Here is a 72,089-nt window from a genome sequence, read left to right on the forward strand (position 1 = left end):
CCTAATACACTTGTAATAGGTGACTCTATTGTCAGACACACTGACGTCCCACTCACCAGGCTGAACAAGGAGAAAGTCACTGTAAGCTGCCTGTCGGGTGCCAGGATCCGCCACATATCACAAGCACTCAGGTCTCTCCAAAGCAAGTACAAATATGACTGCATCATTGTCTATGTTGGTGTGAATGACCTGAGATGCACCTCCCTGGACTACATGAAAAAAGACATAGAGAAGCTCTTTGATCATGTAGCCCAGGCCGGTATGACCCTGACCTTGAGTAGTATCTTACCCTCATCAAGAATGATGCCACAGTATAAAGACAAAATGATCAATTTTTAACAATTAGCTAAAGTATTGGTGTCATTCAAAGGGGATCCAGTGTCTGTCAGCCTGGGATGACATGCTCGACAAGCCATGCTGCTTTGCTAGGGACAGCTTGCACCTGTCACCCCTGGTTTTCGAATACAGGCAAAGGCTCTTGCCTCCCCCATAGTGCCTTTTTTAGGCAAGGCTCAAAAGACAAACCCACCTCCATAGACAACACAAAGAAAAAAAAAACTAAGGGTAATGCTGCTCAACGCCAGAAGTCTAAACCTCAAGATGCACGCACTCGAGACTCTCCTCAGTATGGAGAATATCGATATCTGTGCAGTAACAGAAACCTGGTTCAAGGCTCCCCAGGGCACTCCAGCACTAACAGGTTATACTTCATACCATGCTTTCCGGCCCCAAAACTTGGACCAAACCACAAAAGGAGGGGGAGTATCCATATTTATCAAAGATACCCACACCTCCAGGTTAGTGGCACTGCACGAAGCATCGGATACCATCCATGTGCAACTAACAGTGGACAAAACTGCCTTTCAGTTTGTAGCCTGCTACAGACCACCCTCCCAAATGCAGGAACCTCACTTTGTCTTTCTTGAGAACATTGGAGAATATGAAGGTCTCTCCAAACACCATTATATTGGGTGACTTCAACTACCCAAACATTGATTGGGAAAACTACTCAAGCCCAAACACCCTCGCCCAATGGTTTCTAGAATTTATAAACTCAAATTCTATGGAACAACTGGTCACCACTCCCACAAGAGGGGAAAACATATTGGATCTGGTCATCACCAACATGGGGACTCTATGTTCCACACCAGAGGTATATCCCTCATTGGTAAGATCAGACCATAAACTAATCTCACTGGACATCCATATTCTGTCCCCACCCCTAGCCAAGGAAACCATGGTGAAGACCACGGAACTACACCAGGAACCAAAAGTCACCAAAACAAGTTGCTGGAGGAGAACAGGCACAAATCCAGGCAGAAGTGCTGTATCCACAAAATGTGATGTCAATAATCCACAAAAACTAATGTAGTACTGTAAGGCCAATAAACGCTCCAAGATACTGTGGGTACGATAAGTATCTTTAATGGTACAAACACAAAACACAATGCGACCTAGGTTTCTCCGACTTCGGACTTCTTCAGAACAATGTAACATCCAAAACTAAATCCTTATATATCCGCTTTAATTACATTGATTATTCCATTAAGTCACTTGATTGTGTAATGAGGCGAATGAATAACCAGCCTTAAAAATAACACCAAGGTTAAAACGTAAACACACTGAACAATACTTAATAAAACAATGAATTTGACTGTAAAATGTGCATATATATATATATATACAATAGTGTGAATGTTATGAAAATATATAAATTCATTAATATATTAAAATCATGTACGTAATATGATTTAAATATGTTTAGATATAAAGTATGTATATAAAAAAATATATATATATATATATGTATAAAATGATGTGTATGTTAAAAATATGTAAAAAGTGTATGCATAAAAACCCCTGGTTAAAGAAACACGTCTCAATCCATAAATTGTATGTATGTGATGTAAAATGTAATATTACGATAAAACTGAATAGATACCCATGTATGTACTGAACTTCCAAAGTGTGTGATGTGTGACACTATGAGTGTTGTGTAAAAAATACAATATTACGTGAAAAATATTACGTAAAAAAACTCATCCACGGAATTTAATGTAGACTTGAGTCTAAAAATTGTGTAAAGAACGAATGTATTAACATATTTGAATGTATTAAAATGATAAATAAACTGTAAATACAATTTATATGTGTGTTTTGTAAACATTAAAAACATTAAAAATGTGTGCGTGTATGTGGGAATAAAATCTGGCCGTAAAATTGTATATACAAAATGTCACTAAAGTGCTCATGTGCTAAAATCATAAAACGTTGAGGGGGTGTATTCAAGTGTATTAAGTATATGGGGACAATGGGGGACTAATTGTACCTACTAGATGCCTTTAATATGGTGTAACCATAAAATGGGTTTAATGCTAATATATTCATTTAAACCAGGATATTGGTTGGCGTTTAATAAGATTTGCATTCTTAATTCCACTGTATCAAGGTTAAATTTAGTGATTTTGCCTTGCGGGTCAATACCCTGGTGGAATACCCCAAAAAACTTAAACTGGTGACCATTAAATTGATTGATGTGTCTTGCTAGGGCATTAGTTAATTTCATATTTTTAATGTCTAGTAAGTGTTCTTTAATCCTGTCCCGTAGCAACCTACTAGTTTTCCCTACGTAGAAACTATCACATGTTTGACATACTGCAATGTAAACCACATTGCGTGTATAACAATTGATATGTTGATTAATCCTTACGTTTTGTCCATTAATTGTCACCATATTGTCAATATTAATGACATGTTTACATACCGAACACCTTCCACATTTGAAATTTCCCATGGGCTTATTGGAAAACCTCGTAACCCCTGTATTAATACTCTCAAATAACTCTTTAAATGATGTGTCCTTCCTAAAAATGTAAGTAATATTACCCTTAAAGAATTCCCCCATTGTATTGTCCATTTTTATAAAATTCCAGTTTTTCTTGATGATACCCCTCACCATTTCAAATGTGTCGTTGAAAGTGGTGATGAACAAAGGTACACTGTTACACGTAAATTTTTTATTATTATTATTATTGTTGCCCATGTTATGGGATTGTATGTTACTGTCAACATTGGCGTGTAATAAAGCCCTGTAAAAACCATTCTTCCTTTTGTTTATTACTTCGTTTGCAATATTTTCACAAAAATCACTTGGGTAACCCCGATTTAGGAAGAGTTTGATTATAAATTGTACTTCATTATTAAAATCCACCTCTTCACTGACCATCCTGGCCGCTCTGACCAATTGGCCTTTTACCACGGCCCTTTTCTGATGGTCAGGATGCCAACTGTCGTAGTGTAAGTAAGAATTTGAAAAGGTGGATTTTCTATAAATATTTGATATTAATCTGTTTTTGCTTGTGTCAAAAGTTAACTTAATGTCTAAGTAACTTATACTGTCCTGACTTGTGGTGAATGTAAATTGCAAAAACCAAACACTACTGTTAATATATTCAATGAAGGCTTTTAACTCTGCCTGTTCACCACTCCACACAATAAATAAGTCGTCTAAAAAACGGCCATAAAACTTGACATGTGTAAAAAACTCTGAATTAAACAAATAATTTAACTCCCAATATGTTAATACAAAGTTTGCAAAATTGGGGGCACAAGCTGCCCCCATGGCCACCCCACTCTTTTGTTTAAAATAGGCGCCCTCAAAATAGATGAAATTATTATTCAATACAATTCCCATGAGCTTAGTTAGCACATTAATTTTGTTTTGATCGTATAAGTTGGTGTAAAATAACTGTTCCTCTAACCATTCCAACCCCTGGTCATGGGGGATGACTGTAAATAAGTTGCAAACATCCAAAGTAATAAAAGTGTCCCCATAATTAAATGCAATAGAGTTAATTTTAGATAAAAAATCCCACAAATCTTTAAGTATGTGTTCAAAATGTTCTATACCAGGTTTTAAATAATAATCCAAGTATTGACTGATAAAGTGAGTTTTGCTGCGTTTACCATCGACAATGGCTCTGAATTGTAAGTTATCCAGACCCTTGTGTATTTTGGGGATGCCAAAAATTCCACTTATAACTGGGAATTCATTGTGTAAGAAACGCCAATCCTGTTCGTCCACTTCACCCTGATGTAACATATCATAAAGTGTTGTATCAATTCTTTTGTGGGCTATGTTAATTTCGTTCCTTCTAATTTCCCCGTATGTATTACTCGTTAACAGGGCATTCATATAACTTACGTAGTCATGGTGATCAACAATGACCACTCCACTGCCCTTATCAGGCTTCATGATTCTGATACTTTTAGTGGATAAAATATTTTTTAGCATAACTTCCTCCCTTTTGGTCATGTTGTGATTGGCTTTTTTGTTGTTGTGTTTCTTAAACAAGTCCCTGATGTCATTTTCCGTGATTTTCTCAAAAAAAGCCACTTTTTCGTGGGTGGGGGGGTTGAAAGTGCTCAGTTTTGATAAACAGGGTTTGCTACATGTATTTATGTCCCATGGATTGTTGTTGTACAAAATTTTTAGATTTAACTTTCTAGTGAATAGTTTCAAATCGATAATTGTATTCACAATGTTTCCTCTTCTACATGGGACAAAACTAAACCCCTTTGAAATCAGGTTGACACACTCTCTATCAAATCTCTGTTGTGTATAATTATATAATTTAAAATCCCCCTTGTTGTTTTCCACTATACTAGGTTTGGAAAACAATACACATTCCCCTTCATAATTAAGAACATTGTCAATTGTAATATGGTCATTAGAATTTACTACAGAGTCTACATAAGCTACACTTGTCAAGTCCGTACATGTGTTACACACACTATTATTAAAAACACTGGTATTGCTTGAGGATAATTGTCCGTCATAATCGTGTACTGTTAATTCACAAAGTAAATTAATACTGTCCATGTTGTCCGACATCCTCCTTTGACTCGTGTCACTCAAAAAATGGGCGGACGTGCCCTCAGTAATCTCACATGGGAATGTATTATCCTTGTCTAAAAAATTGTTACACAACATGCTTTCGTCTGGTTTGTTAATGCATGGAACCTCTCCTGTGCATTTGAAATCTTTAAATGGAATAGAGACAACACTATTTGAAATATCCATGTCAGGAGAAGCATAACTAGAACTTGAAACTGTGTTGTAAGCGGTTAAGGGAAAGTCAGATTGCTTACCAAGTACCATACTATGGTGGACGCCATCGGCTACTTTTTTGAAAATTCACTTTCCTGTAGTGGTCCGCGTCCCTCCTTGGACGTGCACCTGTGCTCTCGAAATCCTCATTTTCCTCAAAGGAATGTTGTCTTCTAAGTCTCTTGGATCTTCTGGGACCGTCAGTGTAACTCGGACTGCCATTTTGGTGTGGTGCGTGCATTACAGGCTGGGGAGGGGAAGTGATGTCATCTAATGCATCCAGCCGACCAATCCTCTCTGCCGTCTTGGTATGTTCATGATTCAAACAGTGTGATTTAGGATAAACCATCCCAGATGCGTAAATCTTAGAATCCCTTTTAATTTTGCTTTGTTTTTTATCATACAAAATGTCACAGCTATGTTCCACATCCTTAATAATGTTAGCATAATTAGTGTAATATTGATCGAACAAAAGGTCCTGGCTGATGTTACTATTAAGTTCGTCAATTTCTAGTAATAAAGATTCAATTTTTTTATCGTTACATTTGATCATTATTTCCAATAAAGCTAAGCCAGTGTTATTAAAAAGTTCGTGTAATTCTTTGAGCATATCTGGTTCACGCTCACTGCCATTGGGATATCTCCAAAGTCTAAGTCCCTTGGGTACTTGCCCTAATTCAATATTCTTGCGCAAGTACCCATTCTCCATTTGTGTACGTTTCAACCTAAACAATTTGACCTCAAATTGCTTAAGTAACTCTCTCATGTTGCCTTTCACCATATGGGTATCTATTGTTCCAGGGGTCTTTGTTGAATTAAAAGAATAGTGATTGGACTTCCAAGTTGCGGTATCAACCGGCATTGCCCGATCGTGAAACCTGACCGGATTATGTCGTTGTTGATCCGTATTGCCGGTGCCGCTCAAAACAGAAGTACCGGTACCACTCGGACCTGAAATGGGTAACGGTGGAGAAGCTTGGGTAAGCGGCAAACCTAAACTGTCCGTAGGTGTATTCTCCACATTGGAATTGGACATAAGTTGATGAATAAGAGCAGTATGAAGCTTCAACTGCTCATTCATTTCTTTTAACAACACGCCTACCTCGATCGCGCCGCTTCCATCCTCCATGACTGGAACACCATGGAACTACACCAGGAACCAAAAGTCACCAAAACAAGTTGCTGGAGGAGAACAGGCACAAATCCAGGCAGAAGTGCTGTATCCACAAAATGTGATGTCAATAATCCACAAAAACTAATGTAGTACTGTAAGGCCAATAAACGCTCCAAGATACTGTGGGTACGATAAGTATCTTTAATGGTACAAACACAAAACACAATGTGTCGACCTAGGTTTTGTCCGACTTCTCGGACTTCTTCAGAACAATGTAACATCCAAAACTAAATCCTTATATATCCGCTTTAATTACATTGATTATTCCATTAAGTCACTTGATTGTGTAATGAGGCGAATGAATAACCAGCCTTAAAAATAACACCAAGGTTAAAACGTAAACACACTGAACAATACTTAATAAAACAATGAATTTGACTGTAAAATGTGCATATATATATATATACAATAGTGTGAATGTTATGAAAGTATATAAATTCATTAATATATTAAAATCATGTATGTAATATGATTTAAATATGTTTAAATATAAAGTATGTATATAAAAAAATATATATATGTATAAAATGATGTGTATGTTAAAAATATGTAAAAAGTGTATGTATAAAAACCCCTGGTTAAAGAAACACGTCTCAATCCATAAATTGTATGTATGTGATGTAAAATGTAATATTACGATAAAACTGAATAGATACCCATGTATGTACTGAACTTCCAAAGTGTGTGATGTGTGACACTATGAGTGTTGTGTAAAAAATACAATATTACGTGAAAAATATTACGTAAAAAAACTCATCCACGGAATTTAATGTAGACTTGAGTCTAAAAATTGTCTTAATGTAGACTTGAGTCTAAACCATGGTGAAGAACTTCTCAAAAGAAAACTTCACACTTCTCAAAACCAAGGTGGAATCCTTCAAAGCCCCCGGGCCAGTGGAAAATACAGCCCAAAATGCAAAATCCTTTACAGAAGCATTCTATGGACACCTACAGGAATGCATGGAGCATGCTATCCCAAAAAAAACCAAAACTCACTCCTCCAAAGGCAGGAGTCCTGTCTGGTGGACCCTGGCCATAAATAAGCTATACAACAGAAGGAGAAAGCTACTACATGATAGAGCAAAATCCCAAAAAGGGAAGGCATCTCTGATCAGTACTAACAAGAAACTACGATACCTCATAAAATCATCTAAGTCCAGCTTCGAAAGAAAAATTGCACAAGACACTAAACATAATCACAAGGCCTTCTTTAGTTATGTCAGAAACCTGGGAGGCAACTCCCAGATATGCTCTGAGTTAGTGCAAAATGATAAAAAAATACAATGAACCCACAGACATTGCCAACATCCTGGCAGAAAGGTTCAGTGCAAACTTCTCCCCCCTTCCCCCCCAAAAGAACAAATGTCTATCCCAGCAGAGTGTAGCCTTCCTTAAATCACAGATGCACAGGTGAGAGCTGCCCTCTCCAAAGCAAAAAACACAGCATCAATGGGACCAGATGGTGTCCCGGGCTGCATCTTACATGAGCTCCAAGAAGAACTAAACCCTCATATAAAGTCACTGTTCAATCTCAGCCTTACTACAGGATATGTACCCAAGGAATGGCGTACAACAACAGTGGTCCCACTCCACAAAGGTGATGCCACAACAGACCCTGGAAACTATTGCCCTATAAGCCTGACTAGCCTGATCTGCATAGCTATGGAGCGTATCATCATGGAAATCATAAACAAAGACATTGGGAACCTCCAGACACTGGATCCTACCCAATTTGGCTTTGTTAAGGGCAGATCTTGCCTCTTGAACCTGATCGACTTCTTTGAAACAGTTACCAAAACCATAGATGAAGGGAAGGTAGTCCACACAGCCTACCTGGACCGCGCAAAAGCCTTCGACACAGTACCCCACTTGGGCATCATAAATAAGCTCACCAGCTTAAATATCAACCCCTATGTTACAAGATGGGTTGCAAACTGGCTCAGGGACAGAACCCACATTGTCAGAATAGCAGATGCCATGTCAGACTCTAAAACAGTTACAAGTGGCGTTCTACAAGGCTCAGTTCTGGGATCTCTCTTGTTTGGTATATATTTCTCCGAGGTACAGGCTAATATGGGTGGACTATGGCTGACCATGTTTGGAGATGACTGCAAACTGGGTGCCATAATCGACTCTCCAGCTGACACAAGTATCCTCCAAAAGGGTCTCACAGAGACGGATAACTGGTGCCAGAGCCATGGCCTAAAGCTAAATGCCAAAAAGTGCATAGTCATCCCCTTTGGGAAAAACAAAGTGCCCACAAATAACCACATAGGTGGTAATCCATTAAGTACGGAAGAAGTAATTAGGGACTCAGGGAATCAAGTAGATAGTAATCTCTCCTTTGACAATCACGTTGCCAAAGTGGTTAGAAAGACCTTCTATATAGCCTACCTTATCATGAAAGGATTCACATCTAGATCAAGAGAGGTCATTGTGCCCCTCTACTCATCACTTATCAGGCCCATAATTGAATACAATGCCCCATTTGGGATGTACCTTACCCGACACCTGCAGCAACTGGAAAGACCCCAAAAGTACCTCACCAAGAAGATCAAGGGGCTGAAACAGATGTACTATGCAGTTCGGCTAAAGAAACTGCAGCTCTACTCAGTTGCGTACCGCCTACTCACAGGCAATCTGTGTCTGATGAATAAAGCCATGTCCAACCCAGAATTAATGGACATGCTTCACCTCAGGAAATCCAAATCCCTTAGAGCTACATGCTCCAGGGACTTGAACCTCAGCACAGAAATAAATAGGACATGCTGGAGGGACAGATTCATATCCCAGAGGCTCCCCTCACTCTGAACAAAATCTCAATCCATGTTAGAGAGAGCCCCTCACTGACCCTCTTCAAGAGAAATCTTGACGAGTGGATGGGAGATTGTAAGTTTACCTCTGGGATCTTTTCTGTGTCCCTGCTTGACAGAGGTACAGTAAACTAACCTTAAAAGGCTACCTTCTGTGACATACTATACAGAGGCACAGTCAACTAATCTAAAAAGGTGGCGAAAGCCAAACACACTCTGGCTAGGCTTATAAATGCCCTAGGGCAGATAGCCTAGTATCAGTAATGAACCTATGCATCTTGGTCAGCAGCCACTCACCTAACACAATCCGTACACACTGCATGTGAAAGTACAAGACATTTGTCACATATCAGGCTCATGTACTGCTTAGATATGCAGTGATGTTGTCCCATGGCAGATCAAGGATGGGTGCATCAAATTAATAAAGGTGTGTACACCCCCATAGCCACAGTATGCTCTGATGGTTTTCAGTGTAAGAGTATTGGATTGGTCATACATGGTCCGCTGATGGTGAGAGCTGTGCATCAGACATCAGGCATTCACAAATTACATCTATCCACATATCATACCAGCTATGTGTTGCTGGAAAACATAGGGGCTGTGAGCATTAAAGCTGACATAACCAACACAGTAGTACACATTTAGCAATGGGCCGTACACCTGTGAGATGTGGTGCACAATACATGGTAGGGTGCAGAACAGGTGAACAAAAATATTGTGTTCATGGGCAGAGTGATATCCAAGGAAAGGGGCCTCACCTAGTGACACAGCACATGCATCACACACATGTATACTGTTGCCAGCATGGATTGACTATAGCTGCACTGCATGATGTCGGGTACCATATGTTATGCATGTTGACAGAGGGGTAATAGGACTGTGTGTACTTTATTTGTGCAACCTCATCTGTATGTGTATGTGTGTGTGTGTGTGTGTGTGTGTGTGTGTGTGTGTGTGTGTGTGTGTGTGTGTGTGTGTGTGTGTGCATCCTGATGGGTAGTCAGTTTGTCTGTATGGTCACTCTGGTGAAGTGGAGAGAGGTTGATGCATATAGGATGCTTGTGTGTGTGGCTGGCCATGTATGCACATGTGTGATTGTGGGGTGTTCATACAGCAGTACCTCCCTCTGGGATTATGCAGCACATGTACATGGACTGCAACATTATACACGAGGAATACCTGTCATGAGTGTAATCACAGGACAGCTGATAGTATAATATGGTCTGTAGCATGGAACAGGCATCCAGAGGGAAGGTAGACACCAGGTACACCCTTAATATTGCATTCAGCAGAGAGGTTACCTACAACCCACATATGCAGCACTATAGACGCATTGGGGAAGTACTAGTCAACACCAGGGAGTGTATCCAAATATTACAGGTGTCACATGATAGGCTGAAGGAGCATCATAGCTGGCATGTACTGAGCATTACATACACATGACACACCAGTGCATGATATTATGGATAGAACATAGTAGCCCACACATATAGGGGCCATGCTGATTATGTCCAGACATACAGAGGGTGCATACTGAATTACTGCAGTGAGGCCATCTAAAACCACTACACACAGCTCAGACAGGTAAAGTAGCAACAGGCCTTGTGTTGTGACTACTTGTGTAGGCATTTAGAGGGCTGATATGTTACTGAGTGGTATCAATGTGTGTATGTTAACAAGTGTGATACAGGATGGGGTACCACATGGACATATACTTGGGACTGTCTGTAAAGCCATGGACAGGTAGGTATTATGGAGGTGTGTGTGTGTGTGTGTGTGTGTGTGTGTGTGTGTGTGTGTGTGTGTGTGTGTGTGTGTGTGTGTGTGTGTGTGTGTGTGTGTGTGTGTGTGTGTGTGTGTGTGTGTACTTTTAGGCAATGCTGTAAAGATTTTAAAGTGCATTTATTGTTTTCCTCCACAGGTGGTGAGGGTGGGTCAGGGTCCCTCATGCATGCAAAAACAACGAGCACAGTATCCACCAACAAATTTATTTAAAAACTCAAAACTCTCTCTGACGTCTCGGCCAAAGCCTTCAAGGAGAATAAAACACTATCAGCATCATAGCAATATATACATCTAACTATAAAATAATTATACAATTATTCAATTAACTCACACATTAATAAGATAATGCCTTCCAATTGAGATCCTCATTTAGCCCAAAAGGAGACATAGTTTTAAATTTCAAGATATACATAGCTTCTTTTTGCAGTAAAAGAGTTTTCACATTCACATTATGATATACAGAAACACAAATTTGTTCTAATATAGTGCCTTTTAAACCACCACTACATTTATTATGAAATTGTGCAAAATGCAAAGCTACAGGGCTATCAATATTAGCATTGTTTATATCCCTAACATGCTCTAAGAGCCTTATTTTAAATTCCCTTTTCGTCTCTCCTATGTAAAATTTATTACAGGGACATTGTAACGAATAAACAACACCTATTGAGTTACAATGAAAACAATTATGAGTACTAAATTTAACATTACATTAAACACACGTGTGTGTGTGTGTGTGTGTGTGTGTGTGTGTGTGTGTGTGTGTGTGTGTGTGTGTGTGTACTTTTAGGCAATGCTGTAAAGATTTTAAAGTGCATTTATTGTTTTCCTCCACAGGTGGTGAGGGTGGGTCAGGGTCCCTCATGCATGCAATCTGATGTTGGTGTCCATACAGACACATGAAGATGATGATAGTACTGTTGAGACTCAGGTGGGGTTGTCAGGGGCTGATACTGCACCAACATTTGACACCCCCCTTTTAGCCACCCCAACCCTGCACACAGTTTCAGTGCCTATACACACCCCACCACCAGTGGCCACAGGAAAGCTGGACATCATGCCCCTGGCAGAGGTGACATAGCTGGTACCAGCAGGACATGTTACAGGCTGTCATGGTGGTGCAGACACGTATAGAATGTTACCAAAGAGAAGGCCCGAGGCTGCAGAGGGCTGCTCTCACATCTGCAAATGACAATGCCCGTGAGCTGGCTGGTGCCATCCATGGATTAACTGAGTTCATGGATATATGGTCTGGTGAGATGATGGCCTTCATCGACTGTGGTCTGTCTGTGCTTGAACATGTGGTGGGAGTCTGGTGATGGCCGCATGGATGTAGGCAAGCAATGCCAACAGCTGGTAGTCAACATGGACATGCTAGGATACCAAGGGGCTCCCATAGTGGCAGTACCAGCCCTGGCACTGTGGGTATAGCGCTGTCCCCACCATACCAAAGCAGGCCATGAGCACATGGTCCTGGACAGTCCCAGGAAGGACCTGGTACCCGGTGGATATTTGTCATCGTCAGGTGAGAGTAGCACATCGAGGCCTGTACCTGGATGTGCCTATGGAATCCCTGGCAGGCACAGTCCATGTGTTCATGGCTGGAGGCAGTGAACTGCACACCCTACCAGGTATGGTCTGCAGCTGTCCATAAACACCTGTGTAGGGCAGCCACATAGCTGAACTGTGTGCATGCATACCCACCCACACACTAGGCAAACACACCTAGGGCAACCCCATACCTACACACACCACATCACCATGCCGAGCTCACCACAGTACACCTCTCACCCACACACATGGTGTAAAATATATGGCCCACCCTTGGCCTCTGGCAAACCAACATCATACCCTGTGCATATGATGATACCTGTGCCACATTCCTGTCATCCATACCATCAATGCAGGGACAGGCTGATATTGTTCTGATGCACATGGTGACTGTACTACAGTGTACCACAGTACTGCAGTGTAACATGTTGTAGGGAGTAAAGCATAATGCATATATGGCAGATAGTGTAGCCATCCAGCAATGATGCCTTTTAGCTGTTAGTAACACTGTTTGGTTGTGGTCTCTATAATGTTATCCATTTGTGTTGTAGGTGTACATGTGTCAGCACAAGGATACCCTGTGCATATGATGATACCTTTGCCACATCCCTGTCATCCATATCATCAATACAAGCACAGGCTAATATGGTTCTGATGAACATGGTGACTGTACTACAGTGTACTACAATACTGCAGTGTAACATGTAAAGAGTAAAGTGTAATGCATATATGGCAGGATACCTTTGCCACATCCCTGTCATCCATATCATCAATACAAGCACAGGTTAATATTTTTCTGATGAACATGGTGACTGTACTACAGAGTACTACAATACTGCAGTGTAACATGTAAGGAGTAAAGTGTAATGCATATATGGCAGGTAGTGTAGCTGTCCAGCAGTGATGCATTATAGCTGTTAGTAACACTGGTTGATTGTGGTCCCTATAATGTTATCCATTTATGTTGTAGGTGTACATGTATCAGCACAAGGATGCTCTGCAGTCATATTCCACAACGGGGTATGGCACTGTGGTGACTCCATGGCTGTGACATATCTGGGATACAGTTGAACACATGTCACAGGTTACTAAAATGGTAATTGCCTGTGCCACATGGACAGGTGACCTGCTGAGGCATGTATACCCTACAACCTGATGTAGACCTATCCATATACATGCACACTGTTACTTGGCAACACTGTGACTAGACCCCTACTTAGCTATGTAGTGATACTGAAGTGCGTGGCTTACATTGCACACACCACACAGCATTTAGGATGAGGTGTGTCCCAGGTTACATGTTACATGCAGAACATCCCCAGACATGTACAGTATGGTAATGAGGGATGTAATGGGTGTATATGGACAATATGTAGTGTGACATACCATCATATACACATTAACAGACACATAACAGTCAGATACACATCCGAGATACCAAGGCCTATCGCTGCTAACTAACTTGACCGTGTGTCCAATGTGTTACAGGTAGGCTGTACACAATGCATGCATAACTAGCTTGGATTGTGGTATCAGTTACCTGTATGGTTGATGGTGACAGTGGTAACCATAACGTGGTACAAGGGACATATTCCGGGTGTACCTTGGTGCAATGACAGTGTACACAGCACCCACAACCCCCATTGGATATTGTACTCCCTGAAACCTATGATGAAACTCTGCCATACCCAATATCACACATTGGCTGTGACTACAATACTACCCATAGTATACCCCGACAGTGGTACTACAGGGATATGCATCTAATGCACATGCCACATGCATAGCAGGGTGTTGCATTGTCATGCCTCTCCTATGGGCAGCAACAACACTATCGGTACTACTGTGTGGCAATGGGTATTGTAATAGGAGTATGTGGCCTCAGAATGCTGTACCCTACAGATATATGGACATGTACAACTGCACACACATGCCAGAACACAATAGGTATCCCATGCCTATCAACCCATTTGTACAGCACTGTTGTGCTGGTACTGCAAGGCTCGTGTAGATAGTATGGGTGGGAGCTTAACAGGGTACATGCAATGTCTCATGCAGCAGCAGCCACAACTGACTATGGCAATGGGTGTTGCATTGGCTGTGAAGGCCCTCATGGAATTCCAAAGTACAGGAGTGCTAACACACAGACACTGTTATACCCAGTCATTCACATGTACACATGTGTCAGTACAGGGGTGCATCGCTGCAGGCGGTCATAGCTGTGTACCAGCTATTGTCCAAGGGGAGATGGTTGTATAGGGGTTGGCAATCTATCGACCGACACTATTGTGGTGACCCTCAGAGTGAGGATGACATGCATCAGCCAATCATCCAGGTGCCTCCTGCACATGGCCACTGAGGTGATCATGTTGAAATGTATGATACATGCATTACAACACATGATTATTGTCTGTGATGGAGACCTGCACCCAAGCATGTTCTCTTTACTGTGGAAGTGTAGTGGAGGTACCCATGGCATGTGGTGCATACAGGGTGGCATCTCCTATATCTGCCAGTTCTTACACAGCTGGGCAGACATGTCAGTGTCAATCAAGTGTAAGTTGCCTGTACATATACCAGCTGGATACCTGCCATCTGCACATCTGTACAGGGACTGACAGTCATCACTTTGGCAAGTAGCTATGCAGTAGCATGAGTGTGTTGACAGATAGACATTGGACAACAATATGTATGCCATAACTATATGTCGGAAGCCCTCACTAACATGTGTTGTACAGACGGGAGTCTACAGTTACATTCTATATGATGGATCATTACCCAGGAAGGTATATACTGAGACACAACTCACACACCAGGGATACAACAGGGAGGCCTCAGTGTCCAGCTATGCCTGCAGGTTTGCCTGTCATCAGTACTACATTTAGCACTCTGCTCTTGCCTGGGTTAGCACTGTCAACAGTAGTACTGCCATGATACACTACATGCCAGTGTGACAGCACTTACCCTGGACTACTACACCTGTATGTAACACATTCACACAAATAACAGTGCTGTACAGGCCTCATAAATGTCTGTGTCACACACATGACACTCACACCCCTTGCTACTGTAATGACAGCACATAGGCGCATGTATTGTACATGGCATTACATACAGTCATTACAGATTATCAGACTGGGTGGTGTGACCTGATTACCAGGGCTAAGCCATGCGTAGCAAGTATCAACATTACTGCAATATAACAGCTGAGCTGATTTGGGCACTGGTAAGCGAAGCCTACACTGTGTAAGTGCCCATACATTTACCCATAGCTCAGCACTGCTTAGTTACGCGCAAACCCACGCAAACACGCTTAAAGCTGCTCAAAGCTGCCTTAACCACTCTGTATCTGACAGCTCTTGTTCAGCCCAGTACCAAAATGAACAGCCCTTGCAAGTCTTGAACCCAGGACCCTGTACACTAAAGTCACAACACTTAACCACTACGCAATAACCACCGTGAAGACAGCTGTTGTTTTACCAATATAGCTGTCAATACACATATTGAGTAGTATTGAACAATTGCCTTTAGTTCTGAAATTGTGTAGTCCTTGTTATTAATATGACTGTTGCATCAAATATGTTGTTTTATCATAATGTACACATAGCAGATACATACGGTGAGATACATCTGGGAGGGTATACACAATTATGAGGTTTACTCATGACAGGAATATGGTTGTATACGTATAATAGGTCTATATATGTCAACATGTACATACACATGTATACCCATACATATGTCTGTATACACATCTGTATAGTGCAACAAATACATGGCCATCTGTACATCTCTTCGTATGTACATATATAGTTTATTACATATATATATATATATATATATATATATATATATATATATATATATATATATATATATATATATATATATACACACACACACACACACACACACACACACACACACACACACTCACACATATATGTATATCTAGATATATGTATATATAGCTATATATGTATGTACATCCTATGTGTACAGATATGCCTAGTTATGTTGGTATATATGTAGATATCTATACATATATGTGCATACATATCTAATCTGATATACCTACTACTGTCAATATATATGTAGATATCCATACATATATGTGCATATGTATCTCAATCTGTATATGTGTAGACATATATTGCTCTGTATATGTGTATATCTGAATGTTTATATGTATATCCATGTACATATACATATCCATCTATGTATGTCAATAAGTATATGTGTATATATCTATACAGATATCTGTAGAATTATATATACATATATGCTCACCATATGTCCTGAACATGGAGTGGATCCCTACCTCAGCCCCTATAGTCCCAACTTCGTAGTGCAAGGGGATGTCAGGTATGTATTGCATGTATATTTGTAGACTATTGCTACTGTAATAGGGATTGTCTTCACAGACATGGTGTGTGTGGGAGGTCACATCTGCTTTTAACATGTGCTCCATTGGCTACTGACAGACATCCTAAAGACATCATAGTACAGTACCATTGCTAGCACAGTATTGCTCCTGTGGACTACAGCAGAGATATTGCCCAATGTATGTGAACATTCTGACACACCCTGGACAGTCCAGATGTATGCACAGAACCCCATAGTGCAAGACATGTGGACCAATCCTGACAATGTGGATGTAAACAGCCATGTAGATGAGTATAACACATACCTACTGGTATACATTTGGCCCCATAGGTTATGCATTCACACACCCCTGTCTGTCCTGACACATAATAACCGCTGGTACAGAGGTGCCATGGCCACGTACTACCCACTATATATTGACATACATCTGTATAGCACCCCACTGCTCTGTCTGACATACATGACTTTTATGGTGACCCGGCAGCAGTACATCTGGCAAGTATCTGGACATGACATCTCACTGGGTAAGTACACTAAGCTGCTAGGCATGTAACAAAGCACTGTGCAGGCTACAGGCAGGCTGGCTCTACACTGGCCTACATTTGCTATAATGCACATGTACCAGCATATATAGCAGGCCCTACAGGCATGTCACAGCACAGAGTATGATACACCTGTGTGAAAGTGCATAACCACAATGTGAGCACAGCCATAGCCACATATGGTAGGCTAGCATAATATTACAGTATATGGAATATCTGTTCAACACCATCCTCATATGTCCCACTCACACACTAACCTACATATATTTGGTTACTACACAGTGTGGTCTGATGTTTGTCTGTGGTATGGGATATGTGTGTGTATGGCCCTACAAACATGTATGTCGATAGGGTAACATACAGTGGAGCAACATGTAATACAGTGGAGCAACATGTAACATCAGATAGAACAGGATCCAGAACAATGACATCTACCTCAGTCTGTACATAGGCCAAAGTACATATTAGCAATACACACACTGTCGACAATCACCATAAGTACACAGACATCAGTATTGTACACACAACCACAGAATGTCCAGGTTATGTCATAAAATATAACCCCTACTATACATAACATGTGTAGCAGTCTAATATCTCACTGGGCTTGTTATCAGATATGATGTCACTAATTATGGTGTACAGCACAAATGTACCTCTTATTGCATGATATATGTACAAAGGTTGACAGAGTTGTGGCTGGAGGCACATACACAGATCCAATATTGACATGTTGCTGTGATAACCTCATACATTTACTGTTGTAACAGGGTTTGTTGCAACATATGTCCTATGAGGGATATGAAGTCAGTAACTCTCACAGCTGTCACCATCTACAGACTGCAATCCTCACACTACCTTCTGCAGTTCACAGATAGGTGCTCTGTGGGTAACACATGGAACAAAAGGCACCACACACGGCCCAGTCCGCAGATGACCCTACAGATGGGGGGGGGGTCCTCATAAACATAACACTGACATGGCAGGTACTAAAACATGTAGGACAGCCATATCCACACACACCCTGTTAAACCAACATTACTCCAAATGCAGTATAGTAGCACTTACAATCTGTAGTCAGGTCATTCACATCCCCCTCCTGTGTGTTGCCCTGTTTCCACAGTGTATGTTGTTAGAGGTAAATCCCCACTCCATCTGAGATGCTGTTTGACAAACAACAGACCGAGTTCCTGCTCACAGTGAATGTAAAGGCCTAACACCAACATGATGTTCCTAGATATTGGAGTGTGTTTCCATGCAATTGGCTATGGGAATGTTGCCACAGCTGTTCCACATGTAATCAGCTAGAGGAGGGCTGCAATTCCTGCAGAGGCCATCAGCTGATCATGAGCATCACTTAAAATAAACGTGCTGCTGCCTAAGCAAAGCAGGTGCAAGTCTCCACATCCACCAGAGAGGCAGTGAGAGAGGCAGAGAGAGGCAAAGAAACATCAGGAAGGGGTGGGAGAGTAAAACTTAAGCATGTTTGTGTCACACACCTACCAGTACAGAGTATCAAACCCCTGATGACTATTTAGTGCTATCACATGTCTATGCAGTTATTGGATGCACCACATACTTTACATGTTAAGGCGCCCTCAAAACGTGTATGTGATGGTGAGTGACATCTGCAACAGGGATGGGATATAGTAGGTATATGGCAGGTGTAGTAATAATTTCTGTCCACATAAACAGGTACCAGCGTCAACACAACAACACTCTCACAGGGATGCACACACATTGACACACTTGGCAGGGCCAGGAATACAACTCATCATTAGTGAGATTGCCACAACACATTACTGTGCAGGTATCACATGCACCACAGGAGTCATACGGAGGCTATATGGGTAAAGGGTATTTGGAGGTGTTTGACATCAGACAGCATGCTTCAGTATGCCAGTGGTAGTTGTTGTGAGTGTGAATGTGGTCATACGCATCATACAACAAACACACAGACACAGGGTGCCAGTACCGGCATGCAAGGGTGCATTGCTTCACGGGTGTGTAGTTGTCGACTGTGCCAGATGGCTATACAAGGCTAGGTGATGGGTATACCTTGGCATCAGGCCACATGACAATGGTCTGCATTGTGGCTCAGGGATGTAGTGTCTGGATTTGCCCACACAAGTGGGTATTGTATTCACCATCCAGTCACCTGGGTGACTATTGCATGTGATCAATGCTGTGCATTGCTTGCCATGTATGCGTTCCTTAGTCCATGACATGAACAGTGTCTGGGATGTGCACACCTCCCACATGCATGTACAGTGACATGTGGAACTGTACCTGAGGTGTCTGGCCCATGTTGTGTACAAAGATTGTTATCATCAGATGTGCCAGTCCTGGCCTCATATGGCGGGAACTATTCATGGACAGCAGGTTGACCCTGCACCTGCATTGATAGCATGATACCAGTATTCTCTAGTGTCAGTAGCATCTATCCATACAGAGCATGTTTGTCAGGCATGGTATGTCCTTTTTGGGTCACATTTGATGGCACCACAGGTGTTGCAGGTGTCCATTGGGGAAGGTGCACTGTCAGCATGTACATGCCTATTGGACTGATGGATGGGGTGTCATGCCCTCTGTAGCCCACAGCAATCACACCATGGTTACTATCTGTGGGAAATATGCAGGGTACTACCAACATAGTGGCTGTTGCCTAGGCAAGTGTGTGTGTGTGTGTGTGTGTGTGTGTGTGTGTGTATGAGACATGGGTTGAGAGCGTTCTCTGGGTAATACTAGGGTTGCTCACTTTGTTCACCTGGCCTTGATGTCACATGTAGGGGTATGGATTTGCACCCCAGCCTCTCGGCTATTTCACATCTGTTATCCCTGTATGGTGGACATTGTGATATATACTAGGGCTATATAAGAAATTTGCAAAACTCACTCCACATTTAGTGCAGTTGTCACACACTCACAACCACCTCCACACAGGATATGAATTACAAACACAGACACACACACCTGTCATGTCTGGGATTAGAACTCCTAACTAACTACTTTATTATACTACAGCATTACGCAGTTATAGGATGCACAACATAAATTACTGGAGTACTCCTTCCCCAAAGGTGTATTTCACAGTGAATTACATCAGAATGATTGCCAAAGTAGGGCATTTGAATTGTAGTGAGTGTGACTAGCCCAAAATTCATTGCTCCCTACACAGACATAGAAACACACACAAAACATCCAACAACTGCCATGTGTGGGAATAGATCTCCTTCTGGAGTCTATATCACAATACAGCATGAAGCCATTATAGGACACACCATGGGAATAACAGGAGTACCCCTTGCCCAAAGAAGTATTTCACAGTGAATGACATCAGCAGGATTACCAAAGTAGGGCATTTGAATTATAATGAGTGTGACTAGCCTAAAATGCATTGTTCCCTACACAGACATAGAAACACATGCAAAACATCCACAACTGCCATGTGTGGGAATAGAATCCCTACCACAGTTCTATATCACACTACAGCATGAAGCTGTTATATGATGCACCACAGGGATTATTGGAGTACTCCTTCCCCAAAGGTGTATTTCACAGTGAATGACATCAGCAGGATTGCCAAAGTAGGGCATTTGAATTGTAATGAGTGTGACTAGCCTAAAATGCATTGCTCCCAACACAGACATAGAAACACACACAAAACATCCAGAACTGCCATATAGAACTGTGTTCTATATCACACTACAGCATGAAGCTGTTATAGGATGCACCACAAGGATTACTTTAGTACTCCTTCCTCAAAGATGCATTTCAGAATGAATGACATCAGCAGCCGTGCCAAAGTAGGGCATTTGAATTGTAGTAAGTGTGACTAGCCTAAAAACATTTCTCTCTACACAGAGACACACACACACACAATTGCTATGTCTGGGATTAGAACTCCTACCTAACTATTTTATCACACTACAGCAGTATGCAGTTATAGGATGCGCCACAGAGTTTACTGGGCTACAGCTTTCTGAAAGGTGTATTTCACAGTGAATGACATCAGCAGCATTGCCAAAGTAGGGCATTTGGATTGTAGGGAGTGTGACTAGCCTAAAAAGTATTGTTTTCTACACAGACAGATATGCACACACACACACTCACACACACACACACACACACACACACACACACACACACACACACACACACACACACACACACACACACACACACACACACAGTTGACAGATACCGGTGGCTAATATCTACAATGAGTGACATCTGAACCTCATGAGGTTATAGCCATTTGGTTGTGTGCTGGGTGGGACAGGTCTCATAATGGATGGCCCCTTGTCACAGTCACCCTCTTCCGCGCATCTATGTACATCTACTTTTGGCTTATTATAGTGTGTTGTCCTTGGATATATGTCTGTATTCCTATCCAGTGTGTGTGCAGAGCATGAGTGGTGCATACTGAGGAGTGTCTGCACTAACATCTGCAACTGTGAGATATGTCTGGTCTACTGCTGTTTGCAGACATGGGCTTCATTTGTTTAAGTGTGTGGGCATGCCCAGTATGACTTTTCAGTATGTTGTTGTCTGACATTGTCTTCATTTCTCTAAGTGTGTGAGCATGCCCAGTATGCCCTTCTGTATTGAATGTGTGGATCGATTCCAGGTAGTTTGTACTCCAGTGCAGATTTTTGTGTTGTACACCTACAGGTAGCAAACTGTTTCTGCAAGGTATCCATCGATCTTTTGGCAATATGGGGACAAAGTGTGCAGGAGATAGTGCGTACTGTAGGTGATTGTGTCTGTACTGCTTCAGCTACATGGTACTGTTGTTAGCAGAGATATTCAGACATGCTTACTGTTATACACTGTGATGTTTTCTGTCCTCGTATACTGTCAGGTGGACATTCCTCCTCACAGTGATGTCTTGCGGGACAGGGGTGACTGCAGCTGTGTGCGGTATTATGGGCAGATGCCTACATATTCATGGTAGGTTATGCCATCCTGGAGGGGGAGCTGCAGACACTTGCTTCTGTGTCTGTGTATCCAGTTCAGCACCTTGGTACAGTGCTGGCAGAGGATCCCATACTTGTACATCCATTAACATGACAGTATGGCCTGATATTGCTATGGCAATATCTCACAGCTGTACAGATTTGCACAGTTTAACTAAAGGCAGGAGCCATGAATCAGGAGATTACCCCTATTGTGGTGTATGGGCAGGTATGTAGCCACCCATTTATGTGTTTACAGCCAGTGATAGTGTGTGCACACAGCTTTGTGTCGGACCTTGCACATTCCATGCTTACCACATTTTCACCCCTCTCTCTGTTATTCTATCCTTTTCCTTACATTATGCATACATTCTCTGATACTTTCCCTAAGGTTATCACCCCATCACAGCTGTGTGTTAGTGTTGGTCCACAGTTCATGCAGTGGGACATGGTAGACATGTTACTGTGGTTAGTCCACATGGCCTTGCACATGGCTTATGTGGAGTATGTCATGTTGTTATTTGGGTGTCCATGACATAACGTGCATTGGCAGTACTTGTGAGACACAGGCCCTTGGCAGAGGCCTGTGGGCCATTAGGTGTTGATGCAGGCCAGATGTGGCAGGCCATTGCATTCTGTCAGTCCTACAGTCTCAGACCGCCATACAGTATATTCCCCTGGGGTGACAGGGTAGGTGTACTAGGTGTTCATGCCAATACTTTCTATCAGTCTTGATCAGGTGGTGTGGATGCTGGCAGTTTGCTACCTACAGCTAGTGACACACCTGCATGGGACACCTGCACTGCATGTTGCATTTTTTCACTATTGTCATATACAGGTGGGGTCATATTGTACCCATTCCCCAAAGCAGGGGTACAACCAGAGATATACCTGTGGGTGGTGTTTGCGTGAGCTGAGTGTATGTGTGCTATGGACACTACTTGCATCTGACACACAGATATGCATTGAGCATTCCAGTTATGCTTGCATGTGCAGGTACATAAGCTGTTTCCCAATACATCAGTCCTACCTCCTTTGTGATCTGCAAGTGTTTGGGCAGATAATACCAGTATCACCTACTACAGGACCAGATAATGTGATTCACACCTGTGTGTACAATTCCAAGGGTGTGTCCATTTCACAGTGACAAAATATATACCATATGTCTGGGGTACTTTCTCCTGTATACTGCTTGTATATCTCGCCCAACAGCCATGTCATGTCAGTCTTTCAGATGGTGACACATATTACAACCATACATTTACAATGGCTTACAGCTAGCAAGTGTTCTACTGGTGGGTATTGTCTTTGGCACTGCGGTTGTGAGGACTTGTCCCTGTCATCAGCAGTAGTGGGCAATGGCCAACAGGTCTTACCTCAATATGCATACATACTGACCACTCTCACACAATATAAAACACACACCAACCTAACACACACATACCTGCATATTGTGAAGATGCTACAACCTATCCTGCTACCTTGGCCACCTCTGTGCATCTGTGCTCCACTGGTATTATACCTACACGTACATGTTACTACATTTCTATATAGGGTTGTGGGGGGACACACCTGACTGTTAGGACAAGTGTACATCGGACTGGGGGGCACACCAGACCATTACTACATTTCTAAATAGATTTGGGGGGGCACACCTGACTGTTAATATATTTCTAAGTAGGGTTGGGGGAGCACACCTGACTGTTTCTACATTCGTACACAGGATTGTGGGAGGGGGGCACAACTGAATGTTACTATATTTCTACGCTGGGTTGAGGGTAGGGGCACACATGACTGTTGCTACATTTCTCCATAGGATTGTGGGGGGACATACCTGACTGTTTCTACATTTATACACAGGATGGGGGGGAACACCTGACTATTTCAACATTTCTTCATGGGAGTAGGGGGCACACCTAACTGTTACTACATTTCTACACAGGATTGTGGGGGGCACACCTGACTGTTACTACATTTCTACACAGGTCTGGGGGGGCACACCTGATTGTTTTTACATTTCTATGTAGGATGGGGGCACACCTGACACTTGTACACATTTGCTATGACTGTACTGGTATGTCAGGTACTCCATTTCTTTCTGTATTCTAACCTATCATGCTGACTAGAGGCATATCAATGTACTACCAGTCTTAGCTTTGATTGACCTACATATTAGTTTCTGACTTCCCACCCTTCAGAACAAACATCCCACTGCCTGACCTGCTGTAGTCTGTCTGTGTAGGCCTGGAAGGGGAGGTTACCTATAGGCATTGTTCAGAGGTCATAGCACAGCCTTTGTTTGTGTTTGTCTACACCTGTCCTGCTGGCTCAGACTGTTATTGGGTATGTAAACCTCCCAGACTGGCATGTGTGAGTCATATGGGCACACATGTGGCCTAGCACATTTCCTGCAGTGGGTTTTGTCACCCTGTGTAGTACTGGCTACTATGGTGACACCAGTATTTGTTACAGATCTCATGGTGCCACTATAGGTTTCTACTATCTGCTGGCATACTAGTCAGCTACCCAATTCCCTTGCATGCTCACATCCATACCATAGATACAGGTAGCAACACATTCTACTCCATTCGACAATTGGTAGGTTGAGTGACTTACCTTGTGGGTGTCCCAGTATTGAGGATGGTGCTGCAGTGCTGCCTATGTTGGATGCACATAGTGCACTCCTTATACATGGTTGAGCACAGGTAGTGTCATGTTTGGCATCCCTTTTACTGTATGTGAGAGTCAGAGAGGTGATATTCCCTGGGTCCCTCCTGTGTCAGTGTATGTGTTATGCGTTGCCTCTTTGCCAAGGCCAGGGGATACTGGGCATGCCTCCTTCTGCCTACTGGGGCAGGCTCAGGTTGTTCCTCCTCCGAGTCACTCTGTGCCTGTGCAGGCCTTGGCAATGGTAGGGGGTTGTGTGGGCCTGCCCCATGCTGTTCCCGCTGCAGCTGTTTCCGCAGAATCATATTGTGTAGCATGGCACATACAATAACAATTTGGGTACATGTAGCTGGTGAGTACTGCAAGGCTCCACTGGATGTGTCCAAGCACCAGAACTGTGACTTGAGCATCCCAAGCACATGCTCTATTATAATTCAGGTCTGTGCGTGTGCCTCATTATAGAGTTCTTGTTCAAGTGTATGTGCATTTATGATGGGTGTCATCAGCCACGGCTCCAGTGTGTATCCAGCATCCCTCACTAGGTAACAGTAAGGGATGTCCCCATTGGCAAATCTGTGGTAAAGCTGCATCAGATGCCAGATGTAGGAATTGTGATAGCTTCCAGGGCAGTCAGCATACACATTCATAATTATGCCCTGGGCATCGCACATGACCTAGCAGCTGATGGAGGGGAAGCCCTTGCGGTTGATGTAGACCCTACCCCGCCCACCAGGTGGTGCTTTGATGCTTATATGTGTGCAGACTATAGCACCCATTACCTCAGGGTATTCTGCTATTTGGTGGAACAGTTGCTTATTGCTGGCCAACGCCTCACGGGTGTTGGGGAAATATACATGCTCACCGGGAATGTGCTGACATGGCATCCAGGAACTGGTGGAGTACCCTGGATGCTGATGCCTGTGAGATCCCCATCATATCCCCAGTTGGCCTTTGGAAGGTATTATTAGGCCTACACGTACCTTGGTATCCATTGGGATGGGTTCCCCTCTGTTATTTCTGTGTGTCAGGCATGGCCAGCACAGCTCATCAATTTGCTGTAGGATGTCCCAGTCTACACTATAGCACTCTATTTATCTCCAGCTCATGTAGCCCCTGGTAGGTTACCCTGGGGCTGTGCTCTCTTCTCTGTCTACTCACTGTGGGTTGGTCAACAGCATTCACATCCAAACCACCCTCAGCCTCTTCCACAAGTTGTTGTATGATAGCTATTGCAGCCCCTATCACTTTGTTGTGTTGTTTTTTTTTTAATTTCCCTGCTTGTAAACACCGGTGGTGTAGAGTATGTGGAAAACCAGAGGGGAAGGTGTTTGCATAGTTTATAGTAGTGATCTGGGCTGGGCTGGTCTGCTGCCTATGTAATTTGCTGATTTTGATACATTTTACCTGCTAGCTATGCTAGTTCTCCTAGATTACCTTCCTACTGCTGTTTTTCTTTCCCATTGCCTTCCTGTTTAAGCCTGGGGGCACAGAGTTGCTATTTCCTGGTTTACTTTTTTTGTTCTTTAAAACACAGTGTGTGGTGCACACACCCGCTTAGGCAATGTAAAGAGTACTAGGCAGCCTCAGACACACCCCCTTGCCTAGCTGTGCTAAGCTAGGAGCAAACTTGAGCCACAGGGCTCCAATCCACTTACAGTATGCCTGACACACACCTCTATGATGTCAGCTAGCTCCTAGTCTTGCACCAAGCTGTTCCTACTATTACACTGTTGGGAGCTGACAAGCATGCAGGGGAAATCTAGGATTCACTATCATTCCCCTCATTTGCATAGGATTGCCTGCTAATGCATAGTTACATGTCTCACACTGAGCCTCCCCCCTTAGCAGCCACTATTCACTGGCCATGTTGTCCTCTGCCTGCCATTGACTATAATGGCAGAATAGTGATTTTAGTTAGAATGCTTATTTTAGGTTTATTTTATTATTTTCCCCCAATCCCGTTTGTACACTGCTGCCCTATGCTTAAACAGCCGAGATCAGCTAAAAAAAATAAAAGCTGATTTTTTTTCAGCTGTTTTCCATGCCAATGGCCGTATACTTGGCCATTGGCATGCTTTCTAAATGATATCCACCCTTTATTTGGAGTTGTCATGGCTCCGCTTTGTAATTTGCAGAAATGTACTCTGTTACTGGCAGAATACATTTCTGCAGATTACACTAGTCCTGCACAGCCAGTTTCCAGCTTCCTGGATTGCAAATTCACCTCATTTACATGGAATTCTCCTGCAAATGTGGTAATTTGCATACAGACGCTAAGTCTGTGCAGGACTAGTGCAGGAGTGCTCGTGCACGTCCCTACAGGTTATTCCTGCATCACACAGCAGACATGTTGTCTGCTGGACCTCCTGCACTAATTCTGCACGCTGTGCAAGGCTTGCAGAATCTGGGGGATTGTGTTGGCTACAGTGTAAATCTTAAAACTTTTAATCCAGCTCAGAATTCTTCAGAATCTTTAATCTATAATCTAATTTTTACAACATGCCTTTGCAGACAATAAGGAAGGAAGATGCCCCTCTTTAAAAAAATGGGCCAAAATCATGAATCTTTGGATATAATTAAAATCTTTATGAATCTCTGTGAGACTAATAAAAGCAGGATTCTTATTATTTTTAACCATACTTCTTTCTACCCTACTCTTTCTGATTCAAAGAGATCAAAACAACTCACTCATTGTAACTACAGAAAAGCAGAAGAGATGTCACTCATTAGGCACAGTGCTGAGGTCGGTATTGCAGAGGCAATGAGATGCAGTCAGAGCCATTTGAGCTTATCTTCTAGAGTTAAATTTCACTTTTCAAGCACAGTGTTTGCTGAATCATGTCAAGCAGTTGGGAAGTGGTCCAGAAGGTAAGAAAGGCAAAATGATCAAGTACAGCTTCTGCTGAAGGCTCTGCTCCCCAGCCATATTCAGGTCCACATGACATTTCAGCAAGTTATGCATGTTATGCAACCCCAGCTATCTAGTTAATGTGCCTTTACTGAAGTGTATTCAAGGTGCGTGAACTTCTAGAAAGTGTCCCCAAAAAGATCAGTCATCCCTTGGTTTGAAGGATGTTACCATTTCATGGAACAAGATGGACATTTGGCTGAGGGTGCAGCAAAACAGACAAAATTAGGAAAGGTCAGCAGCTGGCATTGAAAAGAACTTGGCTTGCATTAGTTTGCCAGCAAGCAGAGCTATTCTGATAAAGATTCTTGACTGTGGACCTGGGATAGTTCACCCTGTATTTATCACTTCTTTAGAGTAGGTTTGTTAGATTCAGCAGTCAGAAGAAGCCTTTAAGATGACATTAAATCACATAGAAGTCAGTCTTGTATCATTTTTGATGGAGATGGCAATCTGCATCATACAAATGGTATATTAGATAGATAGAAACAAATGAAGGGAGGCTGTGCCAATAAAGACAGAAAAGATGTGGAACTTGTTAATACTAGTAGAGAGCATGCTGACCTGCAACAGTGGGGAGGGGGGACAGAGAGAGGGGAAAATGGTGTATAATGCCTACATAGATCTGGCTAAGGCATTTGATACAATACATTACTTGGGTATTGTCAACAAGCTTATAGAAATAGGTATAAACCCCTTTATAACATACTGACTAGCTAGATGGCTCACTGATAGGACCCAGGATGTTAGAATTGGGGAGATGGGGAGGCCACCTTCACAAAGAGGTCGATCAGCAATGGAATCCCTCAAGGCACTGTGCCAGGCCCACTTCTCTTTGCCATTAATTTCTTGGATGTCAAAGTGAATGCTAAAGGCCTCTAACAAAGTTTGCAGATGATTGCAAACTGGCAGCAGTCATTGAATTCCTCCAAAATAAGAACACCCTTCAGGAAGTTCTAATACAGCAAACACTTGGTGCCAAAGCCATGACTTAAAACTCAATAACAAGAAATGCATTAGAGTACCTTTTGGGAAGTCTTCCACCCTGGGTAATTGCATCATCAATAAAACACAATAAAAAGTTGATTTACTAGTCAGGGATCTGGGAACTCATATAGATAACAACCTAATCTTTGAGCAAAATTCATCCGAGGTAGTAATAAAATTGTTCTGTGTTGCTCAACTTACAAGCAAAGTCATGGCTTCTAACTCCAGAGAAGTCACATACCATGGTACTTGGCCCACACCAGGCCCATCATAGAGTATTATGCCGCCATTGGTATGTACCTGACCAGACACATGCAGCAACTGGAACATACAAAAATGTTCCTTAAAAAAGAATGCAGGAAGTAAACACAATGTCCTCAATGATCACCTCAAAGCCCTGTCTCTTTACTCTGTATCATACAAACTTCAGAGAGGTGATTTTTTTTCTGAAATACAAGGCATCCCTGGACCCTGCTTTGATGAATCTTTTGCACATCCACAGAGCAAACAGCATTAGATCTGCTAGATTAAAGACCTTAATTTTCCTTGCAATAGATATATGACATGCTGGAGAAACAGAGACATTTCTCAGAGAATTCCCATTCTCTGTATCAGGCACCCCATACATGTGAAGCAGAGCTCCTGTAGATCTCTATTTAAACACAACTTGGACCAATGTATGGGTAATTGTAAATCCACTCCTGCTCTGTCTCCTATATCTCTGATGGACAGAGGCAGTAAGTAAATCACCCATATAAATCAAACATAATTTAAATTTGTGGATCATACTTGAGTTGCACCACTAGGTTTTCAAGAGTCCAGGTGGACGCTAGCCTACTATACACCGATGAACCTATGAGCATCATAAATTTAGAATGCATAATGCAGTGCTCATGCATGTGTGGGAAGAAGTAAAAGCAATTCCTATATTTGGAGCATCATTTTTCAATGTCTAATAAAATCTGACATCATTTATATTAATTTGGGGGGGGGGTGATCAATTATTTGTCAATGGTAATGGGACAACTGGTACAAACAATAATGCATGATTTTTTTTGTACTTGAAACAGATGATCCCTGCTTCTGGATTGGAATAGTCCATTCACAAGGCTGGTTTGTGAAATGTGGAGAAACCCATAAGGTTGGTGTACACCAAGAAGTTTACTAATAGAACAATGTTTAAGGAAGCCCAAATTAGACAGGTCATGATTCTGTGGCAGCATAATTTGGAGGATGGGATTTCTGTCAAGTACAGTTAGACAGGATCAATTGGATCGAGATAAGTTTATACTTATTTCAGTTTCATATGTTTCTTCCTGTAGGATGACAAGCAAGGATAAGGCAGCAAGTTCTGAAGGTAAATAAACAATTCAGGAGAGGCAGAGTTAAAAAAGTTGAATGAGGGCTGAACAGAAATGGGCTCCAGGACTGCAGTGTCATTTCTTTTGCTCATGGTGGGCAAAGAACTATGTCTTCAAAAGGGGAAGGGGTGTTTTGATGCCCACAAACAAAACCATAAGGAAGGGTAAGGAAGATATTTACCATAGGAGTGTGTAGAGGCAAAGTGATGTCCTTTCATGACTGAAGGTATTAACATTGGTGATGAGCAAAAAATGCCCCACCAAATGGTAATAAGATGGAAAGTAAACTGAATGTGTAAAGGGCAATAGTGAAAGGGACGGGGAATGTCACACTCAGCCAGTCATTGAAAATCTACTGAAATGTTTCAGGTGGATTTTTAGGGTGGGTTGGAGGACAATAATGCACCTCACCACATGAGTGAGTTTAAAAAAACTACACTAACTAAGCCCTAAGGCAGCAGACACTTTTACCGGCATATCACTTGGTGGATTGTAAAAGTGTTGTACATTTGAGAGGTAAAGAAGCTTTGAAGGGTTTTTCAAGCTAGAAAACTGGGTAAGAGGTTTGAATCAGTCAGTCAGTGACAACACTATGATGGATTGTAACTATGTATAGAAAGTGCCATTTGAATTATAAGAAGTATGCATGTTAATTTTCACTGGTCGGATTGCACATAAGTATATATACTAATATTTGTTCTCTGCCACCATGATGAAGTTGAAGTGGATGCAAACTAATATGTGTTTACCTTATAATAAATTTTGATTGCAAGGTAACCTTGGAGTGATTATTTGAGGAGAAAGAGTCCAAAAGACAAGAAGAGATGATTAAAATGTAGAGTGGCAGATTTCACCTTCAGTAATAGTGCTGAGCAATAAAACCAGATAAAATAGACCAAAACATTCAGTGAAATTTCTTGTTATGACCGTGCAGGTACTTTTTGTGATGCACATTGGTTTCCTGATAATTACTCAGTGGTTATCCTTGAACTTATTGCTTCTCCATTCCTTTTGAACATATCTGAAGTATTTTTTATTTTTTTTGCTAACATCTCAAACATTCAGAATGTTTATGCACAGCAGTTTTGATCTATACCTTGTGAGTGAAACACTGTTCAGAGTTTGACTCTAGACTGAAATCTTATCATTCCTAGTAAACAATATTCAGTAGTGGTATATTTGATATTACAGAACCATTTAGACATAAACACCCATTCTGGAGAGCTTATACTTTTTTTTCTCAGCAGTACACAGTCTTGGTCTAGGATAAGCTTTTCTTTTTTTTTCTAAAATGCTTTTATTCATTTTATAACACAATACATTAACAGTATAGTAACAAGAAAAAAACAAATACACTGTATACAATGTCCATAGCAACTAAAAAAGCAATATACATAGGCGAACACTTAATATTTCTCTAACAGATTAGACAATTTTGTCCAAGCAACTAAATGATGAGTTGTTAGTCCTTTTTTTATAGTAGCAATCTCATTCTTACAAATGTATTTCATAAGATGAATAAACTCAACTTTAAAGACAGGAGTAGATTGGGATTTCCAATTTTTAGTAACATTTTTTTCTTTGCGATAGAGAGGACAGACCATAGTAAAATGTTTGATTTTTAGGAAAGACTTCAGGAACAGGAACATTGAAAAGGATAAGGGAATCAGAAATTATACAGCTGTCATTCCATAGAGCTTTGCAAAGATATTTAAAGTCTAGCTAAAATGTGGAACTTATTATAGCAATAACCCTTCGTGGGTAATGCTGGTTACCACGGGATTGGCGTGGTTTGGTCCTGAGGGACCAAACAAAGCCAACCGCAGCATTACCCACACCCAGAAGTGGTTATTGCTATATGACATTATTTAAGAAAAACTATTACTTTTCTTAAATAATGGCATAGTATAATGCCTGTTTACTGCCCTTCCGCAGATGTCTGGCATCCGCGCAGTTCTGATGTACCGCCTGCACAGTACATCAGAGCTGTGGGCAAAAGCAATGGAGAAAGCAAGATCCCGTTGCTTTTTTTTACCTGTTAGCTATAAATGGGTTTAACAGCTTTAAAATAAGCAACGGAGATGTCCGTTGCTTATTTTAAAACTGTCTCACTATGTTTAACCCATTTAACATAGCAAAACAGTAAAAAGCAACGGAGATCTTGCTTTCTCCGTTACTTTTAAAAGCTATGTTAAATGGGTTTAGCATAGGAGACAGCTAAAATAAGCAACGGAGATCTCCGTTGCTTATTTTAAAGCAGTCTCTAATGTTAAACCCATTTAACATAGCGTTATACTAATGAAAAAGTCCGGGCGACCGGACCTTTTTCCATTAGTATAACTCAATTTACAATGTGCACGCTGGCCAATCAGCGTGCACGTTTTGGGGGGGTCATGGTATAATTTGCAATTAACAACCATATGTATCCAGTCAGCATCAGGGTATCAACATCTCCAGCATTTCATTTCATCTTTCTTGTATATTATTGCTAGTCTATGTCAGGTGAAAAAACATCTATGTAAAAATTCCCATGTGTATACATGCCAGAACAGAGAAGATATGGATTCCTTCACTAACTATAAACAAAGTTTTTTTATATTTTTCTGAGAATACTTGCCTATTAACTTCACTTGAATAATTCCAAAAAGAAAGATCTGTTTTGCTAAAATTATTTCTGAGAATTTTATAAATAACTGATATGTATGAAGTGTTCTTGGGTGTGCTTTTAATAATTGTTAAGATAAAATCCAATATGTTTAAGTTACTCTTATTGTATGCCTCTAATGAGGGTATGAGCTTAGTGCATGTAAATTCCTTACAAGTCTGGATGTCCAGCCAATTCCAATTTTGCTAACTATATCTGCTGATCAAATAGTCTACAGAACTTATTTTATTAGCTGAGAGAAACTGATTCCAATATAATAGGTCGCCCTTCCTAAATTCTAACATTTTATGAGTATCAAAAGATATCAAACATTCTTTTGTGTAAACGTTAGGAAACATAATTATTAATAAATTCTTAATTAACTGATTAGAAAACATAAGCTTTATAAACAACAGCAATATTTAGTTTATAAGAGCTATGAGAACAAGTTTTTGCCTTTCACTTTGAATGTACATTTTTAAAATCCATATAAAGATGTTTGTATGTATTTGAGTATATGGTTCAAGCAATGTCCTATTACTATTAAGAAATAAGGTTTCATATTGATTTCCAAAATGATGTATAAGAAGTATTATTCCAAAGAAACACTATATTAATAAATGCAGAGTTTAAATAAAAATCAGTATTTGGAAACCCTTCATCCCAGCTTATGGTGTGTCAGAGAAAAGAAATTCTTGTTTTTTTGGGATATCAAAGGAAGTTGAGTAATAAGTTATTAATTTTCTGCTTGATTTTGACAGGTGGGGAATTATTAGAGCTTGGCCAATGAATATGATTTTAGTTAACAGTATCGCTTTGATTAAAGTTAGTCTGTCTTCAAATGTGAAAAAAAGTCTGTTCCAACTGTCAGTTAGACTAGCAATTGAGTTTATAAGTTGTTGATAATTAGATGTGAGTGATTTTCTTTAATTAGATTCAATAATGATACCTAGATATTTAATATGCCTGCCCTCCCAGTTTATGTCTCTTTGTGATCTAAGTTTCATAGTAACATTTTTATTTACTAGAAGTGCCTGAGTTTTGTTGTGATTGAAGTTTAGACAAGAGATGTTTGCAAAGAAGTCTATATTATATAATAGGTGAGATATTGAATTTTCAATATCATTAGAAGTTATTAGTAGGTCATCAGCAAATAAATCTATCATGGGGATAATTTGTGTGACATTTTATATCCTTTAATGCTGTCATTATTTCTAACATAATTTGCAACTGGATGAATAGCCAGGGCAAAGAGTAATGAGAGGGGGCACTCCTATTTAGTACCTCTTAATATTTTGAATGGGCTAGATAGATAAGATCCAATCTTTGCATAGGCTATGGACTTTTCATATAGTTTTTTAATTAATTCTATAAAGTTTGGGGATAAATTGTATTTTTGCAGAGCTTTAAACATATATGGCTAACTTAGGGAGTCAAAAAGTTTTATTTATATCAAGGCTTAAAATAAAAAGCTCATTTTTTTCTTGTTAGCTAAGTCTATTAAGAACAGTAATCTAATTATATTGTCTTGAACCTTTCTGTTCTTGATAAACCCAGTTTGGTCTTCATGAATTAATACTGAAAGAATATTATTTAATCTGTCTGCTAAGATAGACATGAATATCTTGTAATCAATGTTAAGCAAAGAAATTGGGCTGTATGATGTGCAAAGGTAGGGCTCTTTATTTGGTTTTAGGATGGGAGAGATGATAGAATATTTCCATGAGGGAGGGATGTTTGCTGTAGTTTTAACTTCTTGGAATGCATTGAGTAAGATTTTCAAGATGTTATCAGGTAAGAGTTTGTAAAATTCCAGATTTAGACCATCCAGCCCAGGCACTTTTTTTGCCTTAAGAATTTTTATTTGTTCCTTTAATTCTTTAAAAGAAAGGGTTTGCAAATGTTACTAATATTGTATTTGGATAGCTTCTTTTGAATATTATTAGTAAGAAAGTTGTCTATACTTTTATCACTTGTAGATGAGTTATTATTATTAATATTCTTCTAATGGTTTTTGAAACATAATAAGATATTTTTCAGATCTGTAACTTTGATAGCCTGATTATTTCTAGTGTATATCATTCCTTTTATATGACATTTTTCATTTAAATATTAAGACCTAATTGCAATCCTGTGTATACTCTTGGGATTAATTGAGTAGGACTGTAATCTGATTTTTTTTCCAGATTTATTGATATTTTATGTTGCGTGATATCCTGATATTCGTTGTTCAGTTTAAATATTTCAGCTAATGCAGATTTGTCATTTGATGTAAGATTTAGTTTTAGGTCATCAACTTCATTTTGTATGTCTATTAGTTTTTTAAACCACTCTTTCCTTGTATTTATATACCGGCTTTTGACTTTACCATGTAAGACTACCTTTAAAGTGTCCCATAGGATAATATCTGAAACCTCTCCATTATTATTGGCATGTAGGTAAAGCTTTATTTCATCTAGAAACCAGTCTTTAAACCTTGTACTGTTACTAGATAAGCAGGTAGTCTTTGGCAGAAGTTTAAGGGGTCAGTATTAAGTGTAACATTGAAGGAAATAGCATTGTGGTCAGGCATACGGCACAATGTCAGCACTACATTATCAATGTTGGCCAGTAAATAACTGCTTACAAAGACTTTGTCTATGTTGGTCTGTGTGCCAAATCTGTAAGAGTAGTGAGAATGCTTCAGGGAGGATAATATTTTTATATCGTCAGTGTCAATTAGGCTTCTATCTTTTATGTAGTTGTTCAAGTGTTTGACAACAGGGGACATCTTGAAAGGCTTAAAGCTTGTGGTATCAGTGGAGGACAAGATACAATTAAAATCACCTGCTAATAGTAACTCACTTTTAGACTTTAATGTTATGATGTCTAAATATTTTTTCACAGTTTTAGTCCCAATAACTGGTATCCAGTAGGTGTTTGCAAAAGTGTACATCTTTTTATCTAGTTTTAATATGATTAAATTAAGCATGCCATGAGTATGATTGAACTACTTCTGGAATTCTCTTTGATTTTCTGTGTAAAATTAGGACACCTCTTCTTTTGTGGTTGTAATTTGAACTTGCCAAAATCTTATAATCCTTAAAGGTTAATTTGTTTAGATCTTCTGTTACTAAGTGGGATTCCTGAATGAATGCAAAATCTGTAGCATTAAATATTTGTTGACACTACTCCTTTTCATGAGTTTGTTCAACCCATTGACATTAATAGATACAATGTTAAATATTATCATTTCATGGAGACTGCTATTATAAGTAAAACTGAAAAGTGCTTTCTTTGATTCATTATGACAAATATGTTTTTTTTTTAAACTGTTAAGGGCAATTTAAAAACAATAAGTTTGAAAATAAAACTATATATTTTAATAACCTTTTGCATGGATGAACTATATCCAGGCCTACTATATCTCTCATAGAAGCCACAAACTAACTCTCTCATGACATCTAGTGGGAATTCCTAGCTACTGCAGGTTAATAGCAAGCAGAAGGGAAACTGCATGTACATTAAAAACATACAAAAGGAAACATTCAATTTAATATACTATGTATGCATGAACTAAGGACATGAAGCTGTATACAGTTTCTTAAAATTATTTTTATCTAAACGGACTAAATAAGATACATTGATTAATCCTAATAATTGTTTGTTGCTATGAGTAAATACAGGACTGTAATGTCATTAAAGCAGACAAGAAAAAAAGATGCATTTAAAATGGGTTCCTATCAGTTCGCCAAAACTTTAGCAGTTCGAACACCATATGTTCGAACTGTGAAGTTCGAAAACTGATTATCGCGAAGCCGCAGAACACTGAATTCTTTGTAAGGGATAGAATTTGGTGGGCCATTTCTGTGGCTTCGCTATTTTCAGCACTGTGGTGGAAAGTTATGGGTCGGGTTCAGAAGTGTGCGATTCTGCGGATGTTAGGGTTAGGGCACAGGTTAGGTGAGTTAGGGTTAGGGCGCAGGTGAGGTGGGTGTGCGATAGTGATAAACTTTAGGGTTAGGGCAGGATAGGTGAGTTAGGGTGAACGTCAGGTGAGTGTGCGATAGTGACAGACCTTAGGGTTAGGGTTTGGGTTAAGGTAAGTGGATAGATAGTAGTGTATGTACAGTTTAGTGTAGGGTAAGATGTAGGATTTTAAGTGTATGTGTGTGGATTGCTGTTTTTTTTTTGGTGTGCTTGTGTTGTGTGTGTGTTTCTGGGAACAGCAATTTTTTTCCCTGTGAAAAAAATTGCTGTTCTAAGCCTTCAATGATTTTGCACTTCGAGGTTAGAAGTTTGAACATACGGTGTTCAAACTTCTGCCATTTCGTCGAAGTGATATAGAGCCTTTAAAACTGGCACTGTCAGAAATACATTTGTAATTCTTATTTAAATATAAATGTAATTCAGATTAAATAAATCGCTATTTATAGTATAACATATGCTTATAAGAATTTTTAGATAAAAAGGTAATTGTTAAAAGAATGAAGACACAGTTCAAATGATCATTTTTGAATCTGATCGGCTGTTAGAATTCAGTGAAGTGAAACAGGTTGAGAGGTCATGCTTTCTTCCTGGAAGACAGCACAGATTATTTCTTGCGACTCTGTGAGCTAACTGAAGCCTTTAGAAGCTTGAGCTTCTCACAAAAAAAGTTGTCAACATTTCATCAAAAAAGTAAGTATGCAGGAATTTTCTAGTGAAGTGAAGCTTTTAAGTATAACTTGCAAAATGATGAATATTTAAAATAAAGGCTCCAAATTACCAACCATACACAGCTATAAGATATATTAGCTAAATGGAGCACATTGCAGAAGTACAGTTAAGTAGTATATATATATATATATATATATATATATATATATATATATATATATATATATATATATATATATATATATATATATATATATATATATATATAAATGAACAAACAAACCCAAGGCCGATGTAAAAATAGAGAAACAAGTAATCCCAGCAAAGCAGAAACAGCTCAAAGTGTGTTTAAGTCTTTTAGGTTCACTTCAAGATTCACCAAAAATAAAGCACTTCAAGATTCTCCAAAGAATAAAGCACTTCTGCTGATAAAACCACAAGCATTTAATCAAGAAACGTAAGCGCTTTCACAGATTACAAATTCTGCTTCTTCAGACGTACTGCATCTTGGGTAAACTAACCTTTTATACCAAATTTAAAATTTAAAGACATATTAACACAATGAGTCAAGCTCTATGTATTAAGTATACAAGCATACGAAGAACAGATGCTATAAAATTACTACATAAAACTGTTACATAAAAAATAAAAATACACGTAAATGTTATTACAGTATTGAATTGCAAAACAACAAAAATAGTTCTAATGCTGCAATGCCTAAAACTAGTAAAGACAGCAAGTAAAAACAATCACTCTACCACTTATGTAAAAAATTATCTAATGGATCTCGCTTTAAGTGCAGGTTTTAGAGGAACTGTGTCATTCAGCCCTCTACCTCTATGTGCTGCCAAGCGCAGAATCCACTTCATCTCAGCTACTTCAGTAAGGTTTACCTTGTCTCCACCCCTCATACTTTCTTCTTGAACATGCAAAACTTGAAACAAGAAAGTGTGTTCAGAACCATAATGTATTATGTGCCTAGCTATGGCACTGCTGCCATCGCCCCTTGAATAACAGTACATATGATCCCTGATGCGTTCCCTTAAAGTCCTGTTTGTCTTTCCAACATAAAAATGAAAACATACTTTACAGTACGCAACATAGACCACATTCTTGGTCATGCATGTTGATGTGCAAAGAACTTCCCAAAGTCTTCCTGTGTCAGGATGCCTGAAAAACCTAGATTCATCAATGAAGCCACATTGGGCACATTGATTACATTTGGTTGTGCCATAATTCATAACTTCTTGGGAGGCTTTACCTACAAGTTTAGGGAAACAAAGTTGTTGTTTTAAGGTCCTTTTATTACTGAAAGAATACAAAGGACAATTACCTATTAACGTTTTTATTTTGTCATCTATTAGCAGTATATTCCAGTTGTCCTGTATTATTTTTTGTATAATGGGAGTATTCTTACTGTACGGCAGTAATATAGAAAGTTTACGGTCCACTGTGGGTCTATTCTCATTTCTGGTTTCACTTTTAGAAAAATAAGGCTTACCTTTTGTACTTCTAAAGGTACGCACTATAGAATCTACACTATTTATCTCATTTGTTCTATAGCCCCTCCTTCCTAAGCCTTGTTTAAGGAACGTCAACTCAGTTGCCAACCTGTTTTCATCACAACATAATCTTGAAGTTCTTAATGCTTGTCCTTTTATTATGTTGTCAAATACAGACGGTGCATGCATACTCTCTCTATGGAGGTATGAAGGTCTATAACAGGGTTTACGATAGATTCGAGTAGAAAAACCATCTTTAGTTTTAAAAATGTTGACATCCAAAAAATTTACACTGGTGAGTGAATACTCCATGGTAAATTTTAAAAACCCATCCAATTCATTGACATATTGGACAAAGGATTCCAAACTAGAGCTAGACCCTTCCCAAAAAAGGAATAGGTCATCCACAAAACGTCTAAAAAAGGCGACTTGTGGATTGGATAAAATCACTTCTGTCTCCCATGCCACCATAACCAAGTTTGCATACGAATTAGCGCAGCTGGTGCCCATTGCCACACCACAGGTTTGCCTATAGTATTTATCCATAAACAGAAAAACATTGTTTTCTAGTACTGTTTCTAACAACAAAATTATCAAATCTACTTTGGTCAGAGGCAAGAAGATCATCAGTACCTTTTTAACCATTTCAAGACCCTTGTCATTAGGGATGCAAGTGAAAAGGGATACTACGTCCATGGTTGCTAAAATAATGCCTTGTCTATTAGTGCAAGTCTCAACAAATTCATAAGTGTCCTGCAGAAATTGAGCAGTATCTTTGAGTACATACTTATAATGTTGTAATACTTGTTTTAATTCTGCATCCAAAAACACTGAAATGGGCTCAGTAAGCCATCCTGATCCTGCCACTATGGGTCTGAATTTAGGATGGAACATGTCTTTATGGACCTTAGGGAGTCCATTAAAGCTAGGTATAACTGGAAACTCTACCAAAAAGAATTTATACATGTCTGAACTAAAAAGTCCCGACATAAGACAATCTTGTAGCATGGAATACACTCGCTGTATCAATATAGAGATGTCCTGCTGACAAATTGATTCATAACTATTTGAATTTAACGTGTGTTGTAATGATTCTATATAATATTGCCTGTCCATGACTACCACTGGACCCCCTTTATCAGCAGGGCGAACAATAATATCAACATTTTTCTTCAAATTGGATAAGGCTATTTTTTCATCTGCATTTAAATTATCTTGCAAGCACATATTAAAATTATTATAACCATCATATAAATCATTCTCCACTGCTTTTACAAAGACTTCTATAGTTGAAGGCAAGTGGGGATTATAACAACTTTTCTTTTTAAAAGTGGCACCTTCATTACTTATGGTATCACTAAACTGTAATTTCAAAGTCACATTACGAGCAAAAAGTCTTATGGCAAGTAGCGCTTCAGTAATGTCCATGGAACAAGAGGGCACAAAGCTCATGCCTCTTTCTAAAACTTTATGTTCATTTTCAGTCAACTTTACTCGAGAAATATTCCATACCAAAGTCATTATGTCCATACTTTTTTCCTGACTACCTCTTGTTGTTGCTGTGTATGTTCTTTCCGTTTAAAACTTCTCTGTTCGTCTTGGTCCAATGACCTTTTCCTTCCTCCCTTTAATAATAATAAAATGTCACCACTTTCTTTTTAATTACTTAACAATAAAACAGTAAGCATTCATCTCTCCTGCAGTGATTAAATACTATGACACAAGTACTAAAATAGAAAGGAAAGGCACATACATGAAGAAATAAGTATAGGATATAAAACAAATATATATAAATATATGAAATGAGTAAATGATTTTATACCATTTCACTAGTGTATGCCAAGTATATAAAGAGATATAGTAGTTTACAATTGGGTAAGATTTTGATTTACTTGAATTTTGAGAAATTTATATATATATATATATATATATATATATATATATATATATATATATATATGGATACCATACATTACAACGAATGTTCATTAGAATGAAAGTGAAATGCAGCACCTCACTTGTACGAAATGACACTCTACTGAAAATACACTAGTACGAATAACACTACAATGAAAATCACCCAACAGTGAGACCGTTACTATGTGAATTATAATTAAACTACAACCGTGTAAGTGACATATTATTCAATAAAATATAAAGTGTGAAGTAAGACTGAACATGAAATGTTTGTGGTAAACGTGAGGGACAGTTCAGTGCGCTACATTTTTAATAAATGGGAAATAGCTCTAACAAACTCTGCATTAGTTAATCAACTCTATGTTCAAAGATTTGTTTAAATTGTGATTCCCGTCTTAACAAGGCTCTTCTCTTTGGTGAAGGAGCACAGTCAGCAGACATAACACAAACATAGTTCATCTATTCTGTTTTGTTCCCTTACTACTGTATGCATAACATGAGTAATATCGGACATATTTTTCCCAAGTAGGCACTTAAACCGGCGATGCCATGCCTCAACACTGTTTTATGTTCTAGGCAAACATAGCTCATTGAGTATAGCTACATTCCAAAACTTTATTGGAAACAGAGGTGGAAACCTAAATTGTGTAACATGATGGGTACTAAATTTCCTTGGATTACCAAGCACGTACCACTCAGTAAAATAGCGCAGTAGTTGTTCACCTTCAACTGGAAAACCTTTCTTTAACTCGTGAAATGTTGGTAACACGTCGTCTTCATGAATGAAAGCTAAAGCTGCCAATCCCTTCACAGCTAATTGAAATGTAGCAGAGGAATTGTACAGACTGCCCAATCCTAGGCTCTGAATTTTTCTCAATAGGTTAAGTGCAAAGTGGAAAAAGCATCCCTTAGCTGTCACGTCTTGCATATTAATCTTAATACTTTTTAGCACGGCAATTTCAAAGTCGCACAGTATGTAGGTTACCTGATACTCCAGCTGTTCTGTTGATAGTAAATATAATAATCCAAAAAACAGCGGTTGCTGGTCTTCTTTTGCCCTCTTCCAACTTTTCACCAGAAGCCAAGAGACATTCACTGACAAAGAATTCATCATAATCCTACTTTTCAACTATCAGTACTTGATAGTAATTAGTGAGCCACATGTATCAGCGAAATCCCATGCATCCAGAAAATTATACAGTGGAAAAGCTTCATATTCGTCCTTAACAGTTGCAACATATCAATTGTCAAAAATAGTACAGAATCGATATTCGTAGGTGATCAACCAAAAAACCTTCCACAAAAATAGCGGGGCAAAGACTAACCAAAAATCAAAAAGCAATGAACATCGCTATCAGGGTGCGTTCATTAACATTATGAAACCACCCGTTGCATGTTATTGTAACTAAAACATCACTACATAAAAATATAGCTTTACAGAGAAAAAAAATAGATTGCAGTTTGAAACCCCATCAGTTTGTGGTCAATGTGCATACCTTGTTTATCGATTATTAAGTTAAAATACAGACCGCATAATGGGTATATAGAACATCAAAGGTTACACTCCTAGTGACAAGAATATAAATATTCCCGCAGAAGTGTCATAAAAAAAGTGTTCGAGGGCTATTGTTGAATAATAAAACACTTATGTTCAGAACATCTAGCGGGACTGTTCAACATCTAAACAATTAAAATACAAACTAAACTGAGAACAAAAGATAATAAATCATCAGCAGTTAGTTGAGATTCATGGTAAATAAAGACGAAATATTCAATGTCTAAAGGAATGATAAGATAGGAACATTAATCGGCTGAAATTACCATCAAACCGTCACCTCTCCAAATTAGAAAACAAGTCGGGCCTTGAAACCATGCAAAGCTCATACCTAACTTCTAACAAAATATTAAGAACTAACACAATCGTGAAATTCTCTCAAATGAAATACACTAATGCATAATACGTGACTCAGCTGATACGGTAGATCAACAGGAAATAAAGAAAAGAGCGAACCAACTTTCTAAAACGGCATAAAGCCTATGGACCAGGCTGGGTAATAATGTAAACTGTGGGTTGCGAACTAACAGCCTGCAAAGGTTGCATAAAAAGAAACAATCAGTTGTTCAATGAAGATAACCGGGAGGAACTAAAGGGTAGCAACTCTACTGGAAAGTTTCCTTTCAATAGCAGTAGTGACAGAATGATCTAAAAGGATAGAACTGTAGTCGTGGCAGTAATCAAAACCTCAGAGGTTATGCAGTGACTCAAAATACTGGGGAACGCATCAACCAAGAAAGTCAGAATAGTCGCCAACATGCAGTTGTGCAAGAAATAAGAAACTGAATGCATAATGAAAGGGAATTGCCAAATTTTCAAGAGAAAAAGAGACTATGAAAGGCTCAGAGAAAAACATATGCCTTAGAAAAAAAATCAAGGAGCAAGGGAGAATGAAGAACTGTAGGCGAAGTGTCAAAGATAGATCTAAAGTTGCCGGTAATGTGGAATATCAAGAATCCAAATGTGGGGTTATTCTAAATTTCAGGAAAAACAAGGCACAACACTTTTAGCCGTTCTTATGGTGGCATAAGAAAAAATATCAGGTTCTGCATCATCGTTGCTCAATATAGGACAAGCCGTTACGAGTCTCTCTATCGGGTAAATGTGAACTAAAACCGTGAGCAGCGACTGTTGAAACTCCGAAGCTCATTAAATCTTTTGTGGGTGCCTGCCAATGCCAGTGATTTACCGTGTTTCAGTTCTTTTTCACATTTCATCTCCGTTCAGATCATATTATGTCAAGTGTCTGTTACTATATCTTCTAGTTTAAACCAGCATCAATCAACTTCTGCAGCCTCACTGGTTTGCTGGAAGGAGAGCCTTTTATATAAAACATAGATACTTGTTTGCTTAAAGATAATACCATGACCATTGTAATTAGTGCTGGTTGATATTCCCCTTGGTGCTTTGTTTTCGATATATAGTACATTCAGTAGGCTCGAAGTATCTTTTTAAAGTTCTCAGTCTCATTCATACCTAAAACAGTAGAAGGTCATAAGCTTTACCATAAAATATTTAACACACATTGGCATACGCAGGTGTTGTAGAAAGTTATTCTCTGGTCATAAACACCCTATGCACATATGTGTTGATTTTTGTATGATCTAAGTCTATTTGAGTACATCCTTCCAGATATGAGAATCATTCCAAAGAAAATCCCATATCCTACCTAAGAAAATCATGTGGAATCAAGTATACAATCTCTAACAATTTTGCAAAAGTCCCTCTGTCACTCCTTGAAATGTGTAAGGGAAATTACACCCCATCGCATGATTCCAACATGAAGTTCCTTCTGTTAGGGTTAAAGATGAAAACTTCTTCCACGTATCATTCAATTTAAAAAAAGCTTACAACCTTTTATAAATCCATAGCTACCTATCCTTTTGTAAGAAAACTTTTAAAACAAACATGAAAGAAAACCTAAGCATCCCCATAGGAAGTTATGTTTTGTGAAATACCATTCTGCCATAAGCAGGTTTAGATTCATGTACATATGTACTTGAGAATGATGTGAAAGAAGAGATAATGAGGGCTTCCAGTTCCTATAGCATAACCTAAGGCCTCTTCGATGAACTGAAAGGTTTGAAGGAGTGATTTGTAAAAGGGGCCCAAACGGAGATTACCTTTGAATGTACTGCTGTTCATGTCCTTAGGTAGCTGAAGCACCAGGGCTAAAAGCCCACTTTCTTCAAGCAACTACCTCCTTCACTATCGAAAAGATTTCATGATCTAACAGTCCTTCTAGCATTTATGTTTTTCAGCTTGCACTCTAATTTCATTGAAAAAAAAAGTGGGGCGACAACATATTATGTACTGCTAGACCCTGATACTGGTGGATATAGTAGGGTCATGCCCAAAAACCATATACACAAATCAGCCCTAATAAGTGAGGATATGGCTCATGTAATATGGATACTAGGCACAGAGAAGACCTTACCACAACCATTATAATGGTGTTTCCCTCTGTTTAAGTTTTGGTTATTTTAATTGTGTGGCAATGTAGAAAGTTCATCCTAATTATTGGCAGGGCTTCATATTAGTTTTTTAATGGAAACTCTATGTGAGGTCACTAATAAGGTATACATTCGAACTTGTGAAGGCACATAAGCTCACTATGTCAAGAAAACCAGGGAAAAGGGAGACCAACGAGCCACTAACACCCTACCACATTCTCTCATTGACTAGTATAGAATGCCTTGGCTAAACACCACAAAGAGAGAGGATATAGCTTATTCAGTTTAAATGACTTTTGTTATTCTATATTGATTGTTCCAGTAAGAGAGGTTATAATCCACTTCACTTTCTGGAGAGTAGGATGAAAATCCTACCTAAGATTGAGGCAGATACCTTAACCCTACTAGTACACAAGGTACAGAAGCAGTTCAAAAATAGAAGATTCGATAAACTACATGGGAAAAAACAGCAGGGAATGGCCTTCCCCTATCCATTTATTTTTCAGAAAAATTTGGTCTTTAGCTACCATATGCTGGCAAGATAAATAGACTTATTATGTTTGTGTTTATCATGAGACAGTGAACTTGGCTCATGTGCTTCCTTTCTCGCTGTTTTATTCTACTGTTGGAATTCCAACCTTCTACCCACATTTTTCTCCTTTTCTCGACTTTCATTGACCATCAGCGTTTTCTCTTTCTTTCTTTTTAGTCCCTCCCTTTAACTCGTGGGTAAAGATATAGTCAACTTCACCCAAGCTCTATAAGATGATGAGTTGGATTGTTGGATACCCAATCAAGCCTAAAGGTAAATTATGAATTTATTACTGTACCTATTGCTCATCATGAGGAAACAAAGCAGCTTTATTAGAATTAAATGTGTGGTTCCTTCATTGATCCAGTTTGTTTATTGGATGGTCTCTATGGCCACTAGAAGTTTAAGGTGTGTCAGTGTAGTCTTTAGTTTGTAGTAGTACTGTTTGGCTTGGACCTTTATCGTTAGTTCTAGTATTTAATAGGTTTCTATTCTTCATTTTTATTAGGTGTTTTGGCATGGTTTCTAATTGGCACTTTAAATCAAATTAATCTTTTTCTTATTTTTTTATACTGTCGTCCCATAATAGCTCCCTTATCAGCGTAATTTTGATTAATTTATAATCGTTTAATTAGACCTGATTATTTTTTTATTATTTTACCCACATTGAGTGGCATTATGAACTTCTGATGGTGCTTAGCAGTCCATGTGAATTCTATTTATGTTGCATTTTTCAATCTGAAATGAAACATCTCCCGATTCTACTGGAATACTAAATGTCCGGGCATTCTAATCGTCGTTAGGAGGGTTCTATTGATGACTTACACAGCAGGGTGCACTTTTATCTTGTCGCTTACGTTCTTCAGATATGGCTTCAATTGAAGGAGCATTGTATTATGTATTTTTAATTAAGTGCCACTTTGATGCTTTTAATTTTAAGTGTGAGAAGTGGTTTTTACTTTTTTATAGTTATGAAAAGCACCTTAATGTAGTGCTTATGTGTGTTATAATATTATATATGAGGTTGTCCCATAACCATGTAAAAGTTCGTGGCTCTGCATTTTGTTTTTACATTAATCATGATATGTTTTTTATGAACAAGTTCCAAAAGTTTGCAACTTTGGTTTGTTAGTAAATATAATAAACCACTCCAAAGATAATTGTATGATTTCAATGACTTCTTTGCCATTAGGCAGTATACCAATGGCACGCTTTTAGTGTACGATCCACACTTTATAAATGCGTGGACTGTATATAACTGTCTGCAATTTTTATTATTTAGAAAGTAGGTACCATCCATTAGCTAAATAGTGGCTTGGGATAAATCAACAAGATTTTGTTTAGTACTGAATATTACTACAATGTTCTCTTTATTAGAGTCGCATAACGTTTTTTTTAGAAATATACCACTTTTGAGTGGAAAACCATGCAAGCTGACATCCAACAATGAGAGAGCTTGCTTTACTTGTTTGCCTCTAAGTTTTGTATGGATTCTTCTTACTTGCTGTTGCATTGCCGTCCTAGTAGGCATTGCTGGTGCAAATTCAAGTGATGTGGATGCTAACGCATCGTCCACTATTAGGTAGGTAGAATCATTTGAAACTGATACGTGTTGCTTAAGGTTGTAACACACAGTGTACTTCTCAATTTTAAAGGGATCTCTGGAATGATTATGTTGGACCGTCTTTATCAACTCTTCTCCACAGGTACTACTGCTTGTAATTGCTCCACCCTTACATTGTTCAGTTATTTTCTGCTTGCAGCACCAGTACTTTCTGGTTTTGCTGCACCTTTCTTGGTAATAGATATATCCTTCAATTACAAGCAAGTCATTTCCTTTTCTTGATTTAATAGTTTGGTATGTTTTTCCTATCAGTCCTGGGCTGCACGCTACCATGTTCGCCATGTTTTTTTGTTCACCGGTGAATGATGAATGCAAAAAGTGGACAATATTTAAGATATGATGTTGTTTACTATTCATTTAATTGTTAATCAATTAAATGAATACGTATATTAGATATTCGATGTAATGTCATTTGTAGGAATGTATGTTCGGTAGAGTGTTATTTCGTACTAGTATGGTGCTGCTAGTGTGGTGCTGCATTTTACTTTCGTTCTAATGAAGTTTTACTCACATTCGTAGTAATGTATTTTTGGTAGAGTGTCATTTCGTACAAGTGAGGTGCTGCATTTCATTTTCGTTCTAATGAACATTCGTTGTAATGTATGGTATCCATATATATATATATATATATATATATATATATATATATATATATATATATATATAAAGTTAGCATTGTTGTGGGAAAGATAATAGGAGAGAAAAAAAGTTACATTACCTTCTGTGTATGATTCCACATTATTTAGAAGGGAGAAAACTAAAATTTGCATGAAATTTGAAGTTATGTATAGTCATTTGTCTCTAGGTTTTTATTTTTCTTTACACACAAATACACACACACACACACACACACACACACACACACACACACACACACACACACACACACAAAATAATAGAAGGCATATGGAAGGACCAGATAAGGGGGCAGGAGAATGCAAAAAAGCAAGTAAGCAAGGCACTGCTCCTACTCCAAGTAGGCCTCTTCAGTAGTTCAACACCATCCTTCATCTGTTTGGCACAATACAAAAAGCATAGAACTATATATTTTTTACAACATACTCTTATGTTTATAAAACTGCAGTGGTGGTGCTGCGGTAGCGTTGTCGCCTCACAGTAAGACAGTGTCCCATTCAATTCTCAGCTAGAGCGTGTTCTGTGTGGAGACATGCATGAATGGGCGTACCTTCATTGAAGGTTGTGCATCAGAGCTGGCAACTCGGCACTTAAAGATCTACTGCCAATCATTAGCGGACCGGAGTTCCACTGTGGGACCCCTAACCAGGTAAAGCCCAAAGACACAACAACAACAACTCATATGCTTATAAATATATTTACCCCAGTGGACCTCTACACACCTAGTTGTGCAGAAGGATGCCATTTCTCCTAAATCCTTTGTACCTGGAACCCTGCCAGAGCCATCGTCTGCATGTTGTGTCAGAGATGGTGACCCTACTTACCCAACTACATTATAACACTTCCTGTTGACAACCACCCACTGATATACATCCATATCTCCACTGTGCACTACCATCTGGGTAGCAGAGCCTGCTGAATCAAGATAGCATACTAAAGCAACATATGCCCCACAGGTATGTTTTGTTCCAGAGTTTACCTTGGTCTGGCATGGGCCTTACCTGTATCTGGCATACTGTCTTGCAAAATGATGATAGAGTTACACACACACACACACACACACACACACACATGGACATGTCACTGTTGGCCATCTAAGATGCATTCTGCATTTGTGTGATCTCTCAAGCTATGGATACATGGCTTGGCCACTAATTTAGTTGTTTACTATTATTATATGGGGACACCATTTTGCTGTAGTACACTAACTCTTCCCCACACTCTTTTCTTTGAGAAATGGAAGTAGTAAGCATAACATGTTATGTGACCTGGTGATGACACTTACCCTAGAACTTTTGTGGGATTGATGTTCTTTGGCTATGTTTGCACCTCTAACAGTGTATACGTTTAATTTGCAGCATGGTTGGTTGGATCTACCACAGACAATTAGAAATGCAGCTGAAGTGTTTTTCAGCCTTATTCAAGTATGTCTGAAAAATAAGTCACATTTAATATCTTTTGAATTTGTCTGTCTCATACATTTATTTATTTATTGACATTTGACTACTGGGAAAGTTTAACTGGGTAGAAGCCCATTTTTAGGGGATGCCCGGGGAGAAAAGCTCCAAATTAATACAAAACATTTTAAGAAAAATAATAATACAATCTTCAAAAATAAAACTAAAGCAGCTGCTGTTTCTTCTTCTGGCTTTTCCCAGTTAGGGGGCGCCACAGTGGATAATCTGTCCGCTCGTGACTGGCAGTGGAGTTTTACGGTGTCGAGTTGCCACCCAACCTTCCACAGAAGGCACACACATGCACACCTAGGGCCAATTTAGAGTGTCCAATCCACCTACTGCATGTCTTTGGGATGTGGAAGGAACCCAGAGCACCCGGAGGAAACCCACGCGACCACAGGGAGGACATACAGACTCTGCACAGAAGGCACCCCAGCCAAAAATCGAACCAGAGAACCTCTTGCTGTGAGGCAACAATGCTAACTGCTGCACCACTGTGGCCGCCCTAAAGCAGCTGCTGTTTAAATAATTATAATAAGTTAAACATAATATAAAAACATTGGTTAAGAATTGTTACAAGGTATATAACAATCATTTAATATTTAGAGAAACTTTAGACAGTTTGTATAGAAATTAAAGGTAAGTTAGTCTAGTAAAAACAGGGGTTGCAATATGAAATGAGGAAGAAATAAGCGTATGGTATATTTAGGGAGAAAGTCAAGGAAGAGAATTAGATAGCAGAAAGGAAATAAGTGAAAAAGGGAGAGTAAGGAGGTATAAGGAATAAGAAGGTACTTATTCACATTTAGGAATATAGATTATCCTAGTTTTAAGCAAGAACAAAGCCATATTTTAGGAAAGAAGTCTTTCAGAGTGGTTTTGAAGATGGGAGGGAGGGTACAGACCTGATGAATACAGGTAAGGAGCTACAGGCCTTAGCAACCTTGCATGAGTACAGACAATGCCCAGAAGATCTGATAGGTCTGTAGACAGGAGTTTTTGGTCACTGGATCGCAGTGACCGACTGGGAACATAGTCATGTAAAATGTTTTAGTGCTGGACAGGCAGATGGATGCTGGATAATTTTATAGGAGGTAAGAAGTTGTGTATATGTTAGTTGATGTGGCAGTTTTTACCAATTTAGTGCTATACACTAGTGGGTTCTGAAAGGGTTATGTGCTGCAAATTTACCAACTTTGTTATAGCATTGCTCAGGTTTTGACTTTTGTGAAGCTTGGGGGTTACTAAGGATGGGAGGACCATAAAGAAGAGTGGGGAGGAGATAAGTAGTGGCAAGTGTCGTTTTAGTTGTGTCAGTGAGAAAGTTGTTGGATCTATAAAGCATCCCTAGTTTTTGATGAGTTTTTCTTATGCAGGTTTGTATTTGCAGGTCAGATGTTAGATTATCATCCATTATCATCTCTAATAGTTTGCTATGAAAAATGACTTCAATAGTTGTATTATCAAGACAGGACTTTAAATTTAGTTTTTTTTTCATGAGAGAGGGATTTGGAGAAAAATCAACAGTTTGGTCTTTTTGGGTTGAGCATGAGTTGTGAGTTATGAAGCCATGTTTCAGTGGCTGATAAAGCTTCTTGAGTAATTTTTTGGAGGTGTACCATGTTGTCAGACATGCAAATGAGAGTGGAATCATCTGTGTATTGTATCAGGGTGGCTTGTTATGTGGAAGTATAGAGGGTGTTGGTGAAAATGTTAAAGAGGATGGGACCAAGGATAGAACCTTGTGGCACACCGGTAGTAACTGGGAGGTAAGGAGAGAGTATGCAGTGTATTTTACTGACTGATACTTACTGGACAGGTAGCTTTTGAACCACAGAGAGAGACCTAGTGAGGACAACTGAAGTAGGAGTTTTCTGAGACAAACTGTTGAAAGCTATAGACATGTCTAGAAATAAAGAAGAGACTAGTTTGCCATTATTTCTAGCGTTATTGACAATATCTAGATAGGTTAGAAGGCAGTACTAGTACTATAGGAAGGACAGAAGCCATGTTGGACAGGGGATAGGAGTTCTTCCTGAAAGAGAGTCTAGCAATTGTTTTTGAAAACATTTTTCAAGTATTTTGACGAGGGGAGATAAGATTGCTATAGGTCTAAAGTTTGATATAGGTCTAAAGTTATTAATGTCTGTTGAAGTTCCTCCTTTGTGCAGAGGGATAATGTGTGACTTTTTCCAGTGAGAGGGAATGTGTGATTCCTGCATTGACTTATTTATAAGGACTGAGACAGGATAGGCAATGCTATTGTCTGCTATTTTAGGTACTCACTTGGAAGGTCAACTACTGAAGAAGAGCATGATTTAAGTTTAAGAGTAGTTTTATATAAGTTGTGGGCACAGGTTTGAAGGTAAGTGCACATGGTGATATCTGGCTGTTGGGCAGGGAAGGGATTAGATGTTGAGGAATCTTTAGTTAAAGATGCTATACTATCTATAAAATTAGAGTTGCAATATATTGCAGTTTCAAGTGGTGAGTTATTTGAGAGGGGTTTGTGCTGAAGTTTTGGCAAGGATGTAAGATTTCTTTAATGGATGTGCAACATTTTTAGGGTTGTGTTTAGTATTATTCTGAAAGTTATTATAGTATAGTTTTTTGTCTTCATTTATTTGCTTTTTAGTCTGATTGTTTTCACGGTATTGTGGTGTTTCTATTTTTCCATTTCTTTCCATGCTTTTTCTCTGTTCTGTATTAGCATTCTACTCTTTTTGTATAGCCAAATTGCATAAATTGTTTCCAGTCTCTTCCTTCTAGGAGTTGCAAGACTATTTAGGATATTTAGGAAAGTTGTATTAAATTCAATTACAGCATCATCTAAAGGGAGGATTTGTAGGAAGCTCCAGTTAGTAGATGATAGTAATGAACATTTCAGGGTTAAACTTGGAAAGGTTACATGTTGTTTTATAAATATGCTGTTTAACTGGATGTGTGAGATGTCTAGTCTTATAGATTGGGAAATAATCACTGTGAGAGTCTGACATTGTACCTGCAGTGGAATATTTTGGGGGGTCTGATACTAGGATCCAGTCCAACAAAGAATTTGAAGTCTTGCTATAATGTGTGGGGCTATTAATTAGTTGTGTGAACCCATACAAGCTCATGCTAGATATAGTGGAGCTAGAGTTTAATGTCCAACCAACTGACATTCACATCACCTAGTAATATTATTTTTTGTGGAAATGTTATGGATATCCAGTATAGGATATTTTCCAGAATAGCTGTGTTGTCATCAGGAAGGATATAAAGGACAGTAATACATATTTGTTTATAACTGTTTATTTTGAGGAACACAATAAAAAGCTTTACTGAACTAAATGTTGTTGTTGGTTTGCTGTGAGGTTAAATGTGGTAGGTGCTGACAAATATTAAAGGAATACCACCACCATTCCTCTTTATACAGTAATTATGGATGATATTATAGCCAGAAGGAATAATTTAGGAGTTGTTTATGCTGGGTTTAAGCCACGTTTCAGTTACAGTCAGAACATCAGGCTTATGTTGAGAAATGCAGATGTAGTTCAGCAGTTTTATTTATTATACTTCTAATATTTATTGCTGCAAAAAATTAGATCACCAGAGCTGGGGATTGGCTGTTGTTTTGTTAAAGAAGTGTGTGGGAGAGAATTATCATTGTGTTCATTGTGATAGCTCCTACTAGAAGGATTTTAGTATACTGAGGAATTATGCATACTAGTTTTTTTTTTGAGAGGATTCTTGCACTTAATTTTGTTTTGATCTGTGCTGAAGTGCAATTAATCAGCCTACATTTGGAATAAAGGTGGGGGCAGTATTAAATAGGTTTGGTGGAATGTGTGGAGAGTGTAAAGGGAAAGCATGGATAGGTGGTTGGGGAAGAGTTGGAGAGGTTGCAAGATGTTATTGAGTCATGGTAGGATGAAAGATGGCACAGAAGGAGGAGCAGAATAGAGGATATGCTGTAGAGCAGTATAATTAAGTCAGCTATCTGTATTTTATAAATGTCAGGTAGTGGTGAGGAAGCAATAAAGAAGGAAACAAGATGTTGCATGACAGTAGAAAATTCAGCGTTGGAAGATTCTTAGAGCTGGAAGAGGATAGATAAGGAGAGAAATATTTTCTATGAAAGAAGAGATATAAGTTGTCCTGGTATCTTCTCTGGAATGTAAGGAAAGGAGAGGTATTAAATGCTGTAGTATAAAGATGTAGTCAAAATAAGAAATGAAGGTTTGTTTGGGAAAAGAAAAAGATACAATGCAGGACTGATAGGTACTATTTGGGAGGTTTGGGATTATAAATGGATATAGTGCAAAGCAGTATGGGAGGGGTTACAATAGTTAGGAATGGGGTTAAAATTGAACAGAGATAAGGAAGTAGGAAGCAAGAAACAGAAGTCTATATATAGAAGTAGTACGGTCAGTCACGGGGCATTTTGGAGTAAGAGTCAGAAGTGAAAGATGTATGCAGGAAGTATATTAGAGTAAGAGGGGATAGTTGGAAGTAGAGTAAGGGAGTGAAGCAAAGCTGAGCATAGTGGTCTTCCGACCCTCGGGTCAATTTATAAGTGACAGCAATCAGTTTATAACAAGAACAAAGCAATTAAGAAAAAAGATGCAAGCAAAACAGGTTGTCTGTCATTTCCTGAGAGTAAATAACTAGCAAAGGCAGTATAGTCTACTGGTCAAACAAAAGGGGAGAGTAGCCAACATACTAAGAGGTCCTTAGAGTCCATAGAATATTACACAGAGATGTTAAATCACAGAGCAGGCATGTATTTAACTGATTAAAGTTAACATGTAGCAAGTTTCTTAATAAATATGCTCACATTAAACAATGACAAAATTCTCAATAAGCTTCTAGGTGTATATAAGATCATAAAATGTACAAGGCAAGTCAGACTAGATACCATATATGACTTGTCATTGACAGCAATCAGGATCTACCAACTTTTGCAAGGAATATATTGTCTTTGAGTCATGGTGTAAATATCAGGGCACCCATTTAAGCTACATTTGAAGGATGATAGTGAATCACATTGCTTTACATGGTGGGACAGTTTATTCCAGAATAAGGAGAACTGATGGGTGAGGATGAATCTATCTTTCCATTTATTTTTATTTATTTATTGACAATGGTTTAAATCTTTGGTTCTGGTGTTGGTAGTACAGTTTGACTTGTCATGCAAATAACGGTGGAGAGTAACTGGATCTCTAAATGCAGGGAAGCTAGGCAGAGTTCTCACCTCAGGAGCCTGTACAGCACTAAATACAAGGATAAGTCTAGTCTCTTATGGTAGCAAATTTTGTTTGAGACCAGAGATCCATTTTGTTAGTGACATCTATGGGGTTTTTTTTTGAGTTTTTCAAATATGTTTAGTCTGATGCATGCCAAAGGATGGACTGTATTTAATAACAGCTCTGCTTTGGCCAGAATTTAAAGGGGCAATGATTTCCTTATTTTTAGAAGAGATATCTTTCACAATTAGTTGCTAAATATAGAAGGTTTTACCAACTAAGATCATCACTTGATGGTCAGAGGAGATGGAGCTATCAACCCATGTCCCCATATCTCTGATCTGTACAGTAAACTGATGTGTTTAATGCAGTCGAATGCAGAATGTTTCTGCTTCCCAAAGGTGATCATGACAAATTGCTTGGTGTTTGGTATGAGGCCTTTTTCTATGCATCAGGAATTGACTTATAGTTAAGCTTGTTTTTAATGGTATATATGTATTCAAAGGTGAATTTATAACCAGAGATCACTGTTATTAGTCTGGAGATCTGAGAAAGAAATAAATGCCAGACAGAAGGTGGTCCAACAGAGTTCCCAGAGAGACACCACTAGTCACCTTCTCTTTCTGTCTGAAGAGACATCTTCCTCTTTGATAATGTGTGCTCTGTCTTTAAGCTGGTTGGTAATGTATCTTATTACATAGGAAATTTATGTTTCAGGCCGTCAGTATATCAACAGTTTCTTCACGTGGTATTGTATCAGTTGACATTGCTGGAAGAAGGTATGCAGTATGGATAATGTAACCACTGTCAACCACCTGAGTAACATTCTCAAAGAACCCGACACACTTCTTCAAGCAGGATCTTCCATTCACAAAGCCAAACTGCAGTTAATCTATCTTAAACAAGTTTCTAATGTCACAATTTATGAAGCTGGTAGTGATGTGCTGCATAGCTTTAAAGACAAGACTTGTATGTTCTGGTGGGTCTGTAGTTTCCTGGATCTGTGGTGGGTCTATCCTGATGGAGTGGCATTACTTCAGCAGCATTCCATGATTCAGGGACATAGACTGTAGTAAGGCTTAGATTAAGTAGTCTGATATGTAAACCAGTGTTTATTATACAATCCAATATTTTGTTCGGACCCATGCAGGAAGTGTTCTTCATCTTTAAAAGTTCCTTAGTGATGTTGGGGGGGGGGGGGGTGGACTCAAGAAAGGTTTGAGATAAGATGATAGTTTCAGCAAATAAATTTCCAGTAAATGATCTAGCTATATGTATGTAATGTTTTTTTTTCTTTGCTTTTTAAACCACTTTATTGAGAATAACATTCAATGCACATAAGTTACAACATACACTTATGAGTACACAAAATCATACTGAACTATAACAAATAATTACCACACAGATGAACAATATGCCTACTGTGTAGTAATGCACCATTGGACTTAGACATGTGATTCCCATGCAAATAAGAAATACACCAAAAAGAGTTCAGCTCACTGCTCTTCCAATGGTGCCTGACGGCCAAGTACAATACATTAACATATTTAAACAGAAGAGGAGTAATATAGCATGGGATGTCTCACAAGAATGTAAAAATTAAGGACATAATAACCAGCTGTGTATGCAACAATCATTGTTTTGATTGCAGATATAGTCAGCTGTGTGAGGGGAGAAGGCTTAAAATCCAAAATCTAAGATCTGTCCTAGGGATGTGGATTTCTAAATGCAAACCTGGCAGCAGCTCTGGACCTGTTTCATACTGCCAAGGTATGTGGGCATGTCCTCAACATATGAAAGTAGTCAATGCAGTCTTGACCACATCTCCAGCAAGTTCCATGCCCCTTTCTGCTCAGAAGTGTGTGAGAAAGGGTTAGGTGTCAGAAGTGTAATTTGTAAAATGTGTGAAATACAGGGAATGGGCTTGATTCCATTGCTTTGAATCTACTATAGAAGAGATTCAATCTCTGGGGCTTCCAACTAACATAACCCCCGTAAGCCTTAGCTACCTCTTTACTAACGTTCCCCATCATATAGGTGTCCAAGGTGCTTGGAGACAAAACTGGGTTGGGCTGCATGGCTAGGCTTATAAAGACCCTGGGGGTCCCTAGCCTAGTATAAACATGTGAACCATGTAATTACCATACCCCAAAGTTGGATTCACTTGAGTCTATCCATGGCAAAGGCTGTTTGGCTATAGCTGAGCAAGGCTGAATAAGCCATGATATTAATCACTGGACAGGATTCTTATGTGTGGGTCTGGTAATTACCAGTTCAGATAAAGCCACTTCCCCTATCATAGCACTCCCAAGGCACTCCCTGCAAACATTAGCCAGCTGATGATATTGCCACCAGGAGAGTTTAATGCTATTATAACCAGAGCCATAATCAACCAGAAAACAGAGTGTATTCTCTTTACAGGCAAATATATACATCCAAAAACACAATATCACATGTGATCTAGGCTTTCCAGGAAGCTAGAAACCCACTGACAGTGAAACTATCATTGGCCCATATCTTCTGCCAGTGATACCTATTGATATGACACGAACGGGTGTTAACCAAAATATTCATCAGTCTGTTTTCCATTCTCCCATTGTAATTTCATTTGGGTTTGAGTGGGAGGCAACATTATGGAGAAGATCAAAGAAAAACTGAGAGTTTTCTGATGTAACCCAGAGGCCTATAATTATCCTTTGCATTTTTTACTAGTTTTAATTCACACAATGCTTTGCTGGGCTTTACAGTTGCTTATAATTGCTTTTGGTTTCTTACTGAGGATTTTAATATTATTTTAATGCTCAGAGGTTCTAGCCCTATGAGGCAGATAAAGGAATTTCTTCCTTATTTTATACAGCTTATTTAAAGTGGTGGACCACTGAAATGGTTTTGAATTTTCTACCATATTTGATAGTGGAAGGGACTACTAGGTTAATAATGCTATCTAAATTGCAATAAAAATACTTGTGCAATTGGATGTATAATCAGGATCAACTGTGGAGGTGACATTGGTAAATTTAGAAGTGCTGTCATACAGGCATTATGAGGGTGGCCTTTTTAAAAAGGATGGCTTTTGTAATTGAGGGAAAATAAATTTTGAGGGAAAAGGTAACCATGTTATGGTCAGATTTTACTAATTAAGATTCAACCATAGGAGGGCAGCAGAAAAGGATCAAGATTGTGAGTGCTAAGTCAATAATGTTTACAACCCTGGTCAATTTCAGGAAGAGGTGACCTATGGTAAATTTGTTTACCCTTTCCAAGAAATACTGACTATATTCTACATTGGAAGCTAGGAGAAATTTGTTTACCCAGTCCAAGAAATGCTGAGTATAGCCTACGTTGGAAGTGGAGGACCTCCATTTAACAGAAGGATTGTTGAACTCACAAAGAATTAAAGAACCATTCCTAATAATGATATCCTCTAGGAATACCAGGTTTTTATCATGGTCATCTGAGCAAAGGAGGGTTCTCTGTTGACAGGCTATGAGCTGGAAATTTGATTACCATACTGTGAACTGTAGTTCAATAATTTCACTGGGGGAGGAATTTCTGATGTCTGTTTTGAAGGAATATTTCCCTTGATGTACAGTAACACTCCATTGCCATTAACAATGAGTCTGAAGGCATGGTAAGCATAAAACACAGAGACGGAAGGCATACCACCTAAGGATTTGCACTGTGTCTCAATAACAATGCAACATAGATGCATTCCAAATGTGGAAGTACCTTGTGGTCAGGCAGTTTATAGTTAAGACTCCTAGTGTAGAATAGAGTCATCTTAAAAACATCCATGTTATAACACCCATAATATCCATGCCTCTACCTGTACCATCATGTCTGTATAACCAGAAGACTTAGTGGTGACATCTACCCAAATCCAAGTCCAACTCAGCAATTCAGGCATCAGACCGCATATCCCCATCAGCTTCTTTACTGCTACCACCTCACTGAGTGTCCCACACTGCCATTAATGTATACCATGCCAGCTTTTGAAGTATTCCTGATAAACTCCCTGACATGCATGGATAGCACTATTCATTTCAGACATCTTGGATCCCACAGAAACCTGGCTTTACCAGGAAAAAAATGAAGAAATTCCTCCAGCATTATCAGGTTAGACAGCACCAGCAAAAAAGATGGTGGTTTCACTATTCTCTCTAAAATAGACTAGCTATCTTCCAATTTCCACAAATCATTTCAACTTTCTCTAACTCAGATAAAACTAAACACTCACAAGACAACCAAAACACACACACACACACACACACACACACACACACACACACACACACACGCACACATATATGTATATATATATATATATATATATATATATATATATATATATATATATATCTTTACCCAGGATTCAATAAAATCTGTGTCGACTCCATGTAGAGCCTTCACAGAATTAACCTGTGTACATGGACACAGTTCCCACTTGGCAGCATGGCATGCATATTAATCATGGCGATCTGCCAAGGGAGATCACAGTAACATGGATATTGAATCCATGTAGGCAGTAGTGTAGAGACTGTTCCTTAGTTGTGAATTGTCCAGAAAATTCCTGGACACATGTTATGCACAAGGATAAGTATTCTTGTAATGTACTCTGCTAGTGTATGAATATGTTTGAATTTCATTTTATTTTATTTTTATTTTTTAATGCTCATTTGGGTGTTGCGACATGGTGCACATCGCTGCCAGCTGCGTTTACCCATACACACCTTACACCTGATGGACATCTAAAAATAATAACTGGATGCAATTATTTATTTATCCCCCCACCCTTAGTTTTAATGCCTGTTTGCACTGCATGGCACGCTGCTTAGCGGTGCCGAGCTGTGCTTACACATACACAGTTGACACCTGCCAGACATCTAAAAATAGAAGCCAGATGTAATTAATTTGTTGAAATTGTGTTTTTTTTTTTTCTGAATGGGTGTTTGCATGGCATGGTGCTTAGCAACACTAACAGGTAGCTTAGTATATTTGAAGGTATACTGGTTTTCTCACTGTCCAAGTAGCTAAATAGATTGAGTCATGGGCTACAGTATCATACCTCTCGATTGTACAGATTTTCACAGAATGTCCAGATTTTTACTTCATATTTTTAGTTTGTTCCTCATAAAATATTGGTTTTCTGACAAATCACTGAGGATTAAAGTAAAACAATAATGACAGGCGTTTGAGTTACAGCCTTCATACTCTTCAGAAAAATCTGTTATTCTTGCAACTTTCTAAGTTTGTAAGAGCAATATTTAAAAATTGTCTCTATTTTTGGGCCTTTGTCCCCCCATTATATATAGCTTTGTCCAGATTTCTTGGTCTTAGAGGTTGAAAGGTATGAGTATAATAGGTCCCGGGTTCACGTCCTGAGTAGTCATACCTTTTTTAATTTATTGCTGTGAAAATGTGTGAGGTGACCTAAAGGGAAATTTCATATAAAAACAGAATTTTTGCATTTTGAAAAGCTGCGTGATATTAAGCACCACTTAAATATGGTCAATGACTATTCTTGTTTGTGTGTTGCTAAGCTCCGCAGAAAAACAGTTGTGTGAGTTTGAGCGATGCTCAGCTCCACTAAAATGGTTTCCGTGATGCTAAGCAATACAGTACTTTTTTGAAAGTTGCAGTATGATATGTAAGGGTGGGAATGAAGCCTGTATAAGGCCAATAGGCTGGAATTTTACACCATTCATAGGAGTCCATAGTAACCTTTCGATATGACTTGTGGTGTTGGTGAAGGAGCATGCTTTTGGGTGCAAAGGTGGGATGTGCAGGAGTCCAGAGTGTTTGCTGGATATCTGGTGAACAACTATGATCCCTGGCTGCTGCAGTGCAATTACCAAGGCTCAGAATGTAAAACTGCAGCCTGGGATCAGTTTCCAGGGATGTTACCAGTGCTACTGGTATCCCCCACACTGGTGAGCAGTGTTGTCACCACTATGATGACATAAACAGAAGGAAGAGGGGAATCTTGGACACCTGGGTCCAAGAGGCTAGAGCTGGGCATACCCCACAGATATGTAAGTATGTTTGCTACTACTTTACTAATATACAAGTTGATTCTGTGGAAAACTGGTATGCATAATGGTTTGCTTCTCTTCTAGCAGCTACAGCTGAATGGGCTCGCAATGTCTAGTCTCATGCAGGGTGCCTGGCCAGGATGAGTTGTGACTGTGGTAATTACAGAAAATTTCTGATACATTTAGTGCAATAAACAATAAACAATAACAGTAACAATAAACAATAAAGTTTAAAGCAGGATTGTGGTTTGATAAGTAATGTTACATTCATAATAAACTTTTGCTTTTTATCCTGTTGGATTGTTGCTGTTCTCTGGGTGTTTGCACCTAAAACTACTTTTTTTAGTTTTGGTTATTAGTTTGCTCAGCGGTTTTCTCCTTATTGGCTTGTGTTTTTGTCGTGTTTTGGAGATTGTTGTGCACCTACTGGGATGGCTGCCCAGCAAGGATTTAGTGGAGTAGGTCAATCAAACAATGTTAATTCTTCTTTTGATGAACCAGGGATATGAGCAGCCTTTGTCAGTTGACTTCAGAAGTTCAAAGCATGAAAGGAGATCTTACCCAATTGGTGGAATTTCTTACACAACCCGGAAGCTCCATTCCATGTGGGTAAGTGGCATTTCCCTGCCTACAAAGGAATGTTAATGAACTGAGCAACTGTTACAACACTTCTTTACCAGTATCTCTGAAAGATTTGTTAATCTGTGACCCCTAGTGAAAACAAAGGATTTTTTTAGGTTGCAATAACTTCACACAGGTGCGGGTGATATGAATAAGACTTTTCACAGTGGTAAATCAATAGTGCTGAATCAAGACACATCTGGAGAGTGTGGACATTCATCTCTTTCCACAGGTACTGTTTCTCACTTGCCTATGGTGGCGTCAGGGTTTCTAAGTGGGGAAATAGTGATTTTAGGTTTGATTTTAATCAAACTGAACTCTTTTCATAGGAGAGGCCTTTTCTTGGAGAAGTTAATAATGAAAGACATTTTAACAACAGAGAACAGTTTGCTCATTTGAAATATTTAAAGGGCAGTATTAGAGAACTTGAATCTCCGGGTACTCCGGTTTCCTCCCACATCCCAAAGACATGCAGTAGGTGGACTGGACACTCTAAATTGACCCTAGGTGTGAGTGTGTGGGTGTGCCTTCTGTGGAAGGTTAGGTGCCGGGCTTGTAACTCAACATTGTAAAACTCCCCTGCCAATAATGAACGAACAGATGATCCGGTGTGGCGACCCCTAACCGGGAAAAGCCAAAAGAAGAAGAAGAAGAAGAGTTAGAGAACTTGAATCTAAGTTATTTAAAATTAAAAGTGCTGATTTAGACATTTTATGTAGAAGAATGCATGAATAGGTGGATTGTGCCACAAGGTTTGTGTATTTGTAAATGTCAACATTTTGTTGTATAATTTAAAAATGATCAAAGATTTTAATGATGTTTTCGATAGATTTGGCTTTGAGCTTATAACACTGATGATAAAATATAATAAAAAGAAAGGTGAACATTTACTTGTTGAGGCAGAAGCCTTAAATTGATTAAAGCTGACTTACTTTTTGTTTATCACAGGGACATATATGAGCATGCATTTACTAGAATGGACAGAAAATGTAAAGATATTATTAAGAAAAAACAAAATAAAATTATTAGAGACAGCAAACAATATGAGGAAAATAAAGCTTATTTATTTAAGGGGAGTGTGTTTAAGGGATATTTTAAGAATTTTAAAACTACTAGTTCAGTTGTTTATAATGATGGCAGAAATGTATTAACAAAGGAAAGCAGTAATGAACCACTGGTATCTAGTTTGGAGCCTATTGGTTTGAATAACCAAGACCCTTTAAACCCCAAAACTGATCTAGATTTTATGGAAACATCACAGGTAGGGCAGCTGCGGTGATGCAGTGGTTAGCATTGCTGCCTCACAGCAAGAGATTCTCTGGTTCAATTCTTGGGTGGGGTGCCTTCTGTGCGGAGTCTGCATGTCCTCCCTGTGGTCGTGTGGGTTTCCTCCGGGTACTCCAGTTTCTTCCCACATCCCAGACATGCTGTAGGTGGATTGGACACTCCAAATTGGCCCTAGGTGTGAGTGTGTGCATGCGTGTGCCTTCTGTGGAAGGTTGGATGCCAGGCTGGCACGTTGGCACCATAAAAACTCCACTGCCAATCATGAGCAGACAGGTGATCCGCTGTGGTGACTCCTAACTGGGAAAAGCCAAAAGAAGAAGATCACAGGTAGGTGCAGAAGGGGAAGTAAGTGATAATAATGACTCAGATTTTTTGACGTCCAAGTGGTAGGCGAAATGTCAGTCCAAGGTAAGAGAAAAACAAAGACATAAGTATTGCTTTAGAAAATGATGGAGTGACTTACACTTTTAAGGGCTTTCACATTTTTAATTTAAGTAAAACTGTTGCTATCGAGGAACATTTTTCAATATTTGAGAAAGGTTTTAATTTTGTACCTGCAGGCAAATTCAATATTTGTGATACTTTGACTGAGCTGAAGATTTGTATTAGGAAATTGAATTTGGCATTGTTACTGGATGAACCAAATAGTTCTAAGGTTTGTAATGAAGGTTTATTCAATAAAAAGAGTTTATACAACCCACTTTACACACAGCTTTACAAGTTTTTGAAGCAGCATGTATGTTGGACCTTTATGATGTTTTAACTTACAATCAGGTTTCTAAAAAAAACATAACAAAAAATATAACCTGACTCACAATGAATGTAAAATTTTAGAAGAATTGGTCCACAACACTAAATTGCGTATTATGAAAATAGAAAAAGGTGGGGGTATGGTGTTTCTGGATGCAATAAATTACTCTTCACACATGTTGCAGATCTTACACTATACTCAAACTTATCTCCCAGATTCGAGGAATGAAATAAATATTGCACATTGAAAAATAGATTTTTTATTAGAGGACCTTTTTTTGGAGAATTTGATTACATCTAAAATTTATGAATCCTTAAAGTTTGATAAACCTAGAATACCATATTTTTTCAGAATCCTCAAGATTCATAAAAGCACCACTAATCCCCCATATAGACCAACTGTAGCAGCTAGGGTTTCAAAAACACACCCATTAGTAGTTTTTTTGAACCAGTCCTTAAAATTTGTAATGAAAAAGTACCCACATTTAATTAAGGATTCATGGGACTTTCAAGGTAGTTTAACTCAAGATTTGGTTACTGACAAGATATGGTTTCTTATCATAGATGTCATTGATTTGTTTTCATCTATTCCTACGAAAGAAGTTTTAGAATTTTTTCTTGATAGTTTAACCATGGTTGAGTCTAAAGGACTTAAACCTATTTGTAGCGCTTATGACGGTTGTGTTGGAAAATAATTTTATTTACTTTGAGGAGGAAACCTTTAAGCAGACTAAGGGAGTCACAATGGGCGTGGCTTGTGCCCCTTTATATGCAAATTTTGTCCTATTGAGTTGGGAAACAAAATATGTATTTAGATCTAGTTTTTGGAAATATGTTAAATTATACACAAGATTTTTGGATGACATTTTTGTCATCTGGGAAGGGCCTGAAGACTCCATTGGAATGTTTATTGAATATTTAAACAACACTACTGATTTTGTGAAGTTTATGTACACTTATAAAAAGAATGGGATTGACTACTTGAATGATAGAATTGATATTTTTGAAGGGCAATTTAGGTCTAAAATATATAGGAAACATATTGTATTTTCAGCAATTCTTATTTACCATTTGCTAGTGCGCACCCTTTTAAGTAGAGGAAAAGTGTTGTTAAAGGAGAAATGCTCAGAACAGCAAGGATGATCTTTAACTTTGAAGATTTTTTTTTTAGAAGAAATAAAATTCATATCTAAGTTGTTTAAAAAAAATAATTACCCAGAAAGTTTGATTGCAGAGGTGTCACAAGAAGTTATATTAGGTTAGGGGTCAACATTTATGCCATCATTAGGCACAAAACAGATGGGCAAAATTAATACACAAGGATAAAAGAGGATTTTAGTAGAGCCATGGTAGAAGAATATAACTGTGCTGCTAGCTTTGTAAATTACATGGTATCAAACAATTGGAAGATGTTTAGGTTCACCCCTGAGTTGGTTGGGAAATTGGGTATAAATCCTAAATTTGTTTTCAAAACAGGGAAAAATTTTAAACGTTTTTGTAGGAGGTTTTAGAGTAAAAGGGGTCAAACACACTGGTGGCACTAAAAGATGTGGTAGATGCTCCTATTGCAAGTATATTTGTGAGGACGAGTTAGTTACATTAGGTAACTGCCTTCATAGTAAGATTCATTTTAAAAGGGGTAATTGCTCTAGCAAAGGGATTGTTTACTTAGTTATGTGCAGAGGTTGCACATGTTTTGGCGTTGGAAAGATTGAAAGATTGAAAGATCACTGAGTAAGCGTATATATGAGCACATGTATAGTATTAGGACAAAGAATCCTAATAATGCATTGTTTAAACATACCTTGGTCCAACAAACACATACTGAGTTTTATTTTGCTATTTTAGAAAAGGTAAATATGGACCCCGAGTGGGGGGGGACTGGGAAAACTGGCTGTGTTATAGAAAGATAAGTTGGCAGTTCAAACCAAATGCTTTTACTGTTCCAGGATTGAATGATTACATTTCAATCAAACCCGATTTAAAATGCAGAGCATCAAAACTTTGATAGTAGTTTTGATTTACATGTCAGTGTGTTGATACATAATACTATTTTAGTGTTTCATATCTGTGTATTGGTAACAGCCATACATTAGGTTTACTTATGTTAATATTTTTTATTTATTTTACATTTCTTAAACCCCATAGACTTCATTTTTGAATGTCCTGTGATAAGATTTACAAAGTTAGGTGGAATAAGTAACATCTAGTAAGTCATTTATCATTTATTTGTAGTATACACCTTTGGAATTTTATAAATGTTTTATAACTATTTATTAGTATTGGTGAGCTTGCACTTGTGAAGAGTCATTCCTTGTTCAATTTCTTTAAAAATGTTTTAATTATTAAATTATTTTTTGGCAACATTTATTTAACATTTTAACATTAGGGTATTTATATGTTGTTTCTGTGCAACCAGTTTATTCTGAAGAAGTCCTGATCATAACAGGACTGAAGCGCTTAATTGTTACATTCGTAATAAACGTTTTTTATCCTGCTGAATTGTGGCTGTTGTCAGGGTGTGTGCACCTAAAACTACTTTTTTTATTTTTGATTATTAGTTTTCTCAGTGGTTTTCTCATTATTGGCTTGTGTTATTACTAATCTTACCTAATGCTTATATCTAATCTACTAAAGCATGACAAGGTAGGCCAGTTCCAGGTGATCCAAGTACCTTGGCTCCCCTGGCTGTAGCACCAGGGCCCAGCGCATTGGGGCCACAGCCTAGTGGCAGTCCCTCTGCTGCCTCTGCACTACCTGTGGTGTCAGGAAGTTCTGCCCCATGGGCTGGAGCTAAGCGCCCTCTGAGATCAGTGGGGGAGGGGGTGATTTTTGTCACCAGTGATGAAATGTGAGATATGATGCACAGGTTGCTTCATCGAACTGTTGTAGGTCACCTGGATGAGATGGAGAGCATGCTCACCACCCTGGTGGGGCAGCCTTGCCCCAGACACCAGCCTCCACCACTGCCACCCCAGGGCAGTGAAGGAGCAGTGCCACAGTGGACTTGAATTGCACTGCTACCTTGTAAATGGTCCTGAGACTGGGACTCCACAACATCCTCCCCATCTAAGGTATTCACCACCCTCTTGTGTCACATATCAACCCTGCCTGCTGGCTTGTCTATCTTGTCTGTCTGCAAATGCTTCATTATCTTACCAACTCACCTCCCCCACAAGTACCTATGTCCCTTCCTCAACATTCCACTCTCACCATAAAAAAAAAAAAAAAATGGGCACCTGTGCCCAAAAAAAAAATAGTGTCCAATACATATATTTCCATTGCGCACACATGTCCACTGGACACATGTAATTTGGTCCAATTGGTTTGACAATGCAGTTAGGTTGTCATCACCTCTCTGGTGGTGACAGTCCAAATTCAGCTAAAAGATCCGTTAAAATGCACAGTTGTTGATGATAAGAAATGGACAGCTATGGTTCTTTCCTACTCCCGTCCTGCACATCCCTACCTGCCTTTCATTATGTTTTTCCCCCTGCTTGCACTCCTTTTCACCACTGCCCTATCTCCCCATTTTTATTTTCTTTAAAGATGTTTTGCATGATGTGGCACTGTGAGCCACATCACTTAAGTATGCTAAATAGCGATGTACTGATATATGCTTTTGGAACAATATTAAGCACATTCATAATGTACACCTGCATCCTATTTTGAACCCATGAACCTCATATCAGCAGAACATCACACCAAGCCACACAGCTACAAGTAAAAGCAGGTGCTTTAAGCAAACTATAGTAATACAGTAGTTCCCCCACTAAGCATGTTTAAACATTGCAGCACATTGTGCCACACTGAGTAAACCAGCTAAGAGATTCATACAAAAATAGTACTGCAATTAGCACTCTAGTACAGAAATACATCCCTACAAAGGGACACACATAAGCTTAGATGTAATTGAGGTATCTGATAGCAGGTAACCCTGCAGTTTTATCTACAACATGTAAGAACTCACTTGATAAAACATTAATGGAAAGGAGGATGTTAACTGGAACTCAATTATACAAATACAGCACATTAAAGCCATACACATACTAATACATGTAAGTGTAGTATTTATCATCAGGTAACTGTGGAAGAATAACTATAACATGTATGAATTCACCTACCATAACAGTAAGCCTGTAGCTCATTCTGTAACATACATTGAAAAAAATAAATTCTTGGTATACATGGTCCTGAGTTCAAGTACAGCTGCATCTGCCAATGAAAATGCATGTATGTGGTCAACAGAATTATAAAGTGTGACATGTATGTATGTCTCATCACCTATTTCTCCATCCAAAGCAGTACAGTTGGAATATCTGCATCTATATTACAGAGGGCAAAGGCGTACAGAAAGGACCACTCTCATACTACTCCTAATACAACAGGTAGTACAATAGGCTACATTCCCACTGGATGTTGAAGTGTCTACTGAAATTGTGCCCCAGTAATATCACACTGCAGCCCACAATGTTTTGCTGGTGATATCACAGACAACCACAGATGTACAAGTAATATACATATATGGTGGTTGAGCTAGACACAAAGGTTGCCAGCACATACTCAGTGGGGGAATACTGTGGTGTAATACATAATCTGGCAGTTGTCCACCTGTCTGACATCATGGGCAATGTACACCTACCTGTTTTGTAGGACACACCAACCATTTTGGCTTGCATTGTCTTACTGTACCATTGGCTGACACACTTACCTGACAAACATACCTTACTTCCCAGTGGGTACACTCAGTATGGCTCTGTCTACAAACAAGACTGCCACAGGTCCCACACTTACTTTTACAGCCTGTTGTCCTGTAAAGTCTTCACCCTGTCTGCTTATGCCTATTGCCTGCAGCATCACTTTCAGCTCCAGTCTGTAGCACACACATTTTTATGTAAATAGTAGCTGCTACAGACATCCTCTCTGCCATGATATAGGATCTGTCCCCCTCTATTTCCAAACCTAACAGAGAAAGAGGTTGTAATGTACATTGAGGCCTTATATTGTGTTCAGTGGTTGCATGGGACTGGCTGATTATAATGCAAAGCAGATGTGCTAGCCGCAATTTGCAGTTCAGAAGCACAGACTGCTTCTGAGGCAATCAGTCACTAATACAGAACAATGTTAAAAAGGCAAACAGCTAGCTAGAGAAAACATTGTGTATGAGAGTTACTTTTTATGGTCAACTCATTGCCACAGCATCTATATATTGGTATCGTTCAACAGAGGAGTATTGTACTCCATCAGGTATGTAGTAACCATTTGTTTCCAACATGATGCACATTTGTCCATCTACTTAGGAGGAATGGTGATTACAGCAGTAAGCCTTTCATGGAACTGTACATCTGTCATGTCATTGATCTGCAGATGGGCTACACCTAAAGAGGAACTAGTGTACAGTATAAGTAGAATGCTCTCTATTACATAGGTTTACCACTCTCCTGGGAATTCCATGTTGATAGAGACGGTAATACTACACTGCTACTTGTGTGGCACTGCTTGCTTTACATATTACAAGGGGGGTTTACACATACAACCCACACCTTAATGGACTTTTGTGTTGTTTGTGTGGCCATACAACAGTATCTGTCATGGTACAAGCAGGGATAGAGGAGTACTGTCACTATCCTACTTGCATCCATGCCCTTACTATTGTTGCATGGTGGTGAATGTGAGATGTGTAACCAAGCAGTTATTAGTGGTAGCCATCTGTTATTGATGCATCTCTACAGACTATACTGCCACATATGTGATGCTGACATATGTTCCCATTTTGTTGTCTTTCAGGAGATATACATCTGAGATGCTGGGGCCCTTTTACAGAGGCAAAAAATGAAGCTATCCTAGATGCATGGCACCAGCATCACCAGCTCCTGCTGTCCAGGGGGAGGACAAACAGGGAACAGAGGGCAGCACTGTGAGCTGACCTGGTTCATAATGTAAATGCCATTGGACAATAGAGCAGGACATATGAGCAGGTGCAACACAATGTCACAGATATGATAAATTTTGCCAGAAGAAGAGCAGTAGATGTGGCTAGGGATCATAGTGTCACAGATAGAGGGCCTGCAATGGAACAGCCAGTGTCAGACACAGAGAAATTCCTGGTGATCCTCAGAACACATGACAGCTCCTATGCATCCATAACACAGTATATCAGGGATGTGGGTGCCACTGTTTCCCCACAAGAGGAACATGCACATATGCTTAGTTGGATAAGCATTGGAATACTGCAGCATTTGTTGTTTCATGCTGTACATACTTTTATGTGGGTGGAAGGTATTTTTTGTTTGGGGGGGGTTAGGTGCAGTATGAATCTCATGGCCAGATTGTGACCTGCATGCTGAGTAACACAGTATGTACTGTAAATGTGAGATCTGTGGACATATTAACCTGTCATAGTGCAACATGGGTTGCTGTTTACATTTCCTCTTCCTCAATTTTTTTACAGGACCATCAGGAATCATACTCATTCATGATTCTGCTCCTGGTAATTATAACACTGTTGTGATACAGGTGTAGATTAAGTGCATTGTACCTGCTAAGGTGTCATCCCAGGCAGGGTTGTTGGATTGATGTATTGTCTGCATGATTGCCAAGCTCACAGAGTTTTACTAATGGAACACAGTTTACAGTCATACCTATGCCTTTTAGTTGTGACTACACTGACAGATTTGTAGAATTTGTATGACAGTTCAGATTGCATTATGTGTCAACTGTGCAGAGTGTTGACAAATGTCAGCAGTGTGCATCACTGTTGCTCATGAGATTCTTGAATAAGGAAATTATTATTTACAAGCAATTACAAAAGATTTTAGAAAGTAATGCCCTCTTATCCTGTTATATGAGGGTGGTGCTTAGACAAGTCTGTAATAATGACAGCATTTTATAAGCTTGACATATTTTGGAAGATTACAGCATAGTAGTGCACATATTAATGTACCTCTTTTCACTTTTTATCACAGGTGACCGGGGGGTGGGTGGTCTCTGTCCATCCCACAACCTGATGTCTGTGTCTATTCAGACTCTGATGATGATGATGGCCAAAGTGAGGCAAGGGGGGTTGCAAGGGCTGAATCTGTCGCAGAGGTTGACATCCCTCTTCTGCCCTCATTATCACCGTGCACAGTCAGTATGCCTACACATGTTCCGTCCCCTGAGGCCACAGATACTGGACATTCAGTAGGTGAGGACATTCAACAGGAAATGTGAGTACTATGGCTGCAGTAAGTGTTGATACCAGCCATAGCCAAAGAGAGGATGAGGTTCCACACAGGCAGATTGATAGTGGTGCTCATAAGAGGCCTGATGTCCTTCCACCACCGGTTGCAGGCATCCCATCACATGTCACTCAGCATATGTTTAGGGCTGTCGTAGAAGCACAGGCACATTCCAAAAGGACCTCCAGATGAATGCTCAGAGTTATGGATGCTGCACAGTCTGACATCCATGACTGCCTCCACCTCACTGCTGATACCCTGGATCGGCTGACTAATGCAGTGGAAAGACAGTGGTCTGAGAGCAATTGCAGTTTGTGTGTTTTGGAATGGTCATCCTCTGTGATGGAATGTCTGGTTGTAGTTGAACATCAAACCCGTGGATGTAGTTCAGTGACTACATCAGCTTAGAGTCCACATGGCCATGCTCACTCATGCTCCTGTAGTGGCAGTACATCTAGTACACCAGAGGCGAGTATGCTGTCCACACCAAGATGTGGCATGCCACGGGCTTGTGGTCCTGGTTGTTCCCATGGGGACATGGTCACAACAGACAGCAGTCACTGTCAAGTACTAGCACCATTTCTGACCTAGGCATGGAGGTGCCAGTGCAACACCTGGCAGATGTAGTTCCCATGTTCAGGGGTGGAGACAGTGAGCTGTTAGCTCTGCCATGCACAGTTCATAGCTGTCCAACATACAATCATGTAAAGCTAGCACTCCGCTTGACTGTGTTCATGCAGACACTCCCACACCACTGTCAATCAGATCACCTGCAGACACACAAAGCACATTCCTTGGTCCATCTTGCATGCTTCACTTCCTGACTTACCCACATGTTTGCCAAACAATTGGGTCAGCCTTGGCCTCCTGTACCACCAAACAACACCTTGTACAAGTGATGATATCTGTGCCACAGCCCTGTCATCCTTGTCATTGAAGCAGGAAACTGAAGTTATGTGTCTGATGCATAGGGTGACTATCCAAATTGCTATGTAGTCCTTTAATCCACTGTTGTCTTTCACAAGCTACTTGTATTGGTCACTGACAGATGTCTGCTGGCAGTTGTACTGAGTCCACCACATTATGTCATGTAGATTAAGTTGGATGATGTTTTAATGGCTGTATACTTACAAAAAGAATGGTGTATCATAGAACTGTTTATGTTTCAGATTCCAGATTGTTTGGGACACACCTATGGCTATAGTGCTGCAATAAACCCATAACATCAGAGCACAGGAAAGAATGTCAGCAGAGAATCAACACACCTTCATAAAGGTAAAGCAGTAGAGATGCATGGCTCCATAGCTTCATATGTGTATCACAGGCTAACAGGGATAATGGGATCATGCGGCCTATTCCTGCATCCACAATCTCTGACATAATGTGGTTTCCTTGATAAATGTAAGCAGGGTTCTGTGAGTGGACACATCTACAGCCTGTGGCATAGAAGATGCACCATCTACAACCCTGTGTCCACTACAGACATTTGCCCTCATCCAGTTATGATTGCCATGTTCTGCATCCTATTGTGTTACTCACACATGATGTGCATTACAGCAGATGTGGTTCACATGAATGGGAAGCATGTTACATGTAGTGTGTAGTGTCATGGCTACATACCTGTCTCCCCAGCATGGCTTAAGTATATCACAGTCAAGGTGCAGCAGTGTTCAACAGTTACATCTTATACTAGTCCTTTCTTGGATGTGCAGGTGGTACACAGTGTGAGCTGACAGTTCCCCATATAGCAGCCA

The sequence above is a fragment of the Protopterus annectens genome, chromosome 2.part0, assembly GCF_019279795.1.
Source record: "Protopterus annectens isolate FY-2018-M chromosome 2.part0, PAN1.0, whole genome shotgun sequence".
Classification (NCBI taxonomy): Eukaryota; Metazoa; Chordata; order Ceratodontiformes; family Protopteridae; genus Protopterus; species Protopterus annectens.